This window comes from Drosophila subpulchrella, unplaced genomic scaffold (assembly GCF_014743375.2).
Source record: "Drosophila subpulchrella strain 33 F10 #4 breed RU33 unplaced genomic scaffold, RU_Dsub_v1.1 Primary Assembly Seq190, whole genome shotgun sequence".
Taxonomy (NCBI): domain Eukaryota; kingdom Metazoa; phylum Arthropoda; class Insecta; order Diptera; family Drosophilidae; genus Drosophila; species Drosophila subpulchrella.
This window is the reverse complement of record NW_023665522.1, coordinates 1-69,861: the sequence shown is the minus strand read 5'-3', so window position 1 is coordinate 69,861 and position 69,861 is coordinate 1. Positions and strand designations below refer to the sequence as shown.

At 40.8% G+C, this 69,861-nt stretch overlaps 8 protein-coding genes and 2 long non-coding RNA genes across 10 annotated transcripts; 5 read left to right on the top strand and 5 right to left on the bottom strand.

Moving 5' to 3' along the window:
- Positions 1-26,971: 26,971 nt before the first annotated feature.
- LOC119559265 lies at positions 26,972-27,328 on the bottom strand. The gene is made up of 2 exons (XR_005220703.1): positions 27,218-27,328; positions 26,972-27,158 (listed from the first exon to the last, which is right to left on the bottom strand). It is a non-coding gene; the product is annotated as an uncharacterized LOC119559265 (long non-coding RNA).
- Positions 27,329-28,692: 1,364 nt separating this feature from the next.
- LOC119559271 lies at positions 28,693-29,054 on the bottom strand. Its single transcript, XR_005220704.1, has 2 exons — positions 28,939-29,054; positions 28,693-28,879 (listed from the first exon to the last, which is right to left on the bottom strand). It is a non-coding gene; the product is annotated as an uncharacterized LOC119559271 (long non-coding RNA).
- An 8,811-nt stretch (positions 29,055-37,865) lies between these two features.
- LOC119559266 lies at positions 37,866-38,189 on the bottom strand. The gene is made up of 2 exons (XM_037872335.1): positions 38,049-38,189; positions 37,866-37,989 (listed from the first exon to the last, which is right to left on the bottom strand). The coding sequence occupies exons 1-2, from the start codon at positions 38,181-38,183 to the stop codon at positions 37,927-37,929; spliced, it is 198 nt and encodes a 65-aa protein (XP_037728263.1). The 5' UTR covers positions 38,184-38,189; the 3' UTR covers positions 37,866-37,926.
- Positions 38,190-38,480: 291 nt separating this feature from the next.
- LOC119559269 lies at positions 38,481-38,977 on the bottom strand. The gene is made up of 2 exons (XM_037872339.1): positions 38,804-38,977; positions 38,481-38,739 (listed from the first exon to the last, which is right to left on the bottom strand). Exons 1-2 carry the CDS (start codon positions 38,975-38,977, stop codon positions 38,626-38,628), a joined length of 288 nt encoding a protein of 95 aa, XP_037728267.1. The 3' UTR covers positions 38,481-38,625.
- Positions 38,978-40,406: 1,429 nt separating this feature from the next.
- On the bottom strand, positions 40,407-41,200 carry LOC119559262. Its single transcript, XM_037872333.1, has 3 exons — positions 40,992-41,200; positions 40,679-40,927; positions 40,407-40,617 (listed from the first exon to the last, which is right to left on the bottom strand). Exons 1-3 carry the CDS (start codon positions 41,124-41,126, stop codon positions 40,552-40,554), a joined length of 450 nt encoding a protein of 149 aa, XP_037728261.1. The 5' UTR covers positions 41,127-41,200; the 3' UTR covers positions 40,407-40,551.
- A 4,296-nt stretch (positions 41,201-45,496) lies between these two features.
- On the top strand, positions 45,497-50,041 carry LOC119559268 (aminopeptidase N-like). The gene is made up of 6 exons (XM_037872338.1): positions 45,497-46,002; positions 47,002-47,160; positions 47,217-47,691; positions 47,758-47,996; positions 48,072-49,314; positions 49,659-50,041. Exons 1-6 carry the CDS (start codon positions 45,497-45,499, stop codon positions 49,968-49,970), a joined length of 2,934 nt encoding a protein of 977 aa, XP_037728266.1. The 3' UTR covers positions 49,971-50,041.
- Positions 50,042-51,846: 1,805 nt separating this feature from the next.
- Positions 51,847-55,938, top strand: LOC119559267 (aminopeptidase N-like). The gene is made up of 5 exons (XM_037872336.1): positions 51,847-52,406; positions 52,854-53,009; positions 53,150-53,863; positions 54,330-55,557; positions 55,621-55,938. Exons 1-5 carry the CDS (start codon positions 51,865-51,867, stop codon positions 55,855-55,857), a joined length of 2,877 nt encoding a protein of 958 aa, XP_037728264.1. The 5' UTR covers positions 51,847-51,864; the 3' UTR covers positions 55,858-55,938.
- A 1,162-nt stretch (positions 55,939-57,100) lies between these two features.
- LOC119559270 (aminopeptidase N-like) lies at positions 57,101-60,728 on the top strand. Its single transcript, XM_037872340.1, has 4 exons — positions 57,101-57,804; positions 58,372-58,846; positions 58,909-59,147; positions 59,214-60,728. The coding sequence occupies exons 1-4, from the start codon at positions 57,104-57,106 to the stop codon at positions 60,661-60,663; spliced, it is 2,865 nt and encodes a 954-aa protein (XP_037728268.1). The 5' UTR covers positions 57,101-57,103; the 3' UTR covers positions 60,664-60,728.
- A 1,317-nt stretch (positions 60,729-62,045) lies between these two features.
- LOC119559263 (membrane alanyl aminopeptidase-like) lies at positions 62,046-66,198 on the top strand. Its single transcript, XM_037872334.1, has 5 exons — positions 62,046-62,150; positions 62,467-63,160; positions 63,554-64,270; positions 64,326-65,447; positions 65,793-66,198. The coding sequence occupies exons 2-5, from the start codon at positions 62,472-62,474 to the stop codon at positions 66,091-66,093; spliced, it is 2,829 nt and encodes a 942-aa protein (XP_037728262.1). The 5' UTR covers positions 62,046-62,150; positions 62,467-62,471; the 3' UTR covers positions 66,094-66,198.
- A 1,282-nt stretch (positions 66,199-67,480) lies between these two features.
- On the top strand, positions 67,481-69,858 carry LOC119559261 (aminopeptidase N-like; the record flags this gene model as incomplete). The annotated part of the gene is made up of 5 exons (XM_037872332.1): positions 67,481-68,103; positions 68,392-68,688; positions 68,780-68,966; positions 69,025-69,272; positions 69,387-69,858. Coding segments are annotated over exons 1-5 (1,827 nt in total), but the record flags the coding sequence as incomplete, so codon positions are not given.
- Positions 69,859-69,861: the final 3 nt, after the last annotated feature.

Genomic DNA, 69,861 nt, shown 5'->3' with positions numbered 1-69,861 from the left:
CGCTTCAGTAAACAGCAGACGTACAAATAGATGGGGAAAATGCCACAGAGAGACAACAGAAACGCGGACCCCGCCATGACAACCAACAGGAACTTGGACGAGACGGGGGCGGAAAAGGATACACCCGGGAAAATTATTAGATCTAAAAAACAGTTCTATATCAGGAGCATGATTTATGACTCTCTTGCAATCTATTACAGTGTATAATAACTTAATTCCATATACCAATACAAAATACCAATACCAAATACAAATATTCTAACGCTTTAAGGTTCCTCCATTTGTTAAATGTCTATTTAATACAGATTTCCAATAATTCCAAAAAACATATTTAGAAATCTATAAGCTCGCAATGCAATTTTAATGAGTTCTATTTTGTATCCTTTCACCTCATTAACCTTTACGTTTCTTGATTCTAACATTAGTTAGCCAGATACCTAAAATTAAAATAATAGAGTTGTTTTTTCCTAACAATAAGTAACTTCAAGAGGTTTACCCCTTTTTTTGAGTGTACTTGTTAACTGGGTAACTGGAGAATCTTTCCCAGGGCTGACACGTGAGTCCCAGTCCCCTGTTTTCAGTCCCAGTGCATCGTTAAAGATTTATTTAGAATTTCCAGCGGGCACCATAAACCGCAGCGTGTAATTATCCATATATGTAGTGGCTACCCCTCTCTTTCTGTCAGCCATCTGGCTGTCTCTTTCTCTTTGCTCTGTCAGCATAGCATACTTTTATGGTAATAATTTCAGTTGTGGCATTAAATCAGCGGAAACGGAAATGTAAAAACGTGTTGCCAGGAAGTCATATTTCAGCTTAGACAAACGAGATACACGAATGGCCACAAAGAGAGAAAGAGAAAGAGAGGGGTATGGAGATACAGATAGAGAGGGGTGATGAAGCGTGAGATAGAGCCACATGCAACACTGTTGTCAGTTGTTGTTGCTTGTGCTGCTGTTGTTGCGGAGGAGACTACATCGCATTAATTTGGTTTTACAACATGGCCACACATAAAAATGAGAAATGGCTGACACACATGCCGCACCAGTTGCCCAGTGCAAGCGAGATGGCCTACAAGATGGGTGAAAGAGAGGCAGACAACGATTGCCATCAACAATATAGTCGAAATTAGCGCAAAATGAATTATAAATGCTGCCTTAATAAAAAGCTAAAGCACAAAGCGCGGCCAGCAAACATTAAGTCCTTAACGAGCGAAGGAGACAGCTTCAGCGGAGTGAAAGAGAGGTTCCGAGGAAGTGGCAGAATGAAGAAGCAGCCGCAACTCTCCACAGATGTAAACAGTAAAAATGTTGAATGTTCTTCCGCCGCTTTATGTGGCAGCATCAAAAACAGATGCTGAACAAGCCGAGTGCAAGGCAAAAAAGAAAGAAAGGAAGGGATCTGGAACAAGGGGTAAGGGTAATGGAGGAGCTGAAAGGCCTTGTCCACTGAAATTGCACTAAATAAAGGAGAGAAAGTTTTTAATAACCAGCTATTCTTCTGGGGTTTGAGGTACTTAATTTGGGACTACAAACTTGCTTAGCGAAATTAATATTTCTTAAAATTCAAAACAACTATATTCTTTTTTCATGCTTAATAATTGAACAATAGATTATTAAATATTTTATAAATTCTTTGTATATATAATATTTCTTTATCAGTGTGTTAAATACATAAAAATATAACGATGGTCTTTTAATCTCCTTATCAACATTATGATAAGGATACCATGCGAAAGAGTATAGTATTTGGTACTTTAAGTATGGTACTTTGGTACTTACACCCATCGTGAACAGTGACTGTTGGTTGAAACTGATTGTTTTCGTTTATGGTATCTCAGCAGTTTATGTCAACCTAGCTGTTGGCAACTTTTAGTAAACCCTCTCTATCACAACTTCTGCTACAAATGCCCCAATAAACATTTTCAATTTAAGTTGTATCTAGACAAGGGCTTTTCGCAGTTTAGTCGCTGGTTTATGAGCAGCTCAATTGTTAATCCCGAGCAGAGTCGTCAGCTGCTGCTGGTGCGAAAGTTAAGCCTCGGTGAAATCTTAAAGGCAGAAGTCGTTCCGCCCGAGGATTTTTCTGAGGCTGGAGGTATTGGGTGGTACTGCTGCTGGCAATTATCACATCGCGTCGCAGTGGCGGCCATAATAACACCCGGACCAAAGATGAAGTCAAACGCAGCAAATACATCCAATCAGAGGAACAGCAAACGGGATGCGACCCTCAACGCCCATTTTAATGTGCGCACGACTTGTCCTGGGGACCAAAACGCATATATATATATATAATCGGGGTTCCGGGGGATGTGATATTGGGTCTCTGGTCTGTTTGGTCTGGTAACTCCATGAATTTCCTTGTGTTTTCAGTGGGGAAACAGCAGTAAATTGACATAAAAACCAAATTGTCCATAAAAATGTATTTCCCTTTAGCCCAGCCAAGGATCTCCCCCCAGCAGTTGCTCGACTTTTCCCTCGACTTTCCCGCTTTTCTTTCGTGTTCTCCTTGCGCCCCGATGCTTATCGATAAAGTTCAATGGCAGCTACAGGGGCAACTTGCTCAGTTGGCCGGCGGAATTAGTTTCCTGCGGGGAATCCCCGGGAACGGTTCCGTCAACAATTTAATCAGTTCATCGCCTCCCGGCCGCAGCAAATCCTGCTCACCAAAAGGATTTCTGTCTTGCGTTTATTTCAACACCCTTTGGGGCTTCTAGTTTATTTATTTTTTCGCTTTCTTTATTTTTGGGCCGGGCCTTCTGGCCGCCTATTGACACAAAATAAGTTGGCTTTAGTTTTGGTTTTATTGGCCGCATTCTGCCGGCAGGAAATTAAAAGCCATCTGGCAATGTTTTCATTTCCTCTAGCCGCCAGAACCCAGAGTCACTTCATCATCGGCTGCAGAATCGATATTATGCTAATGCCCGTCTAATTATTGCCCATTATCGAAATGAACAGAACACATTTCCCATCACCATCAACATTCTATATAATCGTAGTCGTAATCTGCCGGCTGGCTTATTTGATGAGCTGCAAAATAAACCGACTGAAGTTCGACTTTTGGGAATGGGATTATTGTTTGTAAATGGGCTTGTCGAGCATTTTGGCAGGCTAAGTTTTGTCTAATTAACAAATTTGATTAATTGGATGGGATTGGTTAGAGAAGGTTAGTAAGAAAGTATTTGCATAACTAGAAGTTCGGTTCTTGCCGTCTCTAAAAGTCTTTTAGTTTCTGTTCGCTTTATTAAATTCCCAAAAATGTAAAAATACAAAAATCCCAATTTAATATCTCTTAGAAATTTGATGAATCTCTCTCTGTTATTAAAAACGACATTTTTTCTGTCATCCTCCTAATTGTTTTTCAAAAAAAGCCTTGAATAGATGGAAAATGATTGATATTTTCCGCAGACCCTAATTATTAGATGGACCGGAGCAAAACCAAAAGGCAAATCATTTCAATACAGCCAGGTTCCACAAGATTTTCCCCCTTTTTTTCGCCATCTCCTACACTGACGTGTGGGGACTTTGAATGGATTTTTAATAACATTGTCAGGGTGACACAGAAATGGCGTCAACATGTGCGCAGCTACCGACCCTGACTGTGATTATCACTCGACCTCCGGTCCCCGTAGTCCCCTTAGTTGGGGGTCAGGGGTCAGGCGAACACACACGCTCACCAAAGTGTTGGACACTTTTTTTTGTTTGCCCGGGTTGTGTTTTTGTTGCAGGTTCCAGTTCCAGCAGTTCCCGTGTTGGCTTAACGCCTGCTGTTGCTGCTCTTTTTGGGCCGGTCAACATGCTCATATTGGATATGTTTTTGGTGGCCTGGCCACTCCAACGCCTCATCATCATCATCATCGGATCCATCCTTTTTTGATGAGGCGAACAACACAAGCCAACTAATTTCAGCCTGACATTTGCCAAGCCATGATGACGATAATGATGATGATTACGATGATGATGGTAATGGCGATGGCGATGGCTTATGCCGAATGCCGCACATTTCATAAGTTTCGATGGCGGTTAATTTACATGGCCAGTTGGAGGATTTATTGCCCTGCGAACTGGGCCGGCTGATATTTATTACAGCCAGCCTGTGCGCATGAAATGAGTTAATATCGCTTGACTTCTTGCTGGCCATTCCGGCTCTTAAAGCACCGGACAAAAGGGCCCATTGAATGTATGCACAGCAAGGCAGTCAGTCCCAGGATGTGCCACAACCTGAGCTGTGAGATATAGCAAAAAAGGATATATGCAGGCTACAGATGGTGTCGAAAGAATAGCAGTATCCTTGGGTTTTTTTGAGGGATCACAAAGTAATAATAATAAAATATACTTAAGCTAACGAATTTTTTTATGTCAAAGTATATATGTACTGTTTGGCTTAATAGTAAAGCTATTTACTATAATGTGGACTTATTTCAATGGCGCCTATTACTACAGACATTTCAAATCTTTTTAAGAGTTCCTAAAACTATGCTACGAAATGTAAGATGTTTAGAATTTGGTTGGTTTTAGAAAAAAGCTATTTGTGATAATGCAGACTTATTTCTATGGCCACTATTCCTACCCATGTAGGAGCTTTAGATATCTCTAGAAATTTCAAATCATTTTTTAAGGGTGTCTAAAACTATGCTACAAAATATATGATGTTTAGAATTTGTTCCTTTTTTTTAAAGCTTACTTTTCTGCGAAATGTGTTTATTTTTGTGGTGTTTCTAAAATCTCATATTCCCTCTATTATTTTTACCTCATCTGTGAGCTGTTACAGCAGGCAAACAAAAGCTGCCGAAAACAAATAATCCGTTCTGTGTGCTCGGTGCTCTGTTTTGCTGTTTTGCCGTTTTGCCGTTTGGTTGTTTGAATGCCAGTGTTTTCCTTGCGAGCCACACGGCTCTCATCCTTTATCCTGGCTGGCATCCTTTGTCTGTTTGCCAGCGATGCTGATGAGCCTGCAACATGTCGACTCGAGTTGTTGCCAAAGTAATAATAACAAAAGGGCTAAGACCGAGACGACGGGCGGGCTTAAAAACTCATTGACACGTTCCGCACGGGCCAGGCAACACTTTCGGTTTTAGCCGTAGTGATGTAGTAGCTTTGCATTCAGCCCGAAGGCCCTAAGCCATTTACTTAGCCACACTCGGACAGATGTCAATGGGAATCTGGCTGGGTAAATGGATGCTCCACTGGCTGAATGAGATCATGCACGACTGACTTAATGCCTTTGCTATACAGGCATCCAGGCATCCAGGCACTTGGTTTCATTTCCATTTAAATGTTACATCTACTCGGATTTCCTCTCCGGGGCAACAGTGCGTATGACCGCATCCGAATGTGCATTTAATTGCATTTCAATTTCTCGATTTACAGCCATTTGGGCATAGCCTGCCCAACACAGACGGCGCACATCGAGTGCGTTGCTCAAATGGAGTATTGAATTAATAAATTATTGGTAAGCTGTTGACGTTGCGGTTGAAGGACACCGCCAGTTGCTCTGCCACTTAATTAGCAGAATGACACACCGAAAGCCGAGCCGCAGCTTTGGCCGCATTTTCACACTCAGGTCATTTGCCTTTTGCCGGATAGATTTCCTTTTTCATCACACCAACATTTTCCGATTTGTTCTCGTTTCGAATTTTCCCCATTAACTTTGGCCGACGAAGAGGAAAACCGAATCACACATAAAACTTAATTAAAATTTTCAATCGGAAACAACATCAACTGAATGGGAAGGGGCGTGGCGTTGATTGGCATAAAGGGCTTTAATAAGCATAAATTATGAAGAGTCCATAATCAATTCCAGCCGTTATTGTTTGTCTGGCCAACATGAAAATTGTTTGCAGCACGCGAGCGAAGAACTAGAATAACAAATGTAATAAAAGCACGGGGTTGGATACCCTGATATATTCGATTAAAGACTTGTTTTCATAGGTCATGTCCTAGATATTTTAAAGTTAATCCCAAACTCTATTGTATAAAAAATTGTAAAATAGGTTGATGTTGTAAAATGTAATTAAACCGTTTATGGTATCACCTGTAGGATTTTTTTGAAATGTAATAATCTTTATAATATAGTATCTAATTACAAAAATGCCTTAATACTTGTCAACTCATAACTCTATATTTGTGTGAAAATCATTATCAATTTTATCATATTTTCATTGTGCCAAAATCCGAGTAAATATACTGAATCATCTATTTTTGATTTAAGAGCTCCATATTATAGCCCTCTGCCTTTTCCGACTTAATGGGACTTTCTTTGTGCCGAAATCTAAATATACCCTTCGAAAGGGCAGTTAATATTTGGCTGAGGTCATTGCGAGCAGGTGCAGCCCGTGAGATAGTGAGAGCCAGATAACAAAGGCCCTCAACTGGGCGAATGTTCAAATGTTCGAGTGGCTGGCCAGTTGCAGCCAAAAGCACCTGAAAACACCTGAGCAAAGGCTTTAATTACACGGCGCGTCACTCACTGGCTGCTTGAGTGAGGCCTGCAATTAGCCGGCCATATAACTCATCCGCCACGTGGCAGCGCTCTGGAAATAAAATGCAATTTGCGAAGTGAAATTGCCTGTACTTGTTAAATTAATCCCGCCCTCATCTCAGGCAGCCACAGGCAATTTCAAGCTCGACTTGCCAACTCATCAGATTGCGATGGTGCCCAGGCAGCCAGCATCGCTCAGTTGTCGGCCGCAATCGCTGGCATTCTAATTAAGCCGCCGCTAATCATTAATTAGACACATCGAATGCGGCCCAGGTTGCCTTTTTTATGGGTGCGTATTTATACAGTGCGACCCATTTAAGTTTGGTAATCGCAACGGCTTTCTAATGCCGCAAAAGCCAAAAACAAATGTCGCTTTTAATTATGGGCTTTCTCAGGATTTGATGGGGATGCACTGGGCGGCGGACTTGAATTTTTTTAATAATATTTAAGTAATATTAGGCTCTCAGAATAATTACTCATGTAAGTCACAAAACTGAAGAGCGTTTAAATAACATTCAAGATATTGGTAAAGAGAAAGTGGCTTTTTAATTATTTATCTGATTTATAAAATAGTTTAGATGTGGAATAATTCTAACTTTTTAGATAAGGATATTCAGTAAAAATAAATGCTTTTAAGATGTTGGTTAAAAAAGGAAGATATTTTTTATAAAATATATATATGATCTACAAGTGGACAAATTAAAATTAATTATTAAAGCAAACCGGAAATATAATCTTAAGTAATTTATGCAAATTCTCTTACTTTTAAAATATAGACATAAGATATATAACTAGGGATCTATTGAATGGAGCAAAATAAGTTATATTTCTATTTTGTATTAAAAGTTAAATAAAAATGTTTAACTCTGGAAAAAATTAAGTAACAACAAAATGATTTACGTAAAATATTTGATATTTCCCTCTGATAAAAAAAATGTCATTTATAAGTCCAATTTAAAAAAATGATATTTATATACAAAATTTTTTTAGTGTGCCCAGCTCCAGCTGTTTGGGCTTACATTTAGCACCTCAAGGCACGCCACTGGGCACACCCAAGGATATCTGCGGTTTGAGGTGGACGTGGTTGGGATGTGGGATGGAAATGGACGCGCTGATTGGGGATGGTGCAGTGCAGGTGCTGGGGGTGCCCAAGGTTAGGGCGAAATGGCCGGCCACCAACTGGCCACCAAACCAAACCGACCCGAGTCGAACCGAACCGCTTTGAGCTAAACTGACATGTTCTGATCGACAGGATGTCTGCCGGTGGGTGGTGCCATGATGGGTGGCTTAGGGTTAGAGGGCTGCGGTCGGTGCGGTAGCTTATTTATAAAACGACCTTGGCGCAAATCAAATGCAAAACTTTTATGCGACCAGCGACACGCGTCCGCATTCGCCTGCTCATTAAAGGTCAAAGCCGATTTGGTTTTGTTGTTGTCCTGTCTCCCCAAGGTGTGTTCGTTCCTGGGTCCTTTGTAAAGGGAATTGCGAGGAACTAAACACAAAGACAAACATAAATATATACGAAACAAACATACAAATATTTACGCAGGAAAAAATCAATTTGGTTAAAAATGTCTTTAAAAAATATATTTTAAACCTCTAATATATCAAAATATAATTAAATATAATATAAATAACAATTGTATATGCCTTACAGAATATTTTATTTTAATCCCTTTTCATTTTCATATATCAAAATATATTGCTGCCGTCTTTTTTCCCCTGTGTAAATATTTGTATAATTTTTCCTGGTTTTCGGAAAGCCCCTTTAGAATTATTTGCCTTGGCGCGTTGTTCAATAAACATAATTAGCATTTTGCCACTCTACGTGGCCCAGGCACTAATGAATGACTAGGCCGAAAGGGAAATGGCCGACAAGAAAATAACAACGAAAAGCAAGAAAAGGACGAGAAGGTTTTCCCCCACACCTGGATTGCGCCCATTTCATATGCAAAAAGTGGCAAAGAAGTTGATTAAAAATTCAGGAAGAGCTCAACTATTTGACAGGCATGGCGCCATCTGTGGGGCAAATAAATAACAGAGTAAACTGAGCAAAGGCCACAGACAGCCACGCACACACACACACACCTACACACCATGTATGTATATGTAACATATAAGCCATGGCATAGGCACATCAACACTTGCAGAGATGTATACAAGTGTCACTCGTGTGTAGCGCACTCAACGTCAGCACTTGGCAATTGCCATGTTCCCACCCACCCATACACACACTCCATCGCACACCCACACACCTACAGAGCATGCTGCCAAAAGGGCTACTCTCTCACACACACACACCCGCACTCTCATTTAGTGTCGCACATGGCGTATACGTGATGGCTGTCTGTGGTCGTGCCGCAGAGTGTAATTAAATATTTTACAGGCAATCTACATTCTTGAGATAAACTCGGCTTTGTATATGTATGGGTGCCACCCAGGGCAGGGGCAACAATAGGAGCAGCCACCACAATGGGAAAATGTTTTTAAAAACGGAAAACACGCAAAATGCTAAACAAGTTAAAAGTCTGGGAGGTTTCAAAACGATTTGGAAACACTCTTTATCGGAATTCTTAATAGAAACATGCCTAAAAGTATGCAGTAAAAATAAAATATTCTTTCAAACAAATTGGTCAGTATTTTGGATACAAAAAATACTGTTGCATACTTTAAAACACTTAAATTCTGTTTAATCTAACATTTCCTTAAAAAATATTTAATCAATTGGGAAAATATTTTTAAAAACGGAAAACACGCAACACTCTATACAAGTTAAAAGTCTGGGAGGGTTCGAAACGATTCGGAAATACTCTTAATCGGAGTTCTTAATAAAAAAAAATGCCTAAAAGTATGCCGTGAAAAATAAAATATTCTTTCAATATTCTTTATTTTCTCTTTCTTATAAAAAATACTTAACATATTTTTTACCTCAACTTAAAAATGGTAAAAATATAATAAAACACGTTCCAAAGCCGCAATCCTCTGATAAACTCAGCACAATTTCTGTCGCAACAAATGCAAATTGATTTGAATCCCTTTATGTAAATGTTCATCCAATTGAGTGCCAAAGTCGAGGAACTCTGTTGCGTTTGGTGCCCAAAAGGACAACATCGTAAGATACCAGATTAATGTTTGCAGCTTCCAAAAACACACACACACACACACAAGGATATTGCGCTTAGGCTGCAATATTTGGAGGGCTCGTCCTGGGCCCACACATAAGTACACCCAAACATGACTCGTCGAAACATTTTTTGGGGCATAAGTCGTCGTTGTCGTTGTTGTGGAATTTAGATTAGAGTCATTTAACTTTTTAGATTTACAAATGTTGCATGAAAAGATAATCGGCTTGCCCTTGTCCGCCGGCCAGTCTCAGGACATGGGACACGGGACACGGGTCTTGGGACACGGGACACAGGACCTTGGAACTAGTCATGGGCAGTTTTGTGGTTGCCCCCGAAGTGGAAGCCTCCCGCTCCTGCTTTTCAGATACTCCGTCTGCGCTTGAGTTGCGGCGTTGTAACAGGTTTTGAGGCATGCTTCGGGTTTTTGCGGCTGGGAGCTTCGAATATATGGACCCGGAGGTTGGGCCAAACCCCAAATTGGATTTCGTTGTTGTCTCCCAATTGGGTTCCCTCGGCATATACACATATATATGAATTTTTGGTCTTGGACGCGTGTTGGTAATTGCGCTTTTGAGGTTGTAATTTGTGAATTGAAATTGTCGGCAGTAAAATGTGGTGCGTGCCTAACAAGCAAATTAAAAGGCTGCATTGTCCAAACTCGTTAATCTCAGTCTCCACTGCGTTTCCATTGACTTCCTTACTTTATTGGATTTTCATTAACAATTAGCTGGGAATTTCATTTGCCAGCGTAATTATTTTTCCTTCAAAAATTTAATTATAGCTGCATTTGCATTGAAATTCCTGCCGTTTCCTTAATTAATAAGTTATGCTTTCCCTCCCCACTTACTGCTAAGCAACAGCGAATATAAAGCGGGGAGTACTGGGCAAAACTGTTTTTTAATTGCCTGCGAAAGGGGATTTTTAAGTGGGCTGGGTATATACACTGGCAGTAGGCCGCAGCTGTTGCTCCGGCTTAAGAGGGTTAAGAGGAGAAAAGGATGAGAACGGGCACGGGGTCCACATGAACTGACCACTTGAGTTGGCCTAATTGGCTGGCCAAGTGTTGGTTATTTCGAAGCTTGAATGAATGAGGCTTCCCCTACTTACCACCGAACACTACAACTCATTTAGTTTAGTTTTCTTTGAGGCCGGAGGAGGGGTTTCTTAATATCAAAAAAGGGCTTGGGCTGAGAAAATAAAGACCATTTGAAATTCAGGATATTATGATATATAAAAATTTCAACATTTATATTTTCTTCACAGTTAAAAATTCTAAGCTTAGCCTTAATTCATATAATTTAACTTTTTGAGTACTAAAAGTTTCGAAGAAAAACTTTACATTTCAATAACTTCAATAATTTTATATTAATATTAGAATAATAAAATAAAAATCCCCAATTATTTTAATTAACTTTCTTACAAGTACTGTATTATATTGTTACATGTAGATTTTATATGAAAATAAAATCATGATATTGAAGTTGTAGGGTTAATTTAACCTTCAAGGGCTGGAAACCTTAAAGAAACCCGCTTTGTGATTAGCTTCGTTGTAAAGCAGACTCCATTAGTGTGAAGGGGGCGTGGCAGTACGGGCCTTATCTGCAATGCCCATCACAGAAAGAATCCGAAAGCAACACTATGCGTGCGCGAAAAAATCCATCCATCCATCTGTCCACTTTCAGTCTGAGCTGAAATGTGGGGCGTGAGAACGGGTTACGCCCAGTTTCAGTCAAGGACCAACGGCAACACATTCATGTGAATTACCAACACCTCCGCCGGAAACGGAAACGAAAGAGCGTGTTTGAGCTGAAGCCCATAACTTTGCATTAGCAGCTACCGAAAAAGGCAGGGAAAGTGTAGTAAAAACAGAAACTGAAACATCAACTCAAAACAGCAGAGCAACAAACATTGACAGATAGCAGAATGGGGTTCAGTCACATGTGAGTGCACGTGATAAGAATTCACAGGTGAGAGCACGCACATACAGGTATTAAATATGTTCAACATCGTTGGCAGCTCACTCATCAAATGGGCATTAGAAATCGAGAGGAATGGTAAATTAGGGATTAGCTGAAACATTTTCCGAATATACCAGCACACTCATCAATTAAACATTTGCAATTTAGGGGTCACTTATTTAAATGGCATTTCATAATTAAATCATTTAAATTTAAAACAAATTGATGCAAAGTATGACTGTATTATAATATCACATATATACATTTTAAAAATATTTTATGAAATACATTAAGGCAATTTCGGTGAGTAAGTGGCATTTATTTTGATGAATCTATTGAACCTTCCATTTTCCCTCTTCTCAAAGTATATAAAAAGCTGTAAGATTATTTTTAATACTAAAAGGTGAACCTAAAAATAATTGACCTTCGCAAGTAAGGCATCTTTCACCGTCTTTCAGCATTCTAAGTATAATTAGTTTTGCACTAACTGGGGCGTAAAACGAAACTCAGACACATAACAGAACTGAACGCCCCAAGATCGAACCGAGCCGAACTGAAGCGAATTGAAGCCTTTGCCCGCCCAGCAGAAAATCATTAAAAATATTTGCCTGCACGCGCTGAGCCGCCTCGTCATCCAATCAGCCATCGACATCGCAGCACCACCACCGCATCCACCAGCACCACCAGAGTCGACACCACAACCACCGCCAGCCAGCCAGCTCCTGGCCATCGAGAAAGGAACCCAATTTGGGGCATAAAAATTGTTGCTTACTTGGCAAAGATGTTTATCACACCGTCGGGTGGCTGGATACAAAAAAGTGGGAAAGACCAGCGAGGACTTGAGCCAAAGTTCTGCACATTGGGTCTAATGATTTGAATGGGATTCTATGGTTGTTTCTAAGGTTGTTTTAAACTAATACTGATTTCGTCTTAATTAAGGGGTCTAAATTTCTGAATAGAAGATTATTAAATATATGAAATATTATGAGTATAATCATAACCGAAAAATATTTGTTTTTAGTTTTAGAAAAAATGCCTTAAAACTTATAAATTTATAAAATTCAGAGTAAAAACTTTTTTTTCATTTAAGAAATGAGTACTTTTTCAACACACCCCCAGAAAATGTGTGCATAGTTTATTTTACTTTTGAAGTACATGCTGAACCACTGTGCTTTGTCCAGTGCGGTTGGCAATGTAAATATTTTGCCATTTGGGCTTTCTCTTGGATTAGTTTCATTTATTTCATCATTTGCGCGTCTCACTAAACGCATGCAGCGCCTTATCCTGGCTCTCGGAGTCCTGAGTTTTGTGTCCTGTCTGGGCGAGAGTTTTGATGGGGCTCAGTGGTCGGTCGGTCGGCGGTCCGGCGGGGGATAGGAATTTAATCAGGCCGCTGGGGACTGTAAAGCGCCGCCGCCCGTTGCTAACGCAGAAACAGAAATGTAGGCGCTGCCCAGAAACGGCACACAGAAACACAAAAAATATGAGCGGAAACAAAAAACACACAGCAGAAATTTCCTTAATCGTAATGCTGCAGAGAAAAAAATTACAGGACTTGGTTACCAAGGATAATAGTTATTATCCTTACACCTAAATTATAATTTATTCTGTACTTTGCTGTACTTCTGCTGTATTTTAATCAGGTTCATTATGCTATAGATAGTTCTGAAAACTTGTATTGTTTTTTGATTATAGAAATTTTAGCTTAAAGAAGATTATTTAATAATTTATTTTTAAGTTAGGATGCAAAAAGTAAGTAAAATTCTAAAAACTATTCGGATATAAACCTGATCAAATGATAAATAAGATATTTGGGTTTTCTTTGGATTGCTAAGATACCTTGACACTTTCGACCTATATTTTCGGGCATTATAATATTTTTAAGAAATCTTAATCTTTATATTTTAATTTACATATAAGAGTACATATTTTTGATTTCTATAAACGTATTCAAATTTCTTCCTGTGTGCGAATGTTGCTCCCGAAATGATGACGATGGCGATGACGAGGTCCGCCCGCTAAAAGGAAATGTTAGGGGGACTTGGCCTTGTCGCTATTTGATTTTTCCTTTTGCACTCTCCTTTTTTTCTGCGCTTTTATTATTCGTTACAAGTGTGTGAAGTTGTAATTTAAGTGTGTATGTGGGGGTGGGGCGACTGACACGCCCACCGCCCATTAAATGCCGCCTTCAAATGCCGCCGGAGGGCACATTGATTTTCCTCTCTTGATTTTCCCGCTTGGCATGCCTTTAAAGCAAATTCCAGCTATCCACAGCAATCAGTTTCAGTTGCGTCTTGATTTTCGCTTTTGATTTCATCGGGCTTAGCTGGAAAAGGGGGCGTTATATGGCTATAAGCCCATCCACATCCACATCCACATCCACATCCACATCCACATCCACATCCACATCCACATCCAGCTGACATTGACGAGTGTCAGGCACATGTCCGCCACACAGCCGGGCCAAGCTGACTTGGCTTAAGCGTGGACGCAGCTGGACATCGAGTGGCCAAACCGGAAGGGTAAGTCGGGGGGATCGGGCTTATTGGCTGCTGCAGGATGGACCACAGGTGGGAGGGGCTCCTCCGCCTCCTGCTTCTCCTCCGATAGTTGGTGAAAAGTTTTCAGTTCGGCTTTGGGGTAACATTTTCCGCACCACATATTGAATATTTTCATTGGATCTCCCTTTTTTCAAGCTCCTTGTGTGACTTAGTGATGGTTTCCCTCGAGTGGTTTAATTTTTTATTAAACCATTTTGTTTGCGAAAAGCATATTGTTGAAAAATATTGAGAAAGTGAAATGAGAGCACTCTCAAACAAATAAATGTGGGTTTCTTGGCCACTTATTCGAAGCCAATTATTAATATTTAATTTTAAAATATCTGATCCAAAACTTAAAGGTTGCCCTTAATGGAAGAAAATTCGTTATTTGGGTGTAAGAAGTAACTATAAATGCATATTTGATAATGAAAATGTATAAACTTTAATGGCTTAGCTATGAATGTTTGAAATAGATATCAATAAAAGAAAAAAATTTGAAAAGTTACAATGTTTATAAATCTAGTGAAAAGTTTTCCATTTTATTCTTTGGCTACAATTTCGTTTAAAATATTTGTCTTTAATGTAATTTTCATGATTAAGAAGTTACCACCAAACAAAGGGCCACGTCCTCAAATGGATTCATTACGTTGCAATCAAATTGAGAAATTTTCAAACATTGCGTTGATTGCATAATGGCCATAAGTAAGTGGATTCGTCCCAGCCTATTGCTGTTTACCTCGCAATTGTGAAATGATTGCCGTTTAAATAATTTAACCGGAAGCCATTCACTTGGTAAAAAGGTGAAGGAACTGCAGAAAGTAGGCCAATATTTCCCAGAATTGCACCGTATTTAGGATTAAGTAATGAATGGCTAGTAAGGCGAATTTCATTGGAAACTCCAACGTCCAACGATGGCCTTGATCTGTGGGTGGAATCAGTTTCCGCCAGGACAGGATGATTTTCCAGTTCGCTTGCAGGTCCTAATCTCGGGGCTTTAAGCCCGATTGGAAGGGGTTCTTTTCTCGTGGCTCTGAGCCAGTCAGCTGGTCGGTCGTTGGTTGGCAATTATTTTTAGCCCATTGTGTGTATTTGCCTCCACGCGGCGGAGCGGACCAACTGTCTGGGTAGGCAGGTGAGTGTTTATTTTCGCCAATCAATATTCCACATACTCCCAATCGATACGGCACTTCACATGGCCGCAGGGCGCACGAGGCGTATGATTGATCTAATTGAAAGCCAAGATTGATGGCGCAATCTCGTCAGGTGTGTGTGTGGTGTGTGTCGGAATTGTCTGCTGTCTTCTGGCTGCTGTCAGCCGAGTGTGGACAATAAATCTCAATTGCAATCGACTTACATGCACTGGATTTCCTCCACTTTCCCACCAGCTAGCTGCTGCAACAGTTGACCATGAACATCTAGATTGAACTTTGAACTTTAATGGCTTGTACTTATTATTTTTAAATGATTTAATTAGTTTGTTTTCTGTTTTTTTTTTGTTTATCTGCCTGGCAGTTCTTCACTCGGCAACCGCGTTTTGTCACCGTTTTTGAAGCGGCCAGCGAGCGACTGAAAACGCGACTTGGCAGCCCAAAGGACGAGCGTGGACTGTGACACTGCGGCGGCTGACGGTGTCTATTATTGGGGGCCAAAAGCAGGAGCAACATGGCCAGGAAGCCCACAGACACACGGCCAAGGCGGAGCAACTGTTGGTCGTGCGAATACCGCTTACGATATTCGATTCGAGCCTCGTGTCCTGGCACTTCGGCCCCAACTTCGGCTCATCCTTCGTCCTTCGTTCTTATTTTTCCTCCTGCACCGTTGTCGTCGGCAGCTGTTTAACTATTTTTCGGTTAGTTTTTCGCTGCGCTTGCATTTCAATGAAAAATTGTTGCATCTCAGCCGTGCCCCCTCAACCAGCTCAGCCACCTTAACTCACCTGTGTGTTCCTGGCATTTGAATCAATATTCCATTTCTCAAACCTTTTGTTGCTCGGGCGAAAAAAAAGAAACAAATTGTTTCGAGTGTTTAGTCCTTATGTTTCCCGTTTTTTGGCGAATTGCTTACTTTTCACCGTCTAAGCGAGCGGAAAATATGCAGCAACTTCTTGGGCAGACATATATTTTTTTAAAATTTATTGCACAACATTTAGCATTACGAGGGCAGCTACAAGAAACAGCATCAGCGGCAACTGATAGCGGAAAGTTTAATGGGAAATGTAAATGTTACGCCATTGTATGACATACGACAATAAAATGGAATGAAACAGAAACAATAAACCGATGGATGCCAGGCCCAGGATTCCTACACAGGTTGTTGGTCCCATTTCCCCGCTCGTTCGAGCGGCCTCCTCATCTCTCTAACACACTGAGAAAAAATATGGCTTGAAATTAGAAAGTAAAGAGCTTTAAGCTGCGTAAAGGACATAACACTATAAAAAAATGATTTATTTTAATTTTGGTTCTTATAACGCCCTTCAACAAGTCGATCGTAAATATGGGATATTTTTTTCGGAAACCTATTTGCAAATCGAAGAGATTATAATTTAATTTTTTTTTTAAATAGCCGAATTAGAAAATGGACAGAACTGGGTATAAATGTTGACCTTCCATTATATAAAATATATATATTTTTTTTGGTTCTTATAACGATCCTTAAAAAAAACAATCTTAAGTATTGGACATTTTAGTCGAAACCCTATTTGTAAATCAAAGAGATTATAATCAATTATTCTATAAGACAGCCGACGTTAAGCAGAAACAAAACCCTTTTTGAATATTAAAGCTCATTGATTTTGTATAATTGGCTTTTTGTTACCTATTAAAATATTTTTAAATTAACTGAAACTTTGTTGTTTCTCTTACTTTAAGCTCTGCATAAATTAATAATAAATAAAAGTACTTGATATTTTTCTCTCTATAGACACATTTCTTCCTATTTCCCTAGTCTGCGCTTGGGTTTTTTTATTTGCTGTTATTTTTCTGCGGCTGCGGCCATAATTTACAATAACAACAAGCCCAGATAGGGGCGAAGGTGGCCCAGGGGGGCGTGGCAGCGGGTGGCAGATAGAGAAATGTGAAGCTGAAAATGAAAGAGTCGAACAATGTGGCTTGTGAGGCTGCCGTTTTGCATTCGATGGATGAATATACAGGGGGGTGGTCTACAGGGAGGCTGATACCAAAGGGGGGCGGAGGGGGGATAACTGATAGCAGCGCTACCGTTAGCAGTCTAAAACGACGAAGCCATCGAAATCGCGCCATGCAGTTCTTCTGACTTCGGAGTCAGATATTGTATTTCATGGCGTCTCGCTCGATATGTCGCCTCTATACGCATATGCCGTTGGTGTCTGTGTGTGTTCCATAATTCAATTTCAGAGTAAGCCCATCCACCGTTCCGGCTATAACCACCCACAGCCACCCACAAGCCACCCACAACCACCCCCCACTATGCACATAAGGCATTGATCTGCCCCGGCAAAGCGCTTTATGTTTTATGCGTGCGGCTGAAAAGTTTAACGAGGCATAAGCAAACATAGGGCCATTGTCGTTGCCACTGCTGACTGAATGAATGAAAGTTGGCCAGATGATATATGGTCTGCCCAGGCATAGACATTTGTTTTTTGGATCCACCCGGAAGCGGGATTTAAATCTTACAATATATAACATAGAATTAGATTATATTTTTCGCTCACAGATTTATAAATTCGATTTAAAAGTAATGTCCAATCAAGTAGATACCATTTTCCCTTTTTTGTAGATTGCATAGCTCGAAGAAAGCAAGCTGCAAGTACAAAATGAAAATGGAAAAGTTTCTCAGCTTAAAATCAACATTGTTAAACCAACTTTAACTAAAGTAGACCAGGTTGCTTCTTAGCACTTCGTAAAATTGAGATGCATTTATAATTAATTGAGGTAATAGACATTGAGATGTACGGAACTTAATACATGAATTTCAAATATAATTGCAAAACATTAGATATTGTATACTAATTGGATGAGTTGTGATGTTCGTTGAATTCATTTGGATATTGAATTACTTCATTTACATATCAGCAAGCTATCTTCAATGAAATTTTCAATTAATGAAAACTTTAACATTTCAAACGCAATGAATGTTATTATTGGGCTGAGATCTATAAATTAGTGGTCGATATTATATATTATAAAGTTTACCTTAAAATTATTAAGCCTTGGTTACATTTTAGGTAATAATTATTATATGGTATTATTATGTTTGGAACCCTCACCCAAAATGTCTGCAAACAGTTATGACATTGATTGTAAGATCATGCGATGTACTTTGGGTTGTGTTGCTGTCACAGGCCCATGCTCAAATTGGCTTATCCATAATCCAATTAGCCAGGCAGATAGCGCCGTGTCACGGCCACATCCTCCTTACATAAACCATATGTTTCGTCACATGCAATTTCCAAAGCAATTAACCGGCACACTCTCACCTGCTCGATGCAGCATCCTTTTGCCCCCTGTGAGAGCCCCGAATAGGAGGTCCTTCCGAATGCCTGCAGCCTGTTGCTAGATCCTGTTGCCAAAAGCTGTGAGAGTGTGTGTGTGAGTGCCTACGAATTGAATTTGTCGCGCATCGAACAAACTTGGCAATTCAATCAACGTGCCAGCCCAACTCACCTGCTCTTTTGACCATGAACCTGACCATCGAACATCGAGAATCGGACATCAGGCATAGGACATCTACCATAGGGACTTGTCTTCCCTGCTTGACTTTTGGCCATCGTTTGTTGATCCGTTCGCTTTGCTAATTGAATTGCCCTGTTTGTCGCCTCTTCCAGCGGCAGTGTCAAAAATTACGCATACGCCCGGTGGGTGCGCATTAAGCCGTTACGGCTAATGAAGCTCACGAGATTGACGGGCCAATTATGGCGATGATGGCATCGCCATTGTTTCCCTCGGCAATTGAATTACATTGAAAACTTCGTTAGGCTCGTTAGCCAATCGCGATTTACGCGATAAACACGCCCGGCAACTTAAAATGCAATCAATGCCAGGCTTCGTCTCGATTCAATTGATTTTTATTGATATGTAGGTGCCTAGAATTGGTACGTACTTAGCGCTCATGCATATACGTATATTATTACAAAACAGAAAATAAAAAACCATTATGGAACAATACATTTCAAAATTATATTAAGTATTTAAGTATATTTATCTAAAATTAAAAAGAAAGCACAGCATTGAACATTTTTTGAAGAGGCAATTTCAAAGTCGAATGTTTTTTATTAAAGGATTGTATTGATTATAGACAATGAGCTTAATAGTCCAGATAAAATATTATTATTAAGCATTTAAATTATTATTATTTATCAATTATTTATTTAAAAACCATTGCAAAAGTAATATTACCTTTAGTTGTTCTATATCAGTTAAAACGATTCCATCTTTAAGACCTTTGAAATCATTTTAAAGTATTCTACATTTTTTGGATAGAGAAACCTTTTTCTGTATAAAACAATTCCATCTTTAAATTCTTTAAGGGAGTTTCTGAAAACATTGTAAAACTGTTGATTGGAGAAATGTTTTTCAGTACTATTCTTCCCCGAGCGGACACATATTGCTATGCGGTGGCACAGTTTGAGGCAGTTAGGGGGTTCTGGAACTGGAACTTTTCCCCCTCGGGGGCAACGGACTGCCTGGAGTAAATCCCCGTAGATTGGTAGCTCTCGTTACGCTTTTATTTTCCCAAGCTATTCTTCTTTTTCTTTTAATTTATGTTCAGTGGTGATTGGTTTTCCCCCAGCCCCAGCCCTGCGAGGCGTCGGGATTAAGCGGAGTGCTTTCAATTTGCAGAAATGAAAATAACAATGGGCGCATAGGTGGTCGGGCACTGACAGTCCAAATTGAATGGCAATTTGATTTTATTGAAGTGCAGCAACTGGTTGGGCCTGTCAGTGCGGCAGTCGAGTATAATATTTCAGCTGACCGGGCAGCCGAGGAGCCAAACCAAATCAGAGCAAATACTTTTATTGGGTTTCGAGTTTTTTTCCTCCAGGCTCTTGGATTTTTTCCCCTATTTTTTTCATTGGCGCCTGCAGCACGTACTCGTATTTCGCTGTTGGCCAACTTGTCAGCCTAAGGCAGCCAGATCCTCCTCGTCGTCCTTGTCCTTGTCATGCTGAAAATATAATTAAAGTTTTTGACAGTTATATCTGGCCAACAATGAATGAATGTCCCTTCCCAGTGTGATTAATGATGTCGCTGTAAAGAGCGGAAGAATAAAATAGAATTAAATGTGCAGTGGGTTGGGCTGGGCCAGAAACTGACCCAAATGCACACTCGAATTGAATTACTTGATCATTTATGGTTGATTATGATAATCACTGCGAAAATGGCCAACCGCAGCATGGCGGGCCTGAAATTATTTTCCCTCAAATGTTGTCCATCAATTTGAGTTCCAGCCATGTCCGCACGTGAGTGCCAGCGATTTGCATTTTCACAGTGCTTAGTGCGGTTGTGGTTGCATTTAAATGCAAGGGGAATATTTAGCGAACTCTATTTGGGGCTCTCAAAAATAGCACTGATAAGTATGGCTAAAATGGTGCAGCCGAAAATGGTATTTTCGCCATGATTTCGGGACTATTGGCTTGATTCTGATTGATTGCTGGATTCTCTCTTTCAATTGGGGTTTTAGGAAGTGGTTGATTCCATCTCAGCTTGAATTATTATCATCATTCTATGGGAGCTTTTATATCATGGATTGTCAAAGAATATTAAAATTCAGAGTGGAGCTTTGAAATAGCTTGAAATTAAGTTGAAAGGGAGTTCATTGGCTTTGACAATCGTTGCAGCCCTAAATGATTCCGTCGCATCTTGAGCTAAAATCATCATTATATGGAAGTTATCATGGGTTGCTAAAGAATTTTAAAAATTCAAAATGGAACTTTAAAATAAATTCTTATTTAAAATGAAAGAAAGCCATTAATGATTTCACCTCAGCTTAAATAATCATTATCAATATATAAAAGTTATTATGGGTTGCCAAAGTACATTAACATTTAAAATGAAACTTTATAACAAATTTTAATGTACCTTATTGACCATTCTTAGGCTTCTTTCGTTGACCATTTTATGAAAGCCTTTTAATGGATAATACTATATTTTATGTGGGTAATTTCACCTGCATATCATTGTCTCAAAGTACATGGCGCATCCTTTGCCCGCATGACTGGGATTTAGTTTAGGCAAGTGTCATTCTCAATTTGAGATTGAAATCGAGCTGTGTGCTCGCTCCGTGTGTTTGCACACCTTTGGCAGCGGTTTGCAGCTGAGTTAATTAAAAAATCTCTTGGAAATCAGACAACTCGGAGGGGTAATTAGAACTGGCAGCCAGCCGAGAGCACACACGCCACCAGGAGCTTGAAACTCAGAGCTCGGATCTCGGCTGAGTTGGTGCTCTGTCCGGGATTTGGAGTTAATTGGCTGCCGTTGCGTGGCAACCGGGAGTTGCAGCTGCAGATGGGATAAGTGCAGGCAGTGGATTGCAAACAAATCGCAAACATAGCCGCACGGCTAACTCGCGTTAGTAGAACGTAAGAGCTTTTCGGAGAAAGAATAACTTTTTTTTTGGGCCAACTTTGTCTACGGCAAATCAGAAAAGCCACAAAAATGGCCCCGAAATTGAGTTGCTGCTGGGAAAAAATTGAATTAATAACTGAAAACAGCAAGGTTTTCGGGGCCAGTGTGTAACAGATAATTTCATTAAAACAGTCGGCAACTCTTCACACACACTGACAACTGAAAGCCCACATGGCGTATGCGCAATGGTTTTCCAACGGACTTAACTTGGCTTTTGTGGCACTTTGTGTGCGTCTATGTGTGTGCATGTTTAATATGCAATGGCTAGGCTTATGTTTTGTACAAGGAAATCCTTTTACACCATATTGAGTTCCGCTGTTGGCAACCCCTCTCGAAGCCACATAGAAAAATGATTTAAGCGCTCTGCGGCTGCAATTAGGTTTAAATATTTATACAGCCAGTGTCAATACGGTGCCAAGTTTGCATCTCAGACGTTATTTGAAAACAAAAAGTCGGCTGCCAAAAACTATGCCCAAAGGGAAATAACAAAGTTTTTGACTGCACCTTAAAGAAGAACTATTAGTCCGCTTCCCTGTTTGGGATATCAATTCTTCAATAAAACTTTTTTGCAGCTTTCAGTTGCCATTCTCTGGACAATTAGCAAACCAAAAGTGGGCCAAACGAACTGTCAAGCCGGCAAACATCGAATCAGAGCATCGAAGTGAAATGGAAATGGAAAAATGAAACTGCTACTAAAAAGGAAACTTGTGTTTTCCATTTTTTGTTTTGCTTCTGGGGTCAAGCCATACCGACTCCCAGGAGGCAAAAACACAAAACTAAAATACAACAAAAATAAAAAAAAGGTTACCGACGAAGAGCAAACTTCTCGATGATAATAAAACTGCTGATGATAATGATTTAAATGGACTAAAGTGGACATGTCAGACAGCACAACGTTTGTAGGAGCACGGAGAAAAATGGGAAATTCGTTATGGGGATGTTGATAATAAAAATAAAAATACAAGCAAAAACAAAAAATACAAAAACAAAACATAATAAATTTCCGAAAAACATATTTAATATTGCGACAACAGTTATTTTTAACTTTAAGTTTTATAAAATGGCTATTTCTTAAGATCTGCGTGGTAATAATGATATTTAATGTCATCGGACAACTTATTTATAAGATATATTCTTGTCCCATCGTCATAATAAAATATATTAATGCTTAAATATTTCGGTTCTATATATTAGTAAACAAATATCAGCTTATAAAAATATTGTATTGTAATAATAATTTTAGTCAGTAGGATTTCGGAGTTCTTCATAATTTGACGAATGACGAATGATATTTACTCCGGTGTTTCGGTGTTTTCTAATCTATCCTATATATATATAAATGTTATTATCTAGTTTTATATATTTGTTGATGTTTAAGTTATATATTAACAAAAAATGATCTTGCAGTATTTACATTTTAAATGTTTTTATCTTGTTAAACCTTAATTTATTTCCCCTAACATATATTTCACCCTGAATGCTCCTTTCATATGAGTGCTACGTTGATAAGGAAACGAATACGAACTGGCGACCATTTTCGGGGGTATTTTTCTCCATGTGCCCCAGTGAGTGGCTGCCTTGTTCCGATGTGCGGTCACTGCCACGGGGCATGTTTTGTGTGGCCCACGGAGCGTATGCGTAACGAGTGCCCAAGTGGCCATCGCCGGCTGCCCGTGGGCACACAAAAGGAATCGTTGTGCTTGTCATTTCGCCGATTCAATTAACGGCAAACAACTCGAAACAAAGAGACGTCGTACAAAAACGCGAAAGCCAGGAAAGTGGACAAATCGGCGAGTCAAGCAGCCAGCTCGCTCTTTTTAATGGGCAATTACTTTTTAATGAGACTCCACCTCCACCGCTCGCCTCCTGTCGATAAATGCAAATTTGGCCAGGGGCCGTAAACGGCACACTCTATACAAGTACACCAGCTCCACCTCCAACTCTACCTCTAAAGTCGGGCAAAGGTCGCCTTAAAGCCGGGGGTCAGTTCAGGTTGCTGAGGGTACTCCGATTACATTTTCAGTGGCCGCCTTTGAATGCAAATTTCGCATCCTCGGTTATTAATTTCGTGCCGAGTTTATGGTTTCTGCACCCCGCCTCCATATCGAACGCCTGACACATCAAAGCGTTCGCCTGACAGTCGCACACTCTGCTTTGTACATCTGTTTTTAAATATGCGCGTGCGATTAAAAAAGTAACAGCAACTGAAACTGAAACGAAACATTAAAGGGCCGGCGCTTTCAATTGGAAAAATAAAAAAAAATATATAAGAAAAAAAAAATGAACGAGAAAAAGCGAAAGAAATATAATGAGTTTTGCCCGACGCTGCTCACAAACAGGCTCTGTTTGGTCATGGTCGCCCTGACAAGCGTTGACACTTTTCCGCTTTTCCATTTTCCCGCCCAGTCTGCGTGTAGCGAGCGAGTCTCGTAATGTTGATGGACACTCGCTTTGATTTGCTGCTGCTGCCGCAGCTCGTGTGGCTTTTCCTTTGCCAGATAAGTCGGTCGTAACGACTTGTCATACATACGTGCGGTTTCATCCGAGGACAACGACACCGGTGGCTCATCATCATCGCTCCCGACTGTTTGCCCTGTCCTTTGACACCCAGTGGCCCGTCCTGCGGAATCTACTCTCCCGTCAGCGCCGCATTTAAAATCAATTTCATGGCCCCTGACAGACCCACCGAAACCCACTCTCCATTGCCGCTGAAAATCCCTGTTTTTGTGCCCCAGCCTCAGCCACAAATGCAAATATAAACATATGCGATGCCTACAAAAAAGAAATCCTTTTCAAGCTGTAAATACTTCCCTTATGTGGAAAAAGTCAAGCCACTGGGTGATACTGTTTGAGGAACTCAGAACATGTTTTTCGAGAGGTTCAAACATTAAATATATCCTGTTTTAATATATCCAAATATACATTTATAAATATTATTAATAATGAAAGAATTATTTTGAATACATTGACTATATCCTTTTTAATATTTATGTGTACTTACTTATATTATTGTCTTGGCAGTAATTGTTTTAAAATATTTCTTAATTACCCAGAAAGATTTTATAAAATGTATTGAAGGCAATACCGAAAATAAGCAATATTTGTGATTTATATATTAAATAAAGTTTTCGTTTCTACTATCTACTATCTTATTATTTCTTTCTGGTAATTTAAAAACGGGTAAAGAGTGTTTACTTGGCGACTTGCAAAGCCAACTTATTGAATATTTAATATTTCGTTTTGATAAACCTTCCACTCCCAGTGAGAAGGTATTTATGTACACACGTCTTGAAGCCCAAAAGAAAGGTCGTTACTGATAAGTCGCCCTGTCTGTTTATCTAGTCAGTCAGTTGGCCACTGACCGCATCGCGTATATGCCACGTTATACGCTCCACAGAAAAAGCCGAGCAATGCCCTCTCCTCCAAAAGACTTCCTGTAAGACGGATTTGGGCATCATTTAGTTTGCTGTGAACTCCAATTAAGAAGCTGGCAGATTGCGAACTGCTTCAAGTTATTCGGCAATCCTGCGGCACCTGTTCCAGTGTTTTTCTTAGCACTCAGTGCCTGCCAAGAGCAATAAAAGTTTGCCGACTGACGGTGGCAGGCGGAATTATTCATTCGACATTTAAGTGTCTGCCGACACGTGCAATGTAAAAGTTTTGCACACCTGCATATATTACACAATCCGAAGGCAAAGGCCATTAAAGAAAAGCGGGTCTTAAAGACGCCCGACGGTTGCAATGAAAAAGTGATGACAAATTGGCCGCATTTCATCTGCTCGGCACACTTTTTGGCCAATGAAACTGCATATGGAATTCGCTGATGGCCAAAACCAATCGATTTTCATCTTACTTGGTTCGGTTTTTTTTGGGAGGTGGTGTGGGTACCGAAAGTGATTTCCTGCCAGGCATTGCCACCAAAACTTCATCAAGCTGCCATCTCTTATCGCTGGAGAAGGGGTGTGTGGATGCTGCATGCCGGGAATATCTTCCGGTTCCGCAGTTTTTGATGTCTTCCTTTGCAAAGGGGAAGTAGGGGAAGAAAAACCCAGACGGCAGAGCCAGTAAGTGCCAAATAATAATCGCATGTTGGCAAAACAAATCGAACAAAGAGTTTCAAAATGAAAAAACAAAAAATCAGTAGATATTCCTGTTGTACGCGGAATTTTCGATGCAGCCAAAAACACTCAACTATGAATGCGATTTCCATGTAAATCCCAGCGGCTTTGGCACGTGCGCCAACAAACAAGACAATAAGTTTGCAAAAATAATCAATTTTTTGCGGGGGCCAGCACCCACCACATAAAATTGGTAGATTGCGGTTAATGGGCGTTTAAAGACGCGTGAAAAGGGTCACCTATGCTGCAGTTTTATGTGGCATACTTTCGGGGGGTCGGCCATAAAAAAAAACCCAATTCCAGTGCCAGTCGGCCATATTTTAATGGGTCTTTTCGGCCATTGTTGATCCAACTGCAGTACTCAGTATGCCGAGAAAGTCGGGGCGTGACAACAACAAAGGATGTGGCCAACACACACGCCAAGAAAGCCAAACAATCGCTGTCTAAACTCATTGTGTGCGCTTTGTGCCCACTGAAAGGGGAAAGGATCACTTGGAGACACTCGCACAAAAACGTCGAACGGGGGTTCCCCTATCCCATTTTCCACATTTCCCCATCGTGTGTCAATGCAAATGTCTATAAGTGGAAAAATTCACATTGATGCCGCTTTGTCGCATTGTCTGCTCAATGCTCAATGCTCAATGCTCAATACTCAAATGTCTTGTTGTTTGTGGGCGGAAATATTGTTTGCTGGTAAACGCTGGCAAACACTAGCAGATGTAACTTGATTGTGAGCAGCCAAACACTTCACTTCACTCTGTCAGTTGATATGGCTTTGCTTTATTATTGCCAGTCGAGTGATTGACTAAACAGCTGAGGAGGATCAGCAGGCAGGATGTGTGGAGGTGATGGAACTTAAGGTGCAATGGTGGCCAAATGGAAACTATATGTAATTACCACTGTTCCCGAGACTTGGGGCGAAACAAGACAGGTGGGTTGCACACTGTCTGGAACAGTAATCCTTATACATGTCACACTCGGGCTTAAACAAGCTTTAAAAACGACAAACTTAGGGTTTGTCATGTATATACAAATAATTAATTTCCATGAAATCATTTGTTATCGTGCGATTTATTGCAAAACTTAAAAAAGGAGACATTGGCTTTAAAATGTTGTATTGTTTTGCATTATAAATAATTTACAAATTAAAGATTATTAAAGAAACAAGTCAATAATTTTATTTAGTGAATTTAGTAGTTATATTTTATTGTAATTAATTTTAAAACCCTTTCACCTCAAGATGAAAGGCTAGCTATGCCCACAATCATCCGCTTTTTGGGTAACACTGGTCCACGATCTTCAAACATATTCCCGAACAGCACTCACCATGGGCCGTACACTGAGATGAAAGTAAGCATTAAATTAGCCAGTAGAGTGTCATATTTATGTAAAACTTACTTTGTCCCCATCATGATGGCAAATGGCAGCCACCGACACCAGGATACACAAGAAAAGTACAAGTCGGGCGACAAACATTTTCACAATTTGAAAGCCAAAATTCAACTGGTGACTTTCGTTTTAATATTGCGAGTAATATACACTGGTCGGCATATGTATTTTGACAAAACAAAAGTTAAGTATACTCATAACTTGAATTTACATCTTGTAAACTATAGGCATCAATGGAAAGGTAATTTCAATGCCGTTTGAATGACACAATACATTTTTTAACCCATTCAGTATTTATTGAAAAGGACGAATTTGTGTAAATCAACTTTTAAATTTTTTTTTAAAACTTTTTTTCTCGACTTGAAAACTTAAATTTTTTGATGCAAAAAGTTTCTTCAAACAAAAATAATAGTAACTGCAAAAAGAATTTTTCAAAAATCATTTTTCTTATATTTTTTATGATTTTTTGAAGGTGACAATGTCGGATAAAATTTGTATGAAAAAGAGAAAAGTATGGCTCAAATGCATGTTTTTAAGCATTTTCAAAAATTCATAAAAAATATAAGAAAAATGATTTTTGAAAAATTCTTTTTGCAGTTACTATTATTTTTGTTTGAAGAAACTTTTTGCATCAAAAAATTTAAGTTTTCAAGTCGAGAAAAAAAGTTTTAAAAAAAAATTTAAAAGTTGATTTACACAAATTCGTCCTTTTCAATAAATACTGAATGGGTTAAAAAATGTATTGTATCATTCAAACGGCATTGAAATTACCTTTCCATTGATGCCTATAGTTTACAAGATGTAAATTCAAGTTATGAGTATACTTAACTTTTGTTTTGTCAAAATACTTATGCCGACCACTGTATATAGGTCTTTTATTGCCAGCCGAGTGTATGAATAAGCATATGATAATAACTCTGTAAATAAACTAGTTTACAGATGTATAAGTCATTGAAAATGTGACGGTGCATATTTCCATCACCTTTATTTCCGAGCCAGTAAATTGCTTTACTTAAAAAAATTTTGAAAGCTGTTTATTTATAGAGTCTTTTTTTTCATAGCCAGACTAAAAGTTACCGTCTGGAGATCAACTTTATTACGGTGGATCAACTTTATCAGCTTCTAGAAATCATAAAATCACTATTACGCTGTCGAAAAGTATGCAACAATATATTTTATTCTGGACTTCTATTCCAGTGGTTTCAAAGTCAAATGTCGAATGTTTCGAGTTGTAATTTATAAAGAAGTTTTTTCAAATTCAAATGGGTTAGGCACTGTCTGGAACAGTAATCCTTATACATGTCACACTTTGGCTTAAACAAGCTTTAAAACCGAAAAACTTAGGGTTTGTCATGTATATACAAATAATACATTTCCATGAAATCATTTATTATCGTGCGTTTTATTGCAAAACTTAAAAAAAGGAGACATTGGCTTTAAAGTGTTGTATTGTTTTGCATTATAAATAATTTACAAATTAAAGATTATTAAAGAAACAAGTCAATAATTTTATTTAGTGTATTTAATAGTTATATTTTTTTGTAATTAATTTTAAAACCCTTTCACCCCAAGATGAAAGGCTAGTTATGCCCACTGTGCTTGGATTTTTGGGGCACACTGATCCACGATCTTCAAACATATTCCCGAACAGCACTCACCATGGGCCGTACACTGAGATGAAAGTAAGCATTAAATTAGCCAGTAGAGTGTCTTATTTATGTGAAACTTACTCTGTCCCCATTATAATGGCAAGTGGCAGCCACCGACACCAGGATACACAAGAAAAGTACAAGTCGGGCGACAAACATTTTCACAATTTCAAAGACAAAATTCAACTGGTGACTTTTGTTTTAATACTGGGAGTAATAAATAAAGGTCTTTTATTGCCAGCCGAGTGTATGAATAAGCATATGATAATAACTCTGTAAATAAACAAGTTTACAAATGTTTAAGGCATTGAAAATGTGACAGTGCATATTTCCATTACCCTTATTTTTGAGCCAGTAAATCGCTTACCTTAAAAAAATTTTGAAAGCTTTTTATTTATAGAGTTTTTTTTTGCATAGCCAGACTTAAAGTTACCGTCTGGGGATCAACTTTATTACGGTGAATCAACTTTATCAGCTTTTGGAAATCATGAAATCACTATTACGCTGTCGAAAAGTATGCAACAATATATTTTATTCTGGACTTCTTTTATTTATTCTTTTATACTCCTTTATAAGTGATTTCAAAGCCCTATTCCTGTGGTTTCAAAGTCAAATGTTGAATGTTTCGTGTTGTAATTTATAAAGAAGTTATTTCAAATTATTCACCTGAATAATTTAATAATATTATTTTATAATATTTTTTTTGTCTTGAAGATGGCAGAATAATTGATCATACTAGATGGGGTTATCCTATTTGGACAATTTGTACATCGAGCACATTCAAGCACATTCCTGAGAAGCAATCCGTGTGAATCAGACACTCTTGTTTAAATGATTATTATTTTTGTATTTATTATACCCGTTACTCGTAGAGTAAAAGGGTATACTAGATTCGTCGGAAAGTATGTAACAGGCAGAAGAAAGCGTTTCCGACCCCATAAAGTATATATATTCTTGATCAGTATCACTAGCTGAGTCGATCTAGCCATGTCCGTCTGTCCGTCTGTCCGTCTGTCCGTCTGTCCGTCTGTCCGGATGAACGCTGAGATCTTGGAAACTATGAGAGCTAGGCTATTGAGATTTGGCGTGCAGATTCCTGAGCTTCTTACGCAGCGCAAGTTTGTTTCAGTAGAGTGCCACGCCCACTTTTACGCCCACAAACCGCCCAAAACTGTGGCTCCTACAGTTTTGATGCTAGAATAAAAATTTTAACTGAAATGTATTGTTCTTATCAATACCTATCGATTGACCCAAAAAAAATTTTGCCACGCCCACTTTTACGCCCACAAGCCGCCCCCAAACTTCAAAAAATCGTAAATATGAACGTGGTTATCTCGGAAACTATCAAAGATAGAGAATCGGGATCTCAGACGTAGATTCCGTAGCTTTGTACGCAGCGCAATTTTGTCACGCGAATATGCCACGCCCACTATAGCGCCTACAAACCGCCCAAGCCTGTGGCGTCCACAATTTTCATGCTAGATAAAAATTTTTAACTGAAATGTATTGGTCTCGTCAATACCTATCGATTGATCAAAAAAAAAAATTTGCCACGCCTACCCTAACGCCCACAACGCTTAAATCTGCCTTCCGCCGGTAGGTGGCGCATTTAAATCTCGCTTTGCTGCTTGCATATCTCCATTTCCCTTTGGTCTCTTAAGCTGAGTAACGGGTATCTGATAGTCGAGGTACTCGACTATAGCGTTCTCCCTTGTTTTATATTGAAAACATCAGTTTCACTCCAGACCTCATTGAGTAAAGACGTGTAGCTACGGCGATCTAAAATCACCAACAACCAGTGCTTATCAGCAAAACTTGCAACAACAAACAAGTGAACAAAAGAGACACCCAAAAATCAAAAAAAATACAACAACAAACAGTCACGTGATCACAACAACCACAAGCAGGGGGTTCGCCCCACGAAAGCAAAATGTTACCACCAGACAAAAACAAACTTTTTTCTAAGAGCTCAATAATTGAACATAAATTTATTGTTATAAAAAGAAAAGACAATTTATCCCTGGAAAACACAAATCCATTTATCATAAAAAAATCAATCGACTACGTGTGCGGAGGTGAAGTCGAAAAATGCAAAGTAACTAGAGCAGGTACAATTCTGGTTCAAACAAAAAACACCCAACAAGCAGAAAAATTACTCAAAATTAAAAAAATTGGTGAAGTAGACGTAGAAGCATACGAACACAAGAACCTTAATGAGACCAAGGGAGTCATTTATTGTAATTTGCTTAGGAATGTCTCAGAAGAAGAAATTCTAGCCGAACTGAAGTCCCAAAAAGTTTCTGAGGTCTACAAATGGACCAAACTAGTCGACCAAACCCGAGTCCCAACAGGACTTATAACGCTAACGTTCAACTCCACCAATCTCCCTGAAAAGGTGTTTATTGGCTATGAAATAGTATTCACACGCCCATACATACCACGCCCTATGCAATGCAAAAAATGCCTTCGCTTTAACCACCCACAACCTGGCTGCAAGCAAGAAAACCCTTCATGCAAAAACTGCGCTGAGACCACTCACAACAATGACAACAACGAATGCAAACAGCAACCAAAGTGCATTAACTGCAAGGGCAACCACACATCCATGGACAGAAAATGCCCAATATTTCTCAAGGAACAGGAACTCATAGCCATTAGAATCACCGAAAAAGTAGACCATAAAACTGCCCGCTCCATTTACTTCACACGTCACAACCCTATCCAAGAAACTTCTTACTCCCAAACCCTAATAAATCCACCACCTACAGAAAACCCCACCAGATCAAATGAAACACAAATCCAGAATAATAACGTAATCCATAAGAAAACAACCGGATTAGACGACTTTCTTAAAGAGGTTGACAAGAAATATGAAGAGATCTCTAAAATAGTACGTACCCCCGCAGCCTACGACTTATTCGATGAAGAAATGCGCTCACTTACCAATGACGACTCTCAAAAACCCTCGACATCAACAAACGACCGTATACTCAGAAGCCAAAATAAAGAAAAATCTATCCTATCTAAAAATCTCAAAGCAAAAGAACAAAGATCAAACCTTTCCAGCACGAACGTCATTAAACAAACACATAAACTTCATTAAACTATGTCCTTAAAAATATTACAATGGAATATAAAGGGATATCTGAACAATTACAACCAACTACTAATACTCATCAAGACACACTCTCCACATATTATCTCACTCCAAGAAACACACATACAACATTTTCACAGCCTACCGACACCAATAAAGTACAATATACTAACAAACATTGCATCCAACAGATTTGGAGGAGTAGCCCTGCTAATCCACAAATCAATTCAACACACTCAAAGTAACATCAATGAAGATGTAGAAGCAATAGCAGCCGAAATAAAATCAAAAGAAAACTTTAAAATATACTCCATTTATATTTCACCCAACAAATCCTTTTCGCGCAATAACCTGAACAACGTAATTAACATCAACAACGAAACTGTCATGATAACAGGAGATTTTAACAGCTGGCACCAAAACTGGGGATCCACACACTCGAACTCAAGAGGAAAAACAATAGCTAAGTACATTGAACAGTCACAACTTACCCTACTAAATGATAAGTCACCAACACACTTCACTACACACAACACCTTCACGCACATTGACCTCAGCTTTTGTTCTCCCTCTCTCACACCAATCACAACCTGGAATCTAATAGATGACCTTTTCGGAAGTGACCACTTCCCAATCATCATTACCCTTTTTCCAACCGACACCATCATCAACAAAAAGACACCAATTTTTAAACTAAACGAAGCAAACTGGGACAACTTTGCAGCCCACACACATTACAACAACAACCTATATCCCCCCTCAACTAACATAAACAAAGAAACAGCACTAATTAATAAAATAATTATAAAAAGCGCACACCATGCAATACCACAAACACTACCCAACCGACACTCCCGCACAGTTCCCTGGTGGAACAAAAACTTAGCAGAGCTACACATAAAGAAAAAACAAACATGGAAAGCATTGAAAAGAAACACAACCCAAGAAACGATCATCGCTTACAGAAAAGCAAACGCGTTCCTGAAAAGGGAAATTAAAATTAGGAAAAGGGAATCCACAACCACTTTCACATCAACCATTCAATCAAACACACCAACAACAAAAATATGGAACAACATTCGCCGATTTTGCGGTCTTAACCCAGCAAAACAAATACACTGCATAACAACCAACAATAACGTAACTACCAACGACAAAAACCAAATCGCTAACCTGCTCGCACAACACTGGTCCCATCTCTCAAAAGACGCAAACTTCAGCCAAGAATTCACCTCCCATAAACACAACACAATAACCCTCAATCACATCCCAACCACATCTGCTTTAGAAATTGACAAACCCATAACCAACATCGAATTAACCATTGCTCTCCAATCACTTAAAGGCACAACACCAGGAATCAATAGAATCTCATACCCCATGATTAAAAACAGTTCACCATCAATAAAAAATAGAATAATTTCTCACTTCAACAACATCTTCAACCACTACATCCCTCAATCATACAAAACCAGTCTGATCATACCAATTCTGAAACCTCAAAAGGACAAAACCGACATCTCATCATACCGACCCATATCACTTAACTGCTGCCTGAGTAAAACAATGGACAAAATAATAGCGAACAGACTATGGTGGTTCCTTAACAACGACAAACTTCTACACCCACACCAATTTGGTTTCAAGAAAGGTAAATCGACTTCAGATAATCTGCTCTATGCAGATCACATCATCACGAAGTCGCTCAATACTAGGAAACATACCTCACTCATCTCTCTTGACTTCGCAAGAGCTTTCGATCGAGTAGGTACTCACTCAATAATTGATCAACTGATAAAATGGAAATGCGGCCACAAAATAATAAATTACATTATAAACTTCACCAAAAGCAGAAAGATAACAGTCCGAATAGGGACACACTACTCAAACATACACCCTTTGGAAAACGGAATCCCGCAAGGGTCCCCCATATCAGTGGTACTCTTTCTAATAGCATTCAATAAACTAGCCAACATCCTGACAAGATATAAACAGATCAAATTCAGCGCATATGCAGACGATTTCCTTTTGCTGGTAAATCTAAAAAATAAGAAAAACATTACCATCAACCTAAACCACCTCTTTAGGAAAATAGAAGACTGGGGAAGTTACTCAGGTGCATCCCTATCACAAACTAAATGTCAACATCTACACATATGTAGAAAACACAGATGCAACTGCGTAATTACAACACAGAATTCTAGCATAAAAAACGTAGCATCACTCAAAATACTCGGACTGACCATAAACAAGAAATACAACTGGAACTCACACATTGATACTCTCATACCATCACTCTCCAACAAACTAAACATCATAAAATGCTTGGCCAGCCCCAAGTTTAACTGCAACACAAACACTCTACTAAACATCACAAAAGCCATACTTATATCTAAAATTGACTATGCACTTCATACATATGGGTACGCCCCAAAAAACATACTAAACAAATTAAAAACCACACTAAACGCAGCTCTTAGAGCAGTCCTAGGTGCGTTTCGCACAACACCAACATATAATTTACTTTACGAATCCAGCCTTCCAACCATCGAGCAACGGCGAGACCACCTTACAACCAAACTCTTTAAAAACCTCATTCGCTCTAAAGATACACCAATACACAAATTTATCATACCAATAACCAGAAGAAAAAAATGGACCTCAACACTAGAACGAGCTATAGGAAATTGTCAACTTCTTAGCATACCCTTCCAACCAACAAAACTATACAAAACAAAACCGCCATGGCAACTACAAGAAAATATAATCAACACCTCGCTACACAACTACAAAAAAAACAACACCTCACCTGAAACATTCCAAAAACTTTTCAATGAAACAAAAGAAAACTACAAAAACCATACATTTATATACACGGACGGATCCCAACAAAATTCAAACACAGCCTTTGCTATAACCACCGAAACAGAAACACTGCACTACGGAAACCTGCCACCTTATTCATCAATCCTAACAGCAGAGATAATTGGAATCCTCGATGCCATTAAAATTGCAATTAGTAGGAGAGGAAAATTTGTAATCTGCTCTGACTCCTTAGGAGCGATCGAAGCAATCCGCAATCCACAAAACCTCAACAAATACCCAGCACTTATCAGATCACAAATACAATCAAAACAACCTAAAATAAAACTTTTATGGACCCCAGGACACTCCAACATCAAAGGAAACGAACTCGCAGACAAAACGGCCAAAGAAGCAACGAAAATGCCACTTATATATACGAAAAACGAAAATATAAAAGACATAAACAAACTTCTAAAAAATCACCTAACGCAAGAAAAGGAAACCCTAATAAACAAATGCAACACATGGTACAAAAACATTAACACAAACAACACCCACATATCAACACTCGCTAACATAATTCAAGAAGAAATTACCAGAGTTGACCAAATCAAATTTATAAGACTCCGCCTTGGACATTCAATCATAACACACAAACACCTTCTCGATCCTAACACCTCTCGCAACTGCCCTCTCTGCCAATCAACTCCAGTTAACATGGAACACATCCTAGATTCATGCCCAGCAATAACCCAGGAAAAGCAACTACTTTTTAAAAATCTCAAAGCCACCGACTACCTCATGCACCCAACAGCAGAAAATATAACAACTATTATAAATTTCCTAAAAAAAACCAACTTATACAAATTAATCTAAAACCAAAATTTAAAATATTCTTAAATTAAGTTCACTTACTAAAAATTACGTAGTCGAAGGCCCCGCAGCTAGTACTACAACCCCCTATGTTAGTTTTAGTTTTGTAAATTTGACTAACATCTTTAATAAATAAATAAATAAATATTGAAAACATACAGAATCTCCATTTTGCTGACATTTTGCAGCCACATAGCCCAAGATACATAAGAAAAGTCCAAGTTGGGCCAAGTGAAGATCAACTGAGGCTTTTTGTCTTTTATATAAGAACTAACACATGTCATAGTGTCAGTTAATATGCCAACACCTTTTATATTCAGACGATGGAATGAATAAACAAATAAAAAACTCATTAAATCTCGACAACGCTCTTATTTAGTTTTTTAAGAAATATTTTAAATATACAAATTGATATGGCTTTGCTTTATTATTGCCAGTCGAGTGATTGACTAAACAGCTGAGGAGGATGAGCAGGCAGGATGTGTGGAGGTGATGGAACGTGAGGTGCAATGGTGGCCAAATGCGAATTGCATGTAATTACCACGGTTCCCGAGACTTGGGGGCGAAACAAGACAGGTGGGTTAGGCACTGTCTGGAACAGTAATCCTTATACATGTCACACTTTGGCTTAGACAAGCTTTAAAACCGAAAAACTTAGGGTTTGTCATGTATATACAAATAATACATTTCCGTGAAATCATTTATTATGCTGCGTAAAAGTATGCCACATTAAACGTTTTATTGCGAAACTTAAAGAAAGGAGACATTGGCTTTAAAATGTTGTATAGTCTTGCATTATAAATAATTTACAAATTAAAGTTTATTAAAGAAACAAGTCAATAATTTCATTTAGTGTATTTAATAGTTATATTTTATTGTAATTCATTTTAAAACCCTTTTAGCTCAAGATGAAAGGCTAGTTATGCCCACAGTGCTCCGTTTTTTGGGGCACACTGACCCACGTTGGTCAAACACATTGCCGAACAGCACTCCGAATGGGTCGTACACTGAGAATAAAATAAGCATTAAATTAGCCAGTAGAGTGTCTTATTTATGTAAAACTTACACTTTCCCCATTATGATGGCAAATGGCAGCCACCGACACCAGGATACACAAGAAAAGTACTAGTCGGGCGACAAACATTTTCACGATTTCAAAGCTATAATTCAACTGGTGACTTTGGTTTTAATACTGGGAGTAATATATATGGGTCTTTTATTGCCAGCGAGTGTATGAATAAGCAGATAATAATAACTCTGTAAATAAACTAGTTTACAGATGTATAAGGCATTGAAAATGTGACAGTGCATATTTCCATTACCTTTACTTCCCGAGCCAGTAAATTGCTATACTTAAAAAAATTATTTAAAGCTATTTATTTATAGAGTTCCTTATTTCATAGCCAAACTTAAAGTTACCGTCTGGGGATCAATATTATCACGGTGGATCAACTTTATCAGCTTTTGAAAATCATGAAATCACTGTAATGCTTTTGAAAAGTATGTAAAAATATATTTTATTTTGGACTTCTTTTATTTATTCTTTTATACTCCTTTATATGATTTTAAAGTCCTATTCCAGTGGTTTCAATGTCAAATGTCGAACGTTTCGTGTTGTAATTTATAAAGAAGTTATTTCAAATTATTCACCTGAATAATTTATTATTTTAATTTTATAAAATTTTTTGTTTTGAAGATGGACAGGCAGAATAACTGATCATACTAGATGGGGTTTTCCTATTTGATAAGGCAAATTGAAGTTTGGACAAGTTGTACATCGAGCTCATTCAAGCACATTCCTTCGCAGCAATCCGTATGAATCTGACACTGTTGTTTAAATGATCATTAATATTAATTTATTTTATATTGAAAACATACAGAATCTCCATTTTGCTGACATTTTGCAGCCACATATCCCAGGATACACAAGAAAAGTCCAAGTTGGGCGATCAGCATTTTCACACAGCCTAAGTTTAAGTTTAAATGGGGCTTTTGCCTTTTATATAGGAAATAACACATGAAAGTAGTGTCACTAAATATGCCACGCCTTTTATATTCAGACGAGGGAATGAATAAACAATTGAAAAACTCATTAAATCTTGACAACGCTCTTAGATACTTTTTTAGGAATAATTTAAACATACAAATTGTTTAAATTGTATGTGTGTATATAATATTTAGTAAATACACAAATAAATAATTAAGTGGGCAGTAGGTATTTCAAATTTTTTAGTTTATAATAAAATGTACTTTTTATTTAAATTCGTAAAGAATTGAGAGTCATGTACTCCGAGTTAACGACATTCTGCAGGCACTTGCATACACCTTCTTGAGCAGCAGTCCATATGCATTCGACACTGCGGTTTAAGCAAGGCATTAAACTATGAAATTGAGTTGCTTTATACTGACAACTTACATATCCCCCACTTAGCTGACAATACTTGGCAGCGCTTGTACTCGTAGTGACAGTGCTTGTAGAATTTTGTAGATCCTGTAGTGCAACCACAAAGCCCAGGATACAGAACAAATTTAATAATCGGGCGATCAACATCTTCTCACTGGAAATGTTAAAATCCAACTGACACTCATGGCTTTAAGAAACGATTAATGTGTGACGGGAACTTTAGTTAATAAGGCTACGGTTTATTATTTACCTATTTTAAGAGACGAGTGTATAAACAAACAGAAAGAGAAGTCGCTTAATATTTTATTGGTTCTCTTAGTTTTTAAGGAAATATTTTTAAATTTAAATAAGATTATAGATGCATTGGTGAATACTTTTAGGGATAAATTATACAAAAAAAATCATATTTATTTAAAAAAATTATAGTCTATCAGAATGGTGTTACACACTTTTTGATAAATGATTTCCAATCCAGAACTTTTCATTGGCAACCTCATGTATTTAAAAAATATATATTTAATATTTCTAATAAAATAAGTAAATTTTTTAAATTATTAAGTACTTATTAGTTACATCTACTTGTTTTAATCTACGTAATGCAGCGATAAATTCGTTTCAAGCATTTTAGACTGCAACAATGCTCTGCCAATGAGCACTTATTCCTAAACTGCACACATTTATCGGCCCATCGAAGTCGTTGAATCTTGTAAAAACAATCAATTAGCCAAAGAACAACAAGATTATAGTCCTTTTAGTTAGTTAATTACTTGCGTGAGATTTTTTGACAAAGGCAGCACGTCGGTGGAATTTCTGACAAGAAATGGTCGAAATTCTTCCATTCCGTAGGGAATGTGTCTGGGATCGATCTGAAGAGTGGGTAAGGCAATGACCATCCCCAAAAGTATCCGGATAGCAATTATGATGGCTACGTTAAGCTTCATGATTAAATTTCTTACTAATGGCTCTTCCATAAGCAGAACTCTTATATACCGCTTTTGGCCAAAATGAAAAACAGATTACTTTTATCAACATTGTTATTACAGTTTGTTTACGCAAAAACAGTTTCGAATAAAAAAATATTCCTAGGTGGCGAAAAGCCGATGACTGAAGTCAACAACTGGCGGACTCTGCCAAACGCTTTGGACTGTATCGGCGGCCACCATGTTCCTATAGTCAGCTACTCCGCGGAAGAGGGTAAGGAACATATTGGTGAACATGGTAACCTCATCCTGGTTGAGAGGATTCAGTTGCTGCTGTATAGGTGGCTTGGAAATCAGAGGTAATTTGACATCCTGTGGAGAAGTATCCTTGCCAACGGGCAGAGCTTGAATTTGGGACTAAGTAAATAAAAAGGTTTTAAATTAATTTAAGCAAGTTTTAAAATTTTCATTTTTTCATTGTAACTTTTAAATATTTTTTTAAGCATATAATATAAAAGATTTCTATTTTTACATTTCAAATTTTTTTTTTTTTTATTTTATTTTAACTGTAACAATAATATTTTTTTCGAATTATGTCTATTGCTATTGCTATTGCTAAATGGAATAGGACACTTATATTTTCTTTCTTTCTTACAGCCAGCACTAGAAGGACTAATAAAATGACCAGCATTATGACTTCAAATCGGTTTCTAACAAAAAGTGAACTAAATATCAAAGTTGGTGAGAGCATGGCTTATAAACTCCCCCATTATTGGCTAACTGACCCTGCGGCAATAATTAATTGCAACTGTTCTTGTTGGACAGGCTCCTCTGTTTGTCCAAGTCAAGAAGTCGGGTTACATTTGTGTCAAGACGCTCGAGATAATTGGGAATTGCCCTGTCAATATTTAATGTCAACGCATCAAAAACGACAACAGACATAAATAGAGAAAGAGATATGAGTATCACAGTGTGTTTCAAGTCGATATAATTTGTTATTGATATCAGTAGGTTAAGGTTATTTTTGAGTGTCTCCCATTCTCATTAAATACTTAAAGTTTATCACAGGAGCATCAAAGCACACAAACTATATGAGATAGAACCCGTAACAGTATTTAAAATAAACTGGCAAAAAGCTCTTTAAAGTTTTCCGGAAATCCCAGCTTTTATACATTCGATAATGTAAAGAAGTAAATAATATTATCAGTTAATTTAAATTATGGGTATTTTTTTTCATCACCACAAATATGTGCAACCTTTGCGTTATCATTTTAATAGCTTACAGCGACAGCGTAGGTTTTTTCCCAACATTTAAAATACTTTCATTTCAATAATTTTAAGGCTTTTATTATAAAATTCTAAGTTGTATAAACATTTTAAAATATTATTCAATGTGTAGCCACCATATATATTTAAGAATAGGTTTAGATAAATGAATAAAGTCTTCGAATAACAATATTAACAGAACAATTCAAAATGTTGTCTTATATTTATTGAATTTGTTCCACTTAATCTATAAAGGGCTGCACCTTTCCTGAATATGGATTATTTTGGTAATAGCTGGCTGTCGTCTTCCCTCATTGTTTGAATACAATTTAGGTGACACACCTATGCAAATACGTGTGACAACGCATATTGCAGCATTCTTCGGCCCGGGAGCACTGGAAAATAAATACAAATTGAGAGTGAAAGCTGGTCAAGCTGATAAGGAAGTCATCTTACAGGTTGACCGACTTGCCGGCATTCTGCGGCTGATTTTGTATTTGGCCCAAAAGAAAATAAATCATCCGATGGTTCTGACTCACCAGGAAGACCATAAATTATCACCTTATCTTTGGGTGGTTTCACTGGCATCACATCGAAAATATTCATCTTAGTATATTTAATTGGATCGAAAGCGTCAACCCTAGGGGCACAAACTAGATTGTAGGTTTTGCACGTTCTCGAGCAGCAGTCCGTGTGCATTTGACACTGTGCGTTAAATAATATTATAATTATAAAATAAGTAAGACAATTATTTATATTAAAAACTTACATATCCTCCATTTGGTTGACAATTTTGCTGATATGCAGCAACACAACCCAGGACACACAACATAAGGGCCAGATGGGCGATCGTGGGAATCATCGACATCTTCTCGCTGGCAAAGTTAAGCTTCAACTGACGCATTCGGCATTTCGATCGCAACTTATAAACGATCTCGATTTTGCGAACGAAGCGAAGAGACAGCGAAAACAGTGACTAATATATCAGCGTATTCTGACTATCAGATACCGTCTAATTTGCTTTATTCACTTCAATTCCTATTTATTTGGTATGAGTCTAAACTAATTAAAGTAGGGAAATATGCGTAAGCACGAAGGTAAAAATATACATTACTTATTAAGAGAGGGGCTGAGTGTTCCGATAACTATTGCATTGGGGGTATTGTTGGTTGTAAGATCTCAGTATGATCCCAAAGATTTCAAAGGCTGTTTTAATTTATGATTTTTAAGATTATTAGATAGATATAACGACTTTTCAATTGGAATTTTGGGTGTTCAATAATATTTAAAATGGAAAAAATGTTTGTTGCTAAAAATATCTCATAGTTACAGTATAAATATATCTTTAAGAAGAAGATATATATCTTTTAGTCTTGTAAAAAATACTCCAAATTTTGTATAGGTAAGGAAAATAAGATATTTAGATATAATGTATATAATACCGTCACCTATCTTAAGGCCCAATAGCTAGAAAAATAGATAGTAGGCAATTTGTAATTACCACAAAACCATAGTATAAATAAAACAAAAACTAATAAATATAATTAGGTATTTGTTCACGTCAAAAGGGCGTTTAATTTCAGGAGGCAGTGTCGAGCGGCAGTTTTATCCAGATGTCTACATCTCGCGCGCTCGCACTGCCGTCCGCTCTCCATCTCTCCCCTAAGTCTCCGCTCTGCTCTGGAGCGCTTAAGTTAAGTTAGGCTTAGGCAGTTCATGTTTCAAAGTGTACTAATAAACACCTACGCTCGTCGCGAAAAAACCCCAAAAGTACTCCCGTGTTTTTTGGGTACCATTCAGTCTTGGGGCTTCAACTATTTCCAACGATCAAGCCGCATCGCCCCAACATTTTGGTCCAGTCGAAGCCGGATTTCAAAATCTTTGGATTTTCGTCTCCTGGAGTTTTCTTTGATTTTGTCCCAGCAGGCTTGAACCGCTCCAGATAAGTTCCACTTACTATAATTGCCGGTCATACGCCAGTTTTTCGAACCCTATTTCGACTAACTTTCTGTATGATATATTGTCTAAATCTAAAAGTGATTAATCCGACGCAACGGCATTTAATATATGTATTTCGATTCCGTTACTTGTGCCCGACAATATTCCAGTTTCCTTTGCCCACAATTGTACACTTGAAACAATTCCAGAAGATATTTCAGTGCTACTATTCAACAAAAATATTTCTCAAATATATTTTCAATTCCAATTGTGTCTAAAATATAACTCAGCCACAGTAAAAAATTCCCGATCATAAAGATTGACCTTAAGATTTGCACTCTTTATTTTTTACTGTGTTCCAGCTGCATGTGTATATTTACAAAAACAATCTAATACAGACCACTTTTTTCTAATACAGTCCACTCCAACTACTTTTCTCGACCTACAAATACGGCTAAACTATTTCTAAAATTAAAAACAAAGTGACAATATCCACAAATTTACTCCAGCAAATCGTTTGCAATTTAGTTGTGCAGGTGACATACAAACGCACCGACATACAAACATAAGCGAAGTCTTTCCAATTCCCGCAACGTTATTCCGCTATTCGCACCCCACATATGTACATATGTACAGTGTGCATACATACGTATATCGCCAGTGCACAGTGGGTCAAGAGCTCACAAAAAGTGTTCTTTTCAAACAAACAATATTAAAGTCCGTAATTCCTTACATAAGTCCGACATTCCGATATAATAAATATTTATTGCCTATCCGACAGTGTGACCGTATATATTTACAATCTTAATTGGTTCCTAAATTCCAATTTGATTCCAATCCGTTTCCTTACATCTGAATTAAAATTCTAAATTATTTAACGTCATGGCAACATCAGTAAAATCCGCTTTAACCCGATTTATGGCCACAGCTGACTGTCTGATCCACTTTGAGGCCACTGTGAACGCTCCAGGTGCTCCTACACCAACGTTATCCGCCTGTAACATCCGTCGCGATCACCTCAATTCCTTGTGGCAAACGGTAAAGGCAGCATACGACATATGCTCCGACAGCATTATATCTGCAGGCGAGAGCGCAGCAGACACAAAATCCATACTAAAGTCCACGTATTACCAAACGTACTCCACTTACGAAATATTTGCCGCGCAGCTGATGGAACAAATCCAAAAAGGCTCCTCCCAAATACCTCAAGCTCCAGTAACTCCGTCCCGAAATTCCACGTCTTATGGCTGTCGGCTCCCTCCTATCGACACAGAGGTTTTCTCTGGCGACTATCTTCGCTGGCCGACTTTCCGGGACCTTTTCACGGCAATATACATAGACAATCCGAGTCTAACGCCCGTTGAAAAATTATTCCACTTAAATTCAAAAACAAGTGGCGAAGCTCATTCCATAGTTTCAAGATCCCCACTCACCAATGATGGCTTTCGCTCAGCCTGGAAAAACCTAACTGAGCGTTTCGAAAATAAGCGATTGCAGGTGAACAGTCACCTGAAAACACTTTTCAATGTGCAATCCATAGCACAGGAGTCGGGAGCAGCCTTAAAGGAACTTCAACGCACTTTTCAAGGTTGCTTAACTTCCTTAAAATTTTCCGGTGTTAATATTGAGAATTGGGACCCTATCCTGGTTTATATGTGCTCGACAAAACTACCAAAGCTCACTCTCTCATTATGGGAGCAATCCATCCAAAATAAAGCCGAAATTCCTACGTGGCTTGAGTTTGATTCATATTTGACAGAGCGCCATCGAACTCTTGAGGCCGTCGATAGCTTCCGATCTGCCAATTTCCACCACGTCCAGTCCAAAGACACAAATCGAGTGGCAGAATTTCCAAAAATAAATTCCTTCAACACAAGGTTAGTTCCGATACCCAAGGGCTGCGATCTGTGTTCCAAGAAGAACCACCCCGTGCGTATATGTCCACGCTTCCTACAGATGACGGTAGACGATCGCCTAGCCTATATTCAAAGGAAGCAGTTGTGCTCCAATTGCTTTGCAAGTAGCCATCAATTCCGGGATTGCACAAGCGCTCACAACTGTCTCACTTGCCAAGATCGGCATCACACATTGCTGCATCGAAACAGCGGCCCTACTACTCCGACAATTCCATCCGACCCTCCAAGGCCAGTAACCGCCTCAGTTCCACACATCATTTCGTCCTATTCAGCGCAAGTTTCCGTACAAAAAGTCCCTCCTAAGAATACTCCATCCGAGTATTGGGTTCCATACCCATCCTTGGATGGCAGACGTACTCGAGGTATTAAATCCTACCAATGCCGAGTCTGCCAAAAGATCCATCCTCTACGGAAGTGCCACCACTTTCTACGGCTAAGCCCCCAGAATCGGCTCCAGGAAGTACATATCCAGAAGTACTGCTCCAATTGCTTGGCTCACAATCATACCAAGAACTCCTGCCGTAGTGGTCATCACTGCCACAAGTGTGGAAAGGACCACCACACTCTCCTACATACGGACGACCGATCTACACTTCCAACGTGTTCCTGAGCCTACTATCCTGAGGTTCTTGCTACGGGTGTCCTCGCAAGGGGGGGGAGAATGTTCACGTCAAAAGGGCGTTTAATTTCAGGAGGCAGTGTCGAGCGGCAGTTTTATCCAGATGTCTACATCTCGCGCGCTCGCACTGCCGTCCGCTCTCCATCTCTCCCCTAAGTCTCCGCTCTGCTCTGGAGCGCTTAAGTTAAGTTAGGCTTAGGCAGTTCATGTTTCAAAGTGTACTAATAAACACCTACGCTCGTCGCGAAAAAACCCCAAAAGTACTCCCGTGTTTTTTGGGTACCATTCAGTCTTGGGGCTTCAACTATTTCCAACGATCAAGCCGCATCGCCCCAACAGTATTGCTGATCAACAAGAAACAGGTTATTGATCGAGCACTCATTACACTTAAGGGTTGATTATGTTTGTCTTTCCAAAGACAATAGTTTGAGAGAAATACGGGTATACCCCTAGGGATGTCCACAACCACCTGACAAAAAGAGTGAATTTTGGTGTAAAGCCCGCATTGGGGTGTTTGTTGTTAGTGTGCCAAGGACCGCACCGTGACCTGCTCAATGCCGCTCCCTCGAGAGCTCGACGACTCACTTCAAGCGAATCGAGTTGTTTGCACCTCTTACGAGAACGTGTGTATTCTCTTATACGAGTGCCCATCGATCAGCCGTCCGGCTTATCTTATCGGTACTGGAGGGGCTTTAGCTATAACCAACCCGAGTGCTCGGTGCCGCCGCTCAGTTGAGTTGCGGTTGCCAGGGCGCGAACAGATACAATTGATTCGATCCGGTTCGCGTTTTTCGTATCACCATGATCACGCCGCTGTCTGGAGTGGCTTCGGTTTCGGGTGCTTTACTGGTGACCCTGGCCCTGGTGGTCAGCGAATCCCTGGCGACGGAATACCAGCGAGAGCGATCCCTGCGCCTGCCCAACGATACATATCCGCTGTTCTACCAACTGCACATATCCAGTGATATTCACAAGGGCACACTGCTCTTCAGCGGAAATGCCACCATTGACGTAGCCATCCGGCGCTCAACGAATGAGATAGTAATGCACGCCAAGAACCTGTCCGATATTCAGATCACAGTCCATCGTTTGACGGACGGGGGCTCCCAGATCGTGGACGACTTGACTCACACGCTCTATCCAGCGGCAGCTTACCTCATCATCCATCCGAATGAGAATGAGGATCACCTGGTCTTTGAGGAGGGCCAGCAATACCGCCTGGAAATCCTCTACACGGCCACTATGACACTGCGACCCGCGGGTCTTTACTACATGGATTATACGGATGAGAAGAGCAACCGCACCTCGTGAGTAGTTTATCTTTCGTAGCAACAGTGTCTCATAGGTGTAAAAACCCAAAAACCTCTACCTATTTGTAGTAGTTTAAATTTAGAAAAGATTCATTGGATTACCTTTACGATCCCTTTTTTATGTTGGCTATCTTTCATTTTTATGACAAAGCTGCTACTTCTTATCATAAACTATGATAACCACTAGAGAAGGCTGGATATCATATCCATAAAAAAAAGTTCATTTGACTTGAGGAAATACCATCGACAGGCACGCGCTCATCCAGATTATAAGAAAGCTACTCTTACATAACCCGGAGATAGATTCACTTTGCCTACGCTCTCACTTTTACTTTGTTATTATTTCCATTTGTTTGGCATTGCCTTTTAATTACTTTGCTGTCGTAGACGGTTCTCGCGGACTTTATCGCTATCTGCCTTATATAGTATATATACACACATGTATGGTATATGCTCATCGCATATGGCGGAATCGGTTGATCCCGTCGCGTCACCAGGGTGACGATGTAAACATTGAGAACGCTGAATGGGGGGATTCTTTATAAAGGGGAATGACTGTGTCAGCAATTAGGAGTCGCGCCTTATCAGTTCCCGGTAGATAGTAAAACGACAACAAAAAACAGTAGTATTTGTATTACGCTTAGTACGCCGATTTGTTTTGATTTCGATTGGGCAGCCTATTCGCATGACCCATGCTCTTCGGTTGGGAATAACGAGACGCGATTGTTCCGTGGAAGTGAGAGCAGGTTCTCCAAATGATTGATCATTCCGGCAGCCGCAGGCTGTGACTGGTTTTTTGTTTAGCGTTCGTTGATCTGAAAATGGGACTGGGAATTTTTGAAGTGAAATGATTTTGTTTAATAAAAAATCGTAGGCAGGCAGCAGGCGGCAATTACACTGGGCAACGAGTTGTAATATTTAATGGAGATTTAAATGGTTCTTAAAAATAGATTATAATGGGTATTACCTATTGACCCAACTATTTACATCTTACAGATACATTGCCGCCACGCAATCGGAGCCCACATATGCACGTCTTATCTTTCCCTGTTACGATGAGCCGGGATTCAAGGCAAACTTTAGCATAATTTTAACTCATGGCAGCAGCCATTCGGCCATATCCAATATGCCTGTAAAGGAAATACTCTCGCATGGGTAAGTCAATAAGGTACACATAAGATAAGCCTTACTTACTCTTAGTTTAATTACAGCGAATTAAAAACCACCATTTTTCAAACAACCCCACCTGTTTCCACCTACCTGGTGGCCTTTGTCATCTCCGATTTCGAGAGCATATCTGAGACTTATCGAGGGGTCACCCAGAGTGTCTACTCTCCGGCGATATACAAGGAAATGGGTCAAAGTGCCATGAAGAATGCGGTGAGAACTGTGGCGGCCTTCGAGGATTATTTCGGTGTTTCCTATCCCCTGCCAAAATTAGATCACGTGGCGCTGAAGAAGAACTACGGAGCAGCCATGGAGAACTGGGGTCTAATCACCTACAAGGACAGCAATTTGATGCACATCGGAGGGCCGGATGCTCGATTTCCTATGATGCACAAGATTACCCAGAACCATGAGATTGCTCACCAGTGGTTCGGCAACTTGGTCTCGCCGGAGTGGTGGACCTACACGTGGATGAACGAGGGATTTGCTACCTATTTTAGCTATGTGATCACAGATTTGGTGGGTTATTATTATTTCTCGAACATCAGGAACATTTCTCTTATATATTTTATCTTTTTTCCATAGCTCTACCCCGATGCCATAGTAATGGATTCCTTTATAGCCTTTGAGGCGGATAGTGCCTACAGCTATAATAGTTTCTTTGATGTTCGCCCGATGACGCATTATGTGGAGGGTGACAAGGATATCATGTCGGTTTTCGACATCATTTCTTATAAACGTTCTGCCTGCGTAATAAAGATGTTCCACAATGCCTTCCGTCAGAAGCTCTTCGTGCGGGGCATCAGCCACTTTCTGGAGAAATAGTAAGTTATAGAGACTAGCTGCGCGAACTGGTCAATTGGAATTCATGGGTCAAGGTCCTCTGCTCTTTCGCCCAGTCATTATAGCGTGGCCAACGAGCTGAATCTCTTCGATGCCCTGCAAGCGGAAATTCTGGAAGATGAGTACCTTTCCCACAAACCTTGGGCTACTAGGATAAGGGATATCATGCTCTCCTGGACGCACAGCGAGTGGCTGCCCATTGTGATGGTCACCCGGAATTACGAGAACAACTCCATCACCTTCACACAGCGATCGGTTCACTCGAAGGACGAGCTCTGGTGGATACCTCTGAATTTCGCCACCTCACAATCGCCCTCTTTCGAGGACACCCAAGCGGATATTTTCATGCCGCCCCGGTCGGAGTATTCCATAGGATTGGAATATCTGGATATCCAGCTGAGCGGCAGGGATTGGATTATAGTAAACAAGCAGGCGACGGGTTTCTATCTCGTCCACTACGATAAGGATAATCTAATGGCCATCGCCAGGCAACTGCAGACCAATCACTCGGTCATTCATCGGCTAAATCGAGCCAGTATCTTCCGGGATCTCAAGCCCCTGGTCGAACATAACGAAGTAGAGCACGTAGAATTGGTGTTCGAATTGCTCAAGTACCTTGAGTTTGAGGAGGACCCGCTGATCTGGAGCGAAGTGGGCGATTCCATTGAGTGCTTGACGAGGAACTTATTCGGAACATCCTCACAGAACCTTTTCAACGAGTTCGTACGCCGCCTGGTCAGTCCCATCTTCAGACGTATTTACCTGGAACATACTGTCAATATATCTCTGGATACGAGTTTAGGGATCCTACAAATGGCCTGCTCAGCGGATCTTCCGGAGTGCCTGGAGTACACACGCGGCGTGGCCAAGGAGTATATAATCAATAAAAACAATTTCTCAACAGAATCGGAGTTCTATGCCACGGCCGATACTCTTTTGTGTATGGGAGCGCGTTACCTGAGCGATCGGGACTTCCACAGGGTGATAGATATGCTACAGGAGGCGGATCGGGAATCGGTGTACTACGATGACTTGATATATGGTCTCCGGTGCACTCAGAGCCATCGCCACCTGTTGTACTACCTGGAAGTCCTACTGGGCGAGAACTCTACGCACGTGATCCTTACCGAACCCGATAATATGATGTATCTTCTTTACATCTATAAGTCCAACCTGGCCTCTCGACCGGTCATCTGGCAGTACATTGAGCGCAATTATAAGGTGTTCTGCCGCTCGCCAAACTTTTTGGAACACTTTAAACAGCTCGCTGGATTTGTACCCAGACATCAGAGAACGCAAGTGAGTAGAACATATATTTTTTACTTATTTGAATGCTCTCAAAAAACATTAGTATTAAAATAAAAAATAAAAACATTTTGAAGAGCATTTATAACTTCATACAAAATATTTTTTTTAATTTTTAGTGGAAAATATATCAAGAAAATATTTGCTTAATAAGAGCGCAGGTTGGGCCGCCACAGACCTTACAACCTACAACCTCCCCTAATAAATAAATATTTCATTGCTGTAGGCTGGGCCGCCACCTACCTCTCCCTCTTTAATAAATATTTAATTATCCATTCTGAAACGAATATTTTTAGAAATCCTCTTAACTATCTTGTTAATATTTAATTTCCTTTAAGTTTGTGAGACTTCGTCAGAACATTGCGAACTACATGAAGTTGGAGGGTCTCAATCCGGACCAAAAGCTGATCGAGTCCGATTCGCCGCTGGTGGGCAAAAAGGTGAAGATGAGCGAAAACTTCCAGGACAAGTTCGAGCAGCAGATCCACAACTGGCTGCTTAGCGAGATCCCCCAGTCGACCAGCAGAAGTGATGCCCTCTTGGCCGCATCCCTCAGTGCGTCCAATGGATCCAGTCGGAACGAGGGAATCCTCATGGAGGCAACTAGGGTGTTGCGAAGTGCGTTACAAATAGTTGATATGTATAGGTGATCACTCTTGTTTCTACTAGGTTCTACATAAGTACAAGCTTATTTACAAATAAATTAATTTCTATACAACAACACACTCGAGTCAAATCAATTAACAGCGAAGAGCTTTTCACCACTTTTTGAATAACCGATAAGCGATTCAGTTCGATTCTATGGGGAATTGATAAGCGGGGAAAACACGCTCCTATTTTTATACGTCAAACTTTAATAAAGAGTATTTTCCCATTTTTAAAAGGAATTATAAAATATCTCTGATACCCGTTTATGGCCCATAAACCGGTATATCAACCAGTGCATTGCTTTAAAAAAACTAAAAACTAAAATTGCATATATCAAATTTATAAAACCTAAGTCAGTAACTGCAATGAGAAAATGGTATAAAATGGCATTATGAAGATTGTTATTGTATAACTGCAATAAGAAAATTGTATAAAATGGAATTTATAAAGATTTTTTTGTATCAGTTTAAATCTTATACAGGAAAATACAATGAAAAAGTGGTATTAAATGGCATTTATAAAGATTTTTATTGTATCAGCTTACACTGGTCGGCATATGTATTTTGACAAAATAAAAGTTAAGTATACTCATAACTTGAATTTACTTCTTGTAAACTATAGGCATCAATGGAAAGGTAATTTCAATGCCGTTTGAATGATACAATACATTTCTTTACCCATTCAGTACTTATTGAAAAGGACAAATTTGTGTAAATCAACTTTTAAATTTTTTTTTCAAACTTTTTTCCTCGACTTGAAAACTTAAACTTTTTGATGCAAAAAGTTTCTTCAAACAAAAATAATAGTAACTGCAAAAAGAATTTTTCAAAAATCATTTTCCTTATATTTTTTATGATTTTTTGAAGGTGACAATGTCGGAAAAAATTTGTATGAAAAAGAGAAAAATATGGCTCAAATGCCTGTTTTTAAGCATTTTCAAAAATTCATAAAAAATATAAGAAAAATGATTTTTGAAAAATTCTTTTTGCAGTTACTATTGTTTTTGTTTGAAGAAACTTTTTGCATCAAAAAATTTAAGTTTTCAAGACGAAGAAAAAAGTTTTTAAAAAAAATTTAAAAGTTGATTTACACAAATTTGTCCTTTTCAATAAGTACTGAATGGGTAAAAAAATGTATTGTATCATTCAAACGGCATTGAAATTACCTTTCCATTGATGCCTATAGTTTACAAGAAGTAAATTCAAGTTATGAGTATACTTAACTTTTATTTTGTCAAAATACATATGCCGACCACTGTAAATTCTGTGAACTGAAATATTAAAGTTAGTTCCTCAAGTCCTGACATATACAAAATTTTAGGTCTTAACTAAACATTCAATGACTCGTCAATTTTATTAGCATTTTTAATCAATATTTTCGAGTATTTATAACATTTTTGATTATACAGCCATAACAACTTGCACTTTTTCGGTACCTTAAAACTCCTACACGTCCCAGACGAGGCAATAATTTAGAAATGTACTGCGTAGTTGTTTTTAGGCCAAATAAAAAGAATACTAATTCGATTACGAATAAAGTTCTACTGTTATCCTGCTCAATTTGATAAGCATCAGGCTTCTGAATCATTTTAATGGTGATTAGAAAGGGTACTTACAAATGTGGTACTTCTTGCAGTATTTGAGGACCAACTTGAGAACCTTTGAGAGCAGGTAGACTAGCCGATATCTGACCGCTTTACTGCTTAATTATCCCCCACGATTGGCTTGGCCCAGTGCACTCTTGGCCAATAACCGGAGCTTTGACGTTTTTCTCGAGTATTGCGCAACCATCTTTATGGCGCTCGTCGCTGAGGATTAGATAAGGCCTAGTCCATAAATAAGCCGTGGCCAAGCGGCGGCCGCTCAATAACCAAGTGCCTTTTCTGGAGCACCCAACATGGCACGTTGGCTCCTGAATTCCTGTGTCCTTCTGCTGCTGGCAGTGGGCAGCCTGCAGGCGCGCCTGATCCTGCCACAATCCTTGGACGATGGTCAGCTGGAGACCAAGGGATCTGCACTCTTTGCCACTCCCCGCATAGATGACAACAGTGAGGGCAACTACCGACTGCCGAACAACACGGAACCGGAATCCTATAATGTGGAACTCTGGACAAATGTTCACACTGGCGACACCCAGTTCAATGGAACCGTTAGCATCGATCTGCGAGTGCTGGAGACTTCCACGGACATAAAGCTACACTACCGCCAGACGTCGAATTTCGAGGCCTCGATCATCAGCCGGGATGAGGTCACGCCCACTGCGATTCCACTTACTGTGTACACCGAACTGCAGCGGGAATTCCTAATCCTCAATGCAACTGGCGTGAGCTTCTTAGAGAACACCAACTGGACCCTAACCATCAAGTACAACGGCACCCACCGATCCGATATGGGCGGTTTCTATATCTCCAGCTATACTGATGACGATGGCCAGCAGCAGTAAGTGAAACTAAAAGGATCTTTTTTTTTTTGGTAAATAGGACCTTTTTTGACCTGAAAAAATATTTTTCATATGCTATTATGTATTGAAAACTTTTAAATCAGTTGTCCAGTGATAAAGTTACTTTGATACAATCAAACCTTGCAGAAAGCATATCAAACAAGCTCTTAATCTTAAAACTTTTTTCATGTTCTTAACTAGTTGTACTTGTTTTACCTTTTATTGATTAAGAATCCTTGTACCCAAGGTGCAAGTGCTTATCGATCTTTTAATAACAATTGTACTATATTTGATTGGGTTTTTTTTCTGCTTGCTTAATTTCGTATCAAAAACACACAATCTAGCTTATCTAATAATCACAAATTAGTGTATTGACATATGACAGGCACATAAAGTGTGATAATCGTTTTGATTGGGAAATAATGAGTATTAAATTCTGCCCCTAGCTTCCTGGCCACCACGCAGTTCGAGAGCACCAATGCCCGTCACGGCTTTCCCTGCTATGATGAGCCTGCTCGCCGAGCCAACTTCACCATCACCATCCACCACGATCCTACCTACACCGCCATCAGCAACATGCCTGTGAATGAGACTACCAGCAGGTTGGTATTATAATAATTTAAGATGATCCAGTGTCACAAAACAATCATACGCAGTGCTTGCAATCTAAAACTACTAATTTGCATTTCCCACTATTTTACACTTAGATTTATAAAGTAAATTTGTTTCTCTCCCCTTTTAGTTCTGGAGTCACCGTCTTCCAGACGACCCCCAAGATGTCCACCTACCTGGTGGCCTTCATTGTGTCCGACTTTGAGTCCACCACCGGAGAACTCAATGGTCTGCGTCAACGTGTCTTCTCCCGCAAGGGAAAGCAGGATCAGCAGGAGTGGGCCCTCTGGTCTGGATTGGTAGTGGAGTCCAGCCTGGCCGGCTACTTCGGAGTTCCCTTCGCCCTGCCCAAGCTGGATCAGGCTGGAATTCCGGACTTCTCTGCCGGAGCCATGGAGAATTGGGGACTGGCCACTTACCGTGAGCAGTACATGTGGTGGAACAAGGAGAACTCGACAACTAACTTAAAGACGAACATTGCCAACATTATTGGACACGAGTACGCGCACATGTGGTTCGGAGATCTGGTGTCCGTGAAATGGTGGACATATCTGTGGCTCAAGGAAGGCTTCGCCACCCTGTTCTCCTACGAATCGAACGACATTGCCTTCCCCGAGTGGAACACCTACCAGATCTACCATGTGAACGACTACAATAGCGCCCTGCTGAACGATGCCCTGGCCTCGGCCGTGCCCATGACGCACTACGTCCAGACCCCCAACGAGATCTCCAACCGGTACAACACCTTCTCGTACGCCAAGCCCGCCAGTGTTCTTTACATGTTCAAGAATGCCTGGTCGGACAAGGTTTTCCGCAATGGATTGAACAAGTACCTGACCAAGAAGTGAGTACTAAGCATTACTAAAAAAAAGAAGTTAGTTATTTTAAAGAGCCCCCACGTTGAAAAAAATACATCGTTTTCAAGACCCATTCACCTTAATACCAAAATTACAGAATCAGATTGTCTATCAGGGTTATCTTGTCAATAGCCTATTGGACAGATAGTAAACTCTCTCTTTAACTGTCACTTCAGAAATAGTTCCTAAAAGTATTCTTTGAATTTATTAGATTTACGTAGCATAATTTCTTAGACTCATTTCAAGAAATAATTTCAAAATTAAAGGGGAATACTTTAAATTCTTGTTCATTATACTTTGGTTAGCAACAAATATAGACTGCCTTGATTATAAAATTCAGTTTATATCATCCGAAAAGAAGCCTTTAAAGATTGTATAAATGAACAAATACATACACATTCTTAATGGTATGCAGTACATTTCCGAATTATAACTATTTTCTCTTCCTTTTAGTAAATTCACATCCTGCGACGAGTGGGACCTGTTTGCCTCCTTCCAGGAGTCTGCAAATGAATTGGGCCTAACGCTGCCCACCTCTGTGGACAACATCTTCAGCAGCTGGTCCCACCAGGCCGGTTATCCCCTGCTCACCGTGACCAGAAATTACCAGACTGGCACCTTCACGATCACCCAGAAGCGCTACGTGGCCGACAAGGATGATTCGAATGTGGCAACCTGGTATGTGCCCCTCAACTTTGCCACTGCCTCCAATCCCGACTACCGGAACACGAGTGCCACTCATTATTTGCTGAATGTGACGGAGACCGTGTTCTCGGATGTTCAGATCTCCAGCGATGACTGGGTCGTGGTGAACGTACAGAACTCCGGCTACTATCGCACCATATACGATGCCCAGAACTATGCACTCATTGCTGCCGTTTTGAAGTCCCAGCCCTGGAAGATCCACCCGAGGAATAGGGCTCAACTGCTGTACGATACGTACATCTTTGTGAGCACCGATCGCCTGAGCCACAGCATCCTGTTGAACCTGCTCAGTTATCTGGAAAATGAGGAGCAGTATGCCCCGTGGTCCACTGCCAACACTATCCTCACCGTTTACGATCGTTACCTGAGGGGCGATGATTCCTACTACAACTTCCAGAGATTCGTGCAGCAACTGATCGATCCCATCTTCAACAAGATCGGAGTGAACGAGATTCCCGGCGAGCATTACCTGAACAACTACCTGCGTAACGTCCTGATCAGCTTGGCCTGCCAGGTGGGATCCAGTGATTGCTACAGCCAGTCGGCCCAGAAGCTGTCCGATCACTTTAACAACGGCCCTGCCGTCGAGGCCACTTTGAAGACCCAGGCCTACTGCGCCGGTCTGCGATCCACCACCAATGCTATCTACAGTAGAGTCCAGTCGGAACTGTTGGCCTCTACCGATGCAACCGATCGCCTTGTGCTCATCTCCTCGTTGGGCTGCTCGGGACAAACGAGCCAACTGGTTGACTTCCTGGGGCTATCCCTGGACACCACCAATAGCCTGAGCCAATCGGAGCGCACTTCACTCCTCTACTACTCCTATTACCGTAGCGAGATTGGTCTAACCGCCAGTTTGGAGTTCCTGGAGACCAACTGGGAGGCATATGCCAAACTGTCGGCCACTTCCAAGCCCCTTGATACCGCCCTGCGTGGCATTGCCACCTATGTGGTCAGCGAGAAGCAGAAGACAAGGGTGGGTTCTTAGAGAATTTTAGGTAGTTCCCAGAGACTCATAAACTTATCAATTACTTTACAGCTCAACGCTTTGGTGGATGTTGTGAAGGCCAGTGGACCCGAATATCTCAACGATGACCTGAGCAGCACTATTGACTCCAGGATTACTGCCAACTTCGATTGGTTGAATGTCAACCGCGATCCCTTGCTCAACTGGATCGCCGATACCTTCTCGGAGAACAGTGGTCCCACTGTGACCTCTTCCATCTCCACGATCCTGGTCAGTGCGATGGCCCTGCTGTTCTACAGGCTATTTTAGGCTAAGTCATGCGGTCAAGTATTAATCATAAATTCAGTAAAGTAACATGAGTCAACATTAAAGATTGTGTGTTAATCAGAACGGAATATAGTATTGATAAAGATGGTAGTTTTTTTGGCTTGATGAATTCCCCTGGTCGGGATGTTCAAAGTTCCATGGATAGGATTGTGAATTGATCGTTTTATGACTTAATTGCGAAGTGTGGCATTGGTCAATCTTATCACGATTATGGGAATACCAGAGCTATCGATATTGCACTGATAGTTGAGCTTAGGACGAAATTCAATTATCAAGTGGATATTTACAATGGACGGAGTGGTTTATGGGGTTCACATGCTTGTATCAGATAGTGATCTGGAATTTTCAAGAACAAAGAATTTTTGTGGATTCATTCTTAATCAATTGCTTTGGGTTTTACCTAAGGGGCTTTTCGTATATTACGTAATCAACAAAAAAATAATTTTTTTACAGAAGTAATAATTAAGCCACTTAATTACGCAATATATGGGCAGACTCTAACCTCATACTATCGGTTTAATTGTTACTAATTGTTACATAGTATGGACATTTTGCTAAGTAATGCCTTACGGATGCTCTTTATATTCAAACAAATGAAAGACTAAATGCATTGTATTTCGTGCCGACCGCTGTACTAAAAGGTAAGTAGGCGTATATATTTCATAGTCATGTCAGCAAGTCTGATAAGAATGCTGAAAGTTTTATTGAAAGTGTTTTAGATTCCTTAACTCCCTGAAATTAATAGTTGTTTTCACAATTTGATAAGCATCTGGAATTTCTTTCATGACTTGATAGTTGTTTTCATAATTTGATAAGCATCTGGAATTTCTTTCATGACTTTAATGAATAGTATTGTAGCATAATTTTAAATTGCGATTGGGTGTTCGTAATCTTAGATATTATAAAAGTCAGTTAACTTTATCAGATCAAGGGCAGTCCGCCTACTTGAGACGTTTATCAGCTGTCTATCTTCAAATGCTCACACTTATTCGCCATAATCTTAGACGTGATTGTTACCAACCATACAGAAAATACCAATTCATGGTTTTTACGGGTAAGTCGAATACTTGATTTACTACCCAATTTCGTCTTATTCTACACTGGGTAATGGTCATTCTGGGCGTGTAGATTGGGGTAATCTTTATGCCCGGGCCATAGATAAGATGAAATGCCTCGCTTAAAAGTGGCTGCTCAGAGTTGGGCAATTTAGTCTTGTCGCGTTTTCGCCATGAGTCGCGTTCAGATCGGAGGGATGTCCCTACTTTTGGTCCTTCTGCTGGCCATTTCCGCCACCCAGGCAGCGGTGGTCCGCAGTTTTCCGCCCTTCGAGCAGCTGCAGAGCCTAGAGAATCCCAATGTGCGATCGGTGGTCCCCTTCGCCGACGAGGATAACTACCGTCTGCCCAACGACACGATCCCCAGCCATTATGCCGTGTCCTTGAGCACCAATGTGCACACCGGAGACACTGTCTTCAATGGCACTGTAGACATCACTTTGAGCGTTTTGGTGGAAACCACGACAATTGTGGTGCATGCCCGCCAACTAGAGAACTTTACGGCCACCATTATCCAGCAGAATGTGGTGGGAGCAGTGGCCCAGGAATTGACTTATGCATACGAGTCGGAACGGGAGTTCCTCACCTTCAGCAGGACGGGTCTCACTTTCCCCGTCGGCACCACCTGGATTCTGACGATCAACTACCAGGGATATCTGCGCACGGACAACGGAGGCTTCTACCTGTCCACCTTCACGGACGAGGAGGGCAACACCAAGTACCTGGCCACCACCCAGTTCGAGAGCACCGACGCCCGCCACGCCTTCCCCTGCTACGATGAACCCTCCAAGAGGGCCGAGTTCACCATCACCATCAAGCACGATCCCAGCTACAATGCCATCAGCAACATGCCAGTGAACGAGACTGCCACCAGGTTGGTGCCCCTAACTCTTATCTAAATTAGCTTTTCGCGGTTTTATCATTTGTATTAAGTTTTTAGGGTTTTATATAAATTTATAGGCCCCTTACATAATTATCACTTCTTATTGCAAGCTAAATTATGGAGCTTCTACTTTTGATAGAACGAGTTTATGATAAGCAAAAAAAACTACAATACCAGGGAATACATTTAATGGCTGTTATTAATTAGGGTTTTTGTACCCGCAAAACATTTTTCTATGTTCTTTTAGAATCTATTTGCTTAAGTATACTTTTACAAAAATGGTTACCCTCCTGGCGGTTAGAATTGTATAGATATCTACCAAACTTTAAACGCAACTATCGAAATTCTGTTTTTCTGAAAATTGTTTTACCATGGTCAAAGTTCGGACTAAAGTCAAATAGCTTTAATTTTAGTTTCTACCTTTAAAACATTTATTTTTTTGGCGTTGACCAACAAATTTCTTAATTTTTAAAGTTATTATTTTTTTAAAAATTAGTTGCTTACTTTTGCTTAAACCAACTTTAAAAATTTCGAATTTCAATTGACATCCCATTTCAGCTCTGGAATCACCTCCTTCAACAAGACCGTGAACATGCCCACCTACCTGGTGGCCTTCATCGTCTCCGAGTTTGTCTACTCGGAGGGCGAGCTGAATGGTTTGCCGCAGCGCGTCTTCTCCCGCAAGGGAACCGAGCACGAACAGGAGTGGGCCCTGACCACCGGAATGCTGGTGGAGAAACGCCTGTCCGGCTATTTTGACGTCCCCTTCGCCCTGCCCAAGCTGGACCAGGCTGGTATTCCCGACTTCGCCGCCGGCGCCATGGAGAACTGGGGCCTGGCCACCTACCGTGAAGAGTACCTGTTGTACAACCCCGAGAACTCGACCATCAGCACCCAGACCAACATTGCCACCATCGAGGCTCACGAGGATGCCCACATGTGGTTCGGAGATCTGGTAGCCATCGAATGGTGGAGCTACCTGTGGCTTAAGGAGGGTTTCGCCACCCTCTTCGAGAACTTGGCTGTGGATCTGGTGGGTTTTTTTGACGAGGTGTTCCCATTAGTTTCGATTCTAATCTCAGAAATGCTTTACAGGCCTATCCCGAGTGGGACATTTTCCAGACCTTCCATGCCGGTTCCTACCAGAGCGCTTTGGTTTATGATGCCAGCGCAAGTGCCCGTCCCATGAGCTACTTTGTCCAGAAGCCCTCGGAAATTGCCCTGCTGTATGACTCCGTTTCGTATGCCAAGGCTGGTTCTGTTCTGGACATGTGGCGCCATGCCCTGACCAACACAGTCTTCCAGCGCGGTCTGCACAACTACCTGGTTGACAAGTGAGTTTGGAGTTGGAAATTCCTTGATAGACCTTTTATTAAACCGGCACTTCTGATACCCTCTAGTCAATACACTGCCGCCAATCCCACCAAGCTGTTCGAGGGCATTGCCAAGGCTGCCGTTGAGGAGAACTATGCCGTTTCCGCCACCGTGGCCGACATGATGGGCAGCTGGAGCAACCAGGGCGGAGTTCCCCTGCTGACCGTGACCAGGAACTACGAGAACGGAAGCTTCACCATCAGGCAGTCGGTTTACACCAACGACAAGGACTACACCAGCGACAAGTTGTGGTATGTGCCGGTGAACTATGCCGACGCCTCGAATCCCGACTTCCGCAACACCGAGGCCACCCATTACCTGTTGAAGCAGGCCGAGATCACCATCGATGCCAACTTGGATCAGAGCAACTGGCTGATTCTGAACAAGAAGTCCACCGGCTACTACCGCGTTCTTTACGACACCGACAACTGGGCCCTGATCACCAATGGTCTGATCGCCCGTCCCCACAAGATTGATCCCCGGAACCGAGCCCAGTTGATCAACGATCTGTATCGCTTTGCCACCAGTGGTCGCGTGCCCCATGCCACTTTGCTGGAGCTCTTGACCTATCTGCCCCAGGAGGATCAGTACTCCCCGTGGTCTGCCGCCAACACGGTGATCACCTTGTTTAATCGCTATCTGAGTGGCGATGCCGATTACGCCAACTTCCAGTTCTACGTCCGGGAATTGGTGAGCCTGCAGTACGACAAGTTCGGAGTGAACGATCTGAATGGTGAGCAGCATCTGGTTAAGTTCACCCGCAATCTGCTGATCAACATCGCCTGTCTGGCTGGTCTGGAGAACTGCCTGACGGAGACCAAGGCTAAGTTGACCGGACTGGTGGAGCAGGGAACCACGATCGAACCCAATCTGCAGTCGCAGGTCTACTGCAATGGACTGAAGCAAGCCGATGACAAGATCTTCGACTTTGTGTACGACAAGCTGATCAACTCCAACGACCAGGCCGAGCGTCGTCTGCTGATCACCGCCCTGGGCTGCTCCCAGAGCACCACCCAGCTGGAGAAATTCGTCTCGAGCAGTATTGACAAGACGAATGGCCTGAGGGAGCAGGAGAGGATCACCCTGCTGAGTCCAGCCTATACCCGCGGCGAGGTAGGTCTCCTGGCCGCCATCGACTTCCTGCAGAGGAACTGGGAGGCATATGCTCAGCTGACCAGCGGTTTCGGTGGCGTTAACCCCCTGTACAGCGACATTGTCAGCATTTCTGCCTACACGGTCAACGACAAGCAGAAGGAGGCACTGCAGCAACTGGTGGACACCGTCAAGGGAACCGAGTATGTGCCCACCACGCTGCAGGCCAGCGTGGATGCCAATGTGAATGCCAACTACGCCTGGCTGGCGTCCAACAGGGATCCCCTGGTTACCTGGGTCAACGGATTCCGCAGCGGCAGCTCCGCCCTGAACGCCTCCCTCTTGGCCATCTTGGCCTGCCTTCTGGCCGCCAAACTGTTCTAGAACGTAGATCCTAAGTTAGTCATAGACTTGCACTCGTGCCACAATAAATTCCATTAATTCCCTAAGACTCTTGTTTGCCTTGCCTTAGAATTTACGGTTCCCTTCAACGGCTTTATGGCAGTAAATTGCTAGTGCGCGATCGATGTGGTAAGATAAGCGGGCTGATCTCATACATTTCCGCTTCTAGGAAGAGGGAAAGCGAAGTTTTTGCGCCCCTAAGAAGGCCATAAATACATGCGTAATCTGCCTTGGCAACTAAATCCATAAGTGCAATGGATTTCCAAATCCTAACCTGTATAGTATGTAGTTCCCCAAACGGTAACCATGAAATCTAGATCTACTTGCTAAAAGTACTTACTTTGGTGACAAAGATTATTGGTTCCACTTGCAAAGAAAAAGCAAATTATCAAATTCTGTATTAAGTTTGATAGCCCAAATTATAGTTAATTTATTATTGGTTTGCTTATTATTAACTTGTCAACGATAATTAATGACACCGATTGAGATTGTTTATAACATTTAGATTGCCTATAAGTTCGGGAAAGTTGGTTTTAACTAATTTTAGTTTGTATGACATCAAAGAGGAACAGTACTTTGTATAGAGCCTTAACATTAAGCTGATCTTAGGAAGTATATTTTCCGGATTTTGTCAAAACGCAGACCATATATACGCACTGGCTTTCGATTTCTGATTTGCTTGAGCACTCATTAATCAATATTCGTCAAGTGGTTAACAACAGGAAAAAGTTCCTAAAAGAGTGCAATATAGATATCAGATTGTGTCTCAAATTTTGACAAGCCTATTAACGCTAGTCTTAACATATCCAAAAAAGCTTGTTTTTAATACTTTTTTATTTCATCATAAATAAAAACGATAGAATTGGTAAAATGGAAAAAAATTTATATACGTACATATGAAAAATGACTGGCAAAAATTTGATCGTTAAAATATTGATTACAACAAATATTAAAAACTAAGTCCTTGTAGAATTTACAAAAAATAGTTGAAGTGCCTGATTAAAAACCGATTGTTAATCTTGCATTCACCATGATTCAAGAGACATGATAATATTCCTCGAAAGACTGCAAATCATCCTCGATAAGATTGGAGGCAGAGCGCCATAAAGTGCCAAGGCTTCCTCAAACAAACGGTGCAGCGAAAACGAAACGTTATGCCATCGTCTGGCAATATTCGAAAAACGTCAGAGTGGATTGGTAGCCAATGGCGAAGTGTGTAAATCACCGCTATGACTTCTTATCGCTATCGCCGCTTAATCTATAGACCAGGCCAGCTTTATCTGGGCCGAAATAAAACGTTAAAGGCTGCAGATATACCGCTGATAATGACAAAGTCGCCAAACGCTGCACATTCCCCATATATACTGGCCCCAAAGCCAGGCGGCCTTTAGTTTTCGAATCGAATCGCGTGCCGAGTGGCGTGCGAAATACTAATTCTAGTCCCGGGTCCGCGATCGATCCCTAGAAAAGTGAGTTTCTAGTGATTATATAAGTGTGGATCGTTTTGGTGAAATTGAAACTCTAATGGCGTAGATCGAACGAAAAATCCGAAAACAGCCATATATTATGGCTTCGTGCTATAAATTTTTAGTAAAAACCCGACCCCAAAACATGCGTTTTATAGATATTGTTTGATATGTCTTTGATATCTCCCTGGATAAAACATCCAACACTTATTAAATTTTAAGAACAAGCCTAATTGGAAACGATCTCTTATTTTATTTACAATTTAATTTTTTCTAAAATATATTTTAATATAATTTTTACTAACATTTCTACCATTAGCTAAAATGTTCTCCCTGCGAGTGGCTGTTCTTCTGGCAGCCTGCGTGTCCTTGACTTCAGCAGGAACTCGTCAGCTAACTGTGGATATCCAGCCGCCCACGACTTTTGCCACCGAGCTGCAGGATTATCGTCTGGCCGATCACATCAAGCCAGTTAGCTACAACATCACACTGCGACCCTACTTGCTGGAGAGCGATGGCAACAAGAGGTTCACCTTCGATGGCGAAGTTTACATTGAAGTCGTATCCAACCAGAGCACCCAGGCCGTGCACTTGCACTCGAAGAATCTGACCTATTCGGTCAGCGAGTACTGGTTGAAGCCAGCTGACGGTGTGGCCAATCCGACTTCCACTCAGTTTGGTGCAACTAACTCCACTAACGATGATACGGATATTGTTCAGCTGACGGCTCCAACCGCTTTGGCACCAAATACGCCATACATTCTCCATTTCGTGTACACCGGTCTGATGCTGGACGATATGCAGGGCTTCTACCGGAGCTACTATGTGGACGACAACAATGTGACCAAGTGGCTCGGCTCCACCCAGTTCCAGACCAACCACGCCCGCCGTGCCTTCCCCAGCTTCGATGAGCCCCAGTTCAAGGCCACCTTCAATGTCACCCTGAAGCGCTACAGGACCTACAACTCGGCCAGTAACACCCGTCTCATCTCGTCCTCCCCCAGCACTGAGGAGTAAGTAATTCTACCATTCTTAACACAACATTATAGGTTTTTTAGTTTTGTCAAATTAGTGTCGAAATAGCTATCTTTTTAGTGCCGATTTCTGTATGTCATGTTAAGGGTCCAGTTTGTTTTTTGTCAGAGACTATTAATATGAAGAGCGGAGCAATTTGTGTTGTTAGTTTTGTTATGTCTGTTATCTATGTCAGAACCCTAATATGATATTGAGAAACTACAATTGTCCAAAACATAAACTTATCTTACAGACAAAAGTTAACATGACATTGTGAAAAGGGCCTAGTTATCAAGGTTAATGCCAAAATCGATATGAATCAGATTATAATTTAAGAATTATAATTCTAAGAATTTTCTAACGCTGTTCATTTTGTTTACCCCATTTTTTAGAGGTTATTTCACGGATGTGTACAAGACCACGCCCAAAATGTCCACCTACCTTCTGGCCTTCATTATTTCCGAGTTTGTGGCCCGCAAGGACGACGACTTCGGAGTTTACGCCCGTCCCGAGTACTATGCGCAAACCCAGTACCCCTACAACGTGGGCATCAAAATCCTGAAAGAGATGGGCGCTTACCTGGACAAGGACTACTACTCCATGGGCAACGACAAGATGGACATGGCCGCCATTCCCGATTTCTCGGCCGGTGCCATGGAGAACTGGGGCCTGCTGACCTACAGGGAGCGCAGTCTTTTGGTAGATGAGTCGGCGACCACCTTGGCCTCCCGCCAGGCCATCGCCGCCGTGGTGGCCCACGAACAGGCGCACATGTGGTTCGGTGACCTGGTCACCTGCCAGTGGTGGAGCTACACCTGGCTGAATGAGGGATTCGCCCGCTACTTCCAGTACTTCGGCACCGCCATGGTCGAGAATGAGTGGGAGCTGGAGAAGCAGTTTGTGGTGGATCAGGTGCAGTCCGTCATGGCCATGGACTCCACGAATGCCACCAATCCGCTGAGCGATGAGAACACCTACACCCCTGCCCATCTGAGCCGCATGTTCAACAGCATCTCCTACAACAAGGGAGCCAGCTTCATCCGAATGATCAAGCACACCATGGGCGAGGAGCAGTTTAAGTTGGCCCTGCAGGCGTACCTCAAGAAGTAGTAAGTACTGGGGTAAAACCAATTCGTAGGCCTATGACTAAGACAATTTTTACAGCGAATATCAGCCGTCGGTGCCCGGATATCTGCTGGGAGAATGGCAGGCCCAGTGGCCCAACACCAGCTACAACGCCAGTTCCGAGGCCATTTTCAAGAGCTTCACCGAGCAGGTGGGCTACCCGGTGGTCACCGTCTCGGTGGCCGCCAACCTCAGTTCGGTCAGCTTCACCCAGAAGCGATTCCTGCTGAAGGACAACGACGGAGCCGATCCCAATTTGAAGTACACTGTGCCCATTTCCTATACCACCAGTGAGGCCATTAACTTTGCGAACGCCACACCCAAGTTTATCCTGAACCCTGATGTGACCACTACTGTGTTGTTCAACTCGAGCATCAAATGGATTGTGGCCAATGTTCAGCAGACTGGATACTATCGTGTTAACTACTCTGAGAGCAACTGGCATGCCATTCATTCCGTTCTGAACACCGAGAATTGGGGAGGCATTCACGAGAACAACCGTGCCCAGATCGTGGACGATCTGTTCAATCTGGCCAGGGCCGGGCACATCACCTACAACCTCACTCTGGATGTGATCGAGTATCTGGAGACGGAGACCAACTACATTCCCTGGACGTCGGCTTTCAATGGGTTCAGCTACCTGACCATCCGTCTGGGCAATGACACCGCCGACTTCAACACCTACATCCAGACCCTGACCAACAAGGCCTACAATCAGCTGGGTTTCAATGAGACCACCAGTGATACCGCCCTGGACATCTATCTGCGCACCAAGGTCCTCTCCTGGGCCTGTCGCTACGGCAGTGCCGATTGCATCAGCAAGGCCAAGGTCTACTTCCAGTCGCTGACCACCGTGCCCAAGAACATTCGCGCCACCGTCTACTGTGTGGGTCTGCGTGAGGGTGGAGAAGCCGAGTTCGAGGCCCTGTACTACAAGTTCAAGAACGAGACCGTGGCCACCGAGGAGACCCTGCTGCAGACCTCCTTCGGCTGTGTGAAGACCCAGGCCCTGATCGAGAAGGTCTTTAACTTGATCCTCAGCGATGAGATTCGCCGGCAGGACAAGTCCTCCGTTCTGTCCACTCTCTACACTGAGAACAACGAGAACGTGAGCCCGGTGTTCGCCCTGGTCACCCAGAAATACGAGGAACTGGCCGAGGCGTAAGTAGTCTTCTAAGGGAATGGTTTCTCAATGTCGGGTTAACTTGATGTTTTGTAAACAATCAGTTTGGTGTTTAACTGACTGAAATTATTTATCTAACTGAAAACTTTTAACCAGAGGTTAACCAGAGGTTAACAAACCTTTTCACTCTTAGGTTCTCATTTTTCAGTGAATCTATAAAGATTTGTCGTTCGTAATAGTTAAACTTCACCTTCGAACAAATTTACTTAATGCTAACTTTCACTGACAGATTGCAAACTAGAACTTTAACTTGACATTGAGAAACTGGACCTAAGTACTAACTATAAATATTTTATTAATACATTTATTGGGTTTCCTTGCAGCATGGGTGGTTACTCCGCAGTGGCCACTGTGATCTCCAACATCGCCGCCCGTTTCACCACCCAGCAGCAGTTGACCGACCTGCAGACCTTCAATACCAACAATGGAAGCAAGTTCGGCAGCTCGCTGGCCACTTTAACCGCCGCTGAGGCCACCGTGAAGGAGAACCTGGACTGGGCCACCGCCAAGTTAGGAGTCTTCCGCAGCTATCTGGCCAACTACCGCAGTGGAAGCGCCATGGTCAATGCCTTCAGTGCCCTTAGCCTTCTGATGGTGGCCCTGGTCACCATGCTGCGCCACTAAACTAACTCCTTAGGGGACAGGTGCAATCGGGTCACGAGTACCCTTCGTCCATAAAGTATTTCCACGCTTAAAGCACCCAATAAAGTAACACCATTTTGTAGATAACCCCTTGTCGTATATTATTATTGTGGGTATTTGGCAAATCGATCGAACACTAGTCTTGAATGGCCTCCCTGGCGACAAAGTTTACAATCTGATTAGCGCCAGCGTGTGCGGATGATTCAGTTAATAATCTTGCGGGGATTTCATTGAACTAAAGTGCCGATTGTCCAATCAGTCGATCATTGTTAAGCCATAAATTCGTATCAGGGTGGTAAACTATTTTTCTTACTGAAAGTTTTTGCAACAATTTAATACGATGTTTTATTGCTAATTTATTGAATGGAATTAGTGCTTAGCTGATAGTATTGTTAAGCCCCAAGTCTAGCTATTTTTGATATTATTTGTTATCTTTTAACGTAAGTCGTTTGTCCTTTACTTTCTGTGTGCTTTAAAAAACGCATTTTGTCCTGTTTATGAATTTTTGTAAAAAAAAAGGTCCTTGGAATTATATATGTTTAGGTTTGAATGTGAATTGATAAGAATTTGATTGCTAAGTTCAAGGAAGTATTACTAATCAAAGAGCGATTACTAAAGTGGCTAACATATAAAAGTGACATCATAAACTAAACCAATCGAATTAATAATTTATTGTCACTATCGTTAACTTATCGAAGACCTTTTACGTTCTTGTCGAGGAGATTATGATCAGTCCATTTTTTCTGGTTAATTCTAGTTGATTCATTTGTCGGGGAAAGCAATCGATACTTAAGTCCTTATCACATCTTATTGAATTCAGTAATAAATGCCATATTGGACTTTCTACTTTATTGATGAATGAATGTTAAGGGAGTCCTTAAAAATATTTATTAAATGTTAATTTGTTTATAAATATTTTATTTTAACAAATAAAAACTGATATATAATGCTAAAAAATAATATTTGCATACAAATGAGCGCTGAAAACTAAAGTCTTTCCTTATTTATTTATTTTTTAAGTCTATTATTTTAAAACAATATGAATACAAAAACTTGAAATACATAAATCAAATCTTTTTAGACCAAACTAGTAATACATTTTGTGACCTGAAGTCATTAAACGGCAGTCGGTGGGCTATTAAAAATTATAATTGACTATCATTTAGCAGATTAATGAGCACCCGATCGCGTATTGATAAGAATATTCGAGTATGAGAAGTGTGACGACTATTCGAGTTTTTGTTGTTGAACATCTCGCAATCTAATCTAAACGACACCTGTTTGGCGGGGAACTTTTGTTTGATATTGTGATTTCGGCGATCTCACAGAGAGGGGAATCCGACTGTCCAGTTCCCAAGCTTCGGTCAACATGAGCAGTTCGGTATCTCGGGTCTTGGGGCTAATATACTTGCTACTGATCTGCGTCGTAAATGGTGCTGATTATCGGCTGGACGGTAGCGTCGTACCGTCATACTATAACCTGACCATCGGCGTTTTGAGAGACCCAGCCGAGCCCACTCTCTTCGATGGCGAGGTGAGCATAACTCTGCGGGTGGTCGGCCCACTGGAGGTGCCACAAATCATTCTACACGCCGACACGCTCGATATATCTGAATGCTGGCTGCTCGATGCGGCGGGGGCCCAGGTGGAGGCCATCGATATCAGTCGGCTGATTTATGAGGCCGCCACCCAGCAGGTGAAAGTTCCGCTGACGCAGCCTGTGCAGCCAGGCCAGAATTACACGCTCGGGTTCAAGTACACCGGACACATACGGACGGACATGGCAGGGCTCTTCTCCGCCAGCTATGTGGAGGAGGTCACCAATGTGACCAGGTGGCTGGCCGTCACCCAGATGCAGCGCATCAACGCCCGCTTGGTCCTGCCCTGCTTCGATGAGCCCGCCTTGAAGGCCAAGTTCCAGCTGCAGATTGTCCGTCCCAGCGGGTATCAGTCAATTGGCAACACCAAGCTCAGGGAAACCACAGCGGCAAGGTAATTATATATATAACATTAAATTTATTAAAGTGCAGAAGAATCTATAAAGTCCAGAGGGAAATTTAAAATTAATAATCTTTTTGCTATATTATTATCTGGCTATATTTCACAATTGAATGAAGTGCTATCTATTCCAAATGATCAAATGTGTACAATTTTGTTTCCTCTTAAAATTCTTAATGACCTTTTTTCTAAATATTTTTTAAGGACTATCATATTTATATTTTGAAAAATTATTTAAAAAATTTTCCAGTTGTAAGTGTAACTTGATTTCCTCTACTTCAGCCGGGATCGTTTTGTTGATCATTTCGAGGAGACCCCCGTCATGTCCACATATCTGCTGGCTTTCATGGTGGCCAGTTATTCTGCCCGTGGAAATGTGAGTGATTTCGCTGTGCTGACTCGCCCGGAGTTCTACAACCACACGGAGTTCAGCCACCAAGTGGGTCAGAGGGTCATTCCAGCCTACGGGGATTTGTTCCGGATTCCATATGCAGAGCTGGGAAACGAGGTGCTTCAATATGCCAGTTCTCCCAGGTTTCCACACAACGGCATGGAGAACTGGGGTCTTATCATCTACAGGTGATTCATTTTTTAGTAATAATTGGATCCTTGGCTAAAACATGGCGTTTCAATCTATAAATCAAATTGTATTTAATTTGTTCACCAATAGCGATGAGGTCCTCATTCAGGAAGCTGGTTACTCAGACGATTGGTCGGACAAGGAGTTCGCCATTCGTATCATTGCCCACGAGACGTCGCACATGTGGTTCGGGGACAGCGTGACCTTCTCGTGGTGGAGCTACTTCTGGCTAAATGAGGCATTTGCCCGCTACTACGAGTACTTTATGGCACACCAGGTTAATAATAACACCTCTATATATTCACAAAACTATAAATGTAGCTACATCTCTTTAGCTATATCCCGAGTATCACCTGGACGAGCAGTTTGTGGTGCGGCAAATGCACCTGATCTTTGCCACAGATGCCCGAAACAGCACTCAGCCCCTGACGAGTCTGGAATCGGATATCCAAACGCCCTCCGAGATTGCATACAAATTCAGTGGGATCGCCTACGCCAAAGGAGCCTGCATCCTGAGAATGTGGCGAAATATCATGGGGGAGCAGAACTTCGATAGGGCCATCCAGAATTACCTAAAGCAATAGTAAGTTATTGGTATTTAAACCAAAAGGGTTATAATATCCATAAAGTCATAATTCAATTATCTTTAAATTCACATTTTTTAAAATGACGAATAAGTGGGTTTTTCTGTTTACAGCCACTTGGGCAACACTATACCCAATAACTTATTATACCACCTTTCCGAGAACTGGCCAGCGAATCAGGAAGTGGATGTGGAACAATTTTTTTACGATTACACGGAACAGGAGGGCTTTCCCATGTTAATAGTGAGGTTATCGCCTGGGCACTTGTTCCCACTCGTCACCGTGCAACAGGATCGATTCCTTCTGGATTACACAGATGGCAGTAGAGGTGGACTGAAGTACACTGTGCCCTTAACTTATACCACCAATCTGGCACCCAATTTCTATAACCTGACGCCATCTAAGTACATTCACAAGAACGAAAGCTTCCAGTTCATTCATTTTGATGAACCTATTGAGTGGTTCTTGCTTAACTTGAGGCAGTCGAACTACCAACGGGTGTTCTATGATTATACCTTGAGAGAAGGTCTTCGGTTGGCCTTATCCGCATCAAATCACAGTGGCATTCCCGTTGAGAACCGGGCTCAA

What these genes read in the sequence shown, in the direction of transcription:
- LOC119559266 (XM_037872335.1), bottom strand. Translation starts at nt 38,183, where the DNA reads ATGTTGATCGCCCGATTATTAAATTTGTTCTGTATCCTGGGCTTTGTG. An exon ending in GTCAGCTAAGTGGGGGATAT is followed by an intron (nt 37,990 to 38,048) that starts GTAAGTTGTCAG and finishes CTTAAACCGCAG; the next exon opens with TGTCGAATGCATATGGACTG.
- LOC119559269 (XM_037872339.1), bottom strand. Translation starts at nt 38,977, where the DNA reads ATGAAGCTTAACGTAGCCATCATAATTGCTATCCGGATACTTTTGGGG. An exon ending in TGTCAAAAAATCTCACGCAA is followed by an intron (nt 38,740 to 38,803) that starts GTAATTAACTAA and finishes TGTTTTTACAAG; the next exon opens with ATTCAACGACTTCGATGGGC.
- LOC119559262 (XM_037872333.1), bottom strand. Translation starts at nt 41,126, where the DNA reads ATGCGTCAGTTGAAGCTTAACTTTGCCAGCGAGAAGATGTCGATGATT. An exon ending in GTCAACCAAATGGAGGATAT is followed by an intron (nt 40,928 to 40,991) that starts GTAAGTTTTTAA and finishes TTTAACGCACAG; the next exon opens with TGTCAAATGCACACGGACTG. An exon ending in GCCGGCAAGTCGGTCAACCT is followed by an intron (nt 40,618 to 40,678) that starts GTAAGATGACTT and finishes TTTATTTTCCAG; the next exon opens with TGCTCCCGGGCCGAAGAATG.
- LOC119559268 (XM_037872338.1), top strand. Translation starts at nt 45,497, where the DNA reads ATGATCACGCCGCTGTCTGGAGTGGCTTCGGTTTCGGGTGCTTTACTG. An exon ending in GAGAAGAGCAACCGCACCTC is followed by an intron (nt 46,003 to 47,001) that starts GTGAGTAGTTTA and finishes TACATCTTACAG; the next exon opens with ATACATTGCCGCCACGCAAT. An exon ending in AAGGAAATACTCTCGCATGG is followed by an intron (nt 47,161 to 47,216) that starts GTAAGTCAATAA and finishes GTTTAATTACAG; the next exon opens with CGAATTAAAAACCACCATTT.
- LOC119559267 (XM_037872336.1), top strand. Translation starts at nt 51,865, where the DNA reads ATGGCACGTTGGCTCCTGAATTCCTGTGTCCTTCTGCTGCTGGCAGTG. An exon ending in GATGACGATGGCCAGCAGCA is followed by an intron (nt 52,407 to 52,853) that starts GTAAGTGAAACT and finishes TTCTGCCCCTAG; the next exon opens with CTTCCTGGCCACCACGCAGT. An exon ending in GTGAATGAGACTACCAGCAG is followed by an intron (nt 53,010 to 53,149) that starts GTTGGTATTATA and finishes CTCCCCTTTTAG; the next exon opens with TTCTGGAGTCACCGTCTTCC.
- LOC119559270 (XM_037872340.1), top strand. Translation starts at nt 57,104, where the DNA reads ATGAGTCGCGTTCAGATCGGAGGGATGTCCCTACTTTTGGTCCTTCTG. An exon ending in GTGAACGAGACTGCCACCAG is followed by an intron (nt 57,805 to 58,371) that starts GTTGGTGCCCCT and finishes ATCCCATTTCAG; the next exon opens with CTCTGGAATCACCTCCTTCA. An exon ending in CACAACTACCTGGTTGACAA is followed by an intron (nt 59,148 to 59,213) that starts GTGAGTTTGGAG and finishes GATACCCTCTAG; the next exon opens with TCAATACACTGCCGCCAATC.
- LOC119559263 (XM_037872334.1), top strand. Translation starts at nt 62,472, where the DNA reads ATGTTCTCCCTGCGAGTGGCTGTTCTTCTGGCAGCCTGCGTGTCCTTG. An exon ending in CAGGCGTACCTCAAGAAGTA is followed by an intron (nt 64,271 to 64,325) that starts GTAAGTACTGGG and finishes CAATTTTTACAG; the next exon opens with CGAATATCAGCCGTCGGTGC. An exon ending in TACGAGGAACTGGCCGAGGC is followed by an intron (nt 65,448 to 65,792) that starts GTAAGTAGTCTT and finishes GTTTCCTTGCAG; the next exon opens with CATGGGTGGTTACTCCGCAG.